At 47.4% G+C, this 67,035-nt stretch overlaps 7 protein-coding genes across 10 annotated transcripts; 5 read left to right on the plus strand and 2 right to left on the minus strand.

Annotated features, from left to right (window-relative positions):
• The first annotated feature begins 250 nt into the window (after window positions 1-250).
• GPR162 (G protein-coupled receptor 162) lies at window positions 251-6,552 on the plus strand. The gene is made up of 5 exons (XM_036761193.1): window positions 251-508; window positions 2,111-3,423; window positions 3,851-4,040; window positions 4,795-4,952; window positions 5,787-6,552. The coding sequence occupies exons 2-5, from the start codon at window positions 2,557-2,559 to the stop codon at window positions 6,303-6,305; spliced, it is 1,734 nt and encodes a 577-aa protein (XP_036617088.1). The 5' UTR covers window positions 251-508; window positions 2,111-2,556; the 3' UTR covers window positions 6,306-6,552.
• Window positions 6,553-7,787: 1,235 nt separating this feature from the next.
• P3H3 (prolyl 3-hydroxylase 3) lies at window positions 7,788-19,686 on the plus strand. Its single transcript, XM_036761192.1, has 15 exons — window positions 7,788-8,287; window positions 10,047-10,199; window positions 11,091-11,304; window positions 11,422-11,553; window positions 12,101-12,237; window positions 13,800-13,889; window positions 14,085-14,137; window positions 14,297-14,364; window positions 14,525-14,649; window positions 14,846-14,941; window positions 15,468-15,618; window positions 15,912-16,029; window positions 16,202-16,277; window positions 17,605-17,745; window positions 18,959-19,686. Exons 1-15 carry the CDS (start codon window positions 7,811-7,813, stop codon window positions 19,121-19,123), a joined length of 2,196 nt encoding a protein of 731 aa, XP_036617087.1. The 5' UTR covers window positions 7,788-7,810; the 3' UTR covers window positions 19,124-19,686.
• A 322-nt stretch (window positions 19,687-20,008) lies between these two features.
• GNB3 (G protein subunit beta 3) lies at window positions 20,009-25,689 on the plus strand. Its single transcript, XM_036760288.1, has 11 exons — window positions 20,009-20,093; window positions 20,736-20,838; window positions 21,389-21,477; window positions 21,688-21,726; window positions 21,918-22,024; window positions 22,103-22,166; window positions 22,350-22,512; window positions 22,648-22,714; window positions 22,846-23,047; window positions 23,896-24,112; window positions 25,583-25,689. Exons 3-11 carry the CDS (start codon window positions 21,421-21,423, stop codon window positions 25,687-25,689), a joined length of 1,023 nt encoding a protein of 340 aa, XP_036616183.1. The 5' UTR covers window positions 20,009-20,093; window positions 20,736-20,838; window positions 21,389-21,420.
• An 11,913-nt stretch (window positions 25,690-37,602) lies between these two features.
• On the minus strand, window positions 37,603-40,592 carry CDCA3 (cell division cycle associated 3). 2 transcript variants are annotated; one of them, XM_036760289.1, is made up of 6 exons: window positions 40,535-40,592; window positions 40,157-40,327; window positions 39,187-39,331; window positions 38,353-38,652; window positions 38,097-38,200; window positions 37,603-37,986 (listed from the first exon to the last, which is right to left on the minus strand). In XM_036760289.1, the coding sequence occupies exons 2-6, from the start codon at window positions 40,274-40,276 to the stop codon at window positions 37,837-37,839; spliced, it is 819 nt and encodes a 272-aa protein (XP_036616184.1). In that variant the 5' UTR covers window positions 40,277-40,327; window positions 40,535-40,592; the 3' UTR covers window positions 37,603-37,836. The 2 variants fall into 2 exon arrangements, with proteins under 2 accessions (XP_036616184.1, XP_036616185.1); XM_036760290.1 differs by having other exon boundaries at window positions 40,409-40,542.
• Window positions 40,593-41,456: 864 nt separating this feature from the next.
• USP5 (ubiquitin specific peptidase 5) lies at window positions 41,457-57,214 on the plus strand. Of its 2 annotated transcripts, none has more exons than XM_036759524.1 (20): window positions 41,457-41,673; window positions 45,986-46,111; window positions 46,396-46,462; window positions 46,835-46,965; window positions 47,103-47,248; window positions 47,555-47,739; window positions 48,334-48,428; window positions 48,900-49,093; window positions 49,906-49,977; window positions 50,499-50,586; window positions 50,711-50,836; window positions 51,287-51,440; window positions 51,804-51,978; window positions 52,523-52,611; window positions 53,855-54,046; window positions 54,598-54,741; window positions 54,832-54,977; window positions 55,177-55,330; window positions 55,693-55,777; window positions 56,401-57,214. In XM_036759524.1, exons 1-20 carry the CDS (start codon window positions 41,563-41,565, stop codon window positions 56,492-56,494), a joined length of 2,574 nt encoding a protein of 857 aa, XP_036615419.1. In that variant the 5' UTR covers window positions 41,457-41,562; the 3' UTR covers window positions 56,495-57,214. The 2 variants fall into 2 exon arrangements, with proteins under 2 accessions (XP_036615419.1, XP_036615420.1); XM_036759525.1 differs by having other exon boundaries at window positions 41,482-41,673; window positions 53,855-53,977.
• Window positions 57,215-58,104: 890 nt separating this feature from the next.
• Window positions 58,105-61,260, plus strand: TPI1 (triosephosphate isomerase 1). Its single transcript, XM_036759526.1, has 7 exons — window positions 58,105-58,340; window positions 59,373-59,496; window positions 59,645-59,729; window positions 59,835-59,967; window positions 60,272-60,357; window positions 60,697-60,784; window positions 60,897-61,260. Exons 1-7 carry the CDS (start codon window positions 58,229-58,231, stop codon window positions 61,013-61,015), a joined length of 747 nt encoding a protein of 248 aa, XP_036615421.1. The 5' UTR covers window positions 58,105-58,228; the 3' UTR covers window positions 61,016-61,260.
• A 329-nt stretch (window positions 61,261-61,589) lies between these two features.
• SPSB2 (splA/ryanodine receptor domain and SOCS box containing 2) lies at window positions 61,590-63,830 on the minus strand. Of its 2 annotated transcripts, none has more exons than XM_036761299.1 (3): window positions 63,692-63,830; window positions 62,552-63,333; window positions 61,590-61,799 (listed from the first exon to the last, which is right to left on the minus strand). In XM_036761299.1, the coding sequence occupies exons 2-3, from the start codon at window positions 63,219-63,221 to the stop codon at window positions 61,675-61,677; spliced, it is 795 nt and encodes a 264-aa protein (XP_036617194.1). In that variant the 5' UTR covers window positions 63,222-63,333; window positions 63,692-63,830; the 3' UTR covers window positions 61,590-61,674. The 2 variants fall into 2 exon arrangements, with proteins under 2 accessions (XP_036617194.1, XP_036617192.1); XM_036761297.1 differs by having other exon boundaries at window positions 61,590-61,802.
• Window positions 63,831-67,035: the final 3,205 nt, after the last annotated feature.

Here is a 67,035-nt window from a genome sequence, read left to right on the forward strand (position 1 = left end):
AATACCAGCTGCATGCTGCCACAGTATGTATGTCCGGAGGGAGTGGGAGTGGGGTGGGGGGGGAGACATACACATCACATCATCAATGAAGCTGACTCCCTCCCCCCAATTCATCAGTGCCCTCCCCTTCCCTTCTCTCTGGCTTCTCCCTTTGCCTTCCTCTCTTTAAGTCAGAGCCTTCAGGTCTCTATTCTTCCCTCCAAGAGCCCTCCCTTCCTTCCCCTCCTCCCCCCATATTAAAAATTCCCTCAGTCACCCTTACTGAGACTGACAGGCAACAGCCAAAGTAAGGGAGGGGGACCCAGAGAGACGGGGATAGAAAGAGAAGGAAATAGACTTGGAGAGAGAGAGAGGAGAGGAGGGAGGGAGAAGCAGAGAGTGAGCAAGAGAGAGAGAGAGAGAGAGAGAGAGAGAGAGAGAGAGAGAGAGGAGAATAGGCGGGCAAGGAGAAGGAGCTGCACCCGGGGAGATGCTCTAGTCTCCATGGCAGTGCTTGGAGCAGGCAGAGGTAAGAAGCCGACCCCTCTTCCCTAGGCTCCCCACTCCCATTGCTTTCTCATCCCACTGCTTCCTTTCCCCTTTCCCATCCCTGATTTCCCCTCCTCCCCGGCCACCTGCTGTTCCTGGCATGGGTGGGGGGGTGCGGACTCCTGACCTCTCTAAAGAACATAAGAACATAGGGGACTCCTTAGCGCCCATCCCCACTCTGACCTACCATCCGATCTTTTCCCCCTCCCCACTCTGTCCTTCACCTTCTCCTCTCTGTCCTTCATCCTCTCTTTCTCTTCCTTCCTTCAAGCTTTTCCTTCTCCAAGGATGCCCCCCCCCTCCCCGTGGAGCCAAGGGAGGGAAAATGAGAAAGGGTCTAAAGTGGGGAAAAAGGAAATGGAGGGGGTACTCCTGCCCAACTCTGGTTGCCCCACCCCCCTGGCTAGCCATCACCATAGCAACTCAGATTACTGGGCTCCATATGGAAAACAAAAAGGGGGGTGCTATGACCTCATGGAAGGGTGCAGAAAAGGGGCTCAAGGCTCCTTCATAAGGAATGTCCTCCACCTTTGGTTTTTCTGCTTTTGTAGCTTTCCCTTTCACCTTTCCCAACCTCTGTATGCCCCTTCTGACACCTCCCTTGGACCCTCTCCCCTTCTTACTGTGTTCCCCTGATTTGCTCCCTAAGACTCTACAGCCTCATTGCTTTTGCAGCCCCCACCCCCACCCCAAGAGGAGAGAGACAAGGTCACCTAGAGGGGCCCCAGATTTTATGTCTTAAGCTCCTTCCCATCACTCTCTTCCCTTAGCTAGAGGACCCTTTAGTTCTTCTCGGTCTCTGGATCTCCCATCTACTTTCCCCTTTCTTTCCTCCTCCCTTTCCCTAAACTCTCCCTTTTCTTCTTCTTCCACCTCCACCCATCCATTCTCTATTCTCTCCCTTTCTGGATCATTCTGTTCTAAGGTCAAACAGTTTCCTCTCCTTCGGGTCCTCTTGCCCTCTGCCTTCAACTCCATCTTCCTCTTTCTGGTACTCCCCTGGGTCAGAGAAAGGGAAAAGTTAAGTCTTAAGAAGACAGGAAAGAGGTGATAAGTCACTAACATTAGGAGAATAGAGGGTTTGGAAAGGGATGGAGGATACATACCCTACCTCACTGCCACTCCTTCCCCCCCTCATTGTCACCTGCTATGAACCTTCAGTAGAGCTGAGCTATTTACTGTTCCCCTATCAGTGAATCTGGGGGAAAATTAATGGAGATGGGGTTGGGGTGGGGGAGACTGGATAAGGAGACTGTTGCAAGGGATTTGGGAAAAGAAATAGGAAAGGAAATAGGAAAAACGGGTGAGCTGAGGTTCTTGGTAGGAGAACACTGCTGAAGTTAAAAGGATAGAGGGAAATTGAAAATGAAGGAGTGGGGCTGAATTAACATTTTCCCTAGCAGCTTACAGGAGCACCTCTGACCCCAGGGTTTCATTGTAGAACCAGGGAAATTGACTAAATGATATCTGCAGGTCACAATCTTTTGTGATTTCAAATGAAGGAAAGGAAGGAAGCTCAGGAAACCAACTGAACACAAAGGAAGCCCGACCCCTGGCCTATCTGCAGCTCTCTTTACCACAGCAGGTTCCGTCTGCTGAAGACCCTCACATCCATGGAGAGACCCAAAGGAGCCGCAGCCCACTGAGTCTGTTGGAAGATAAGACAATAGGAAGCCAGGTGGGGATGGAAATCAGAGGATCCCACCCAGCATCCTAGCAAGGCTGCTTTTTCTCCGCTCAAGGGAGAGAAAAGACAAGATACATAGAAGGAGAGGGCTGCCTCTGTTGACCCTTAGCCTTGGAATCCTTCTCCTTTCTACCACACCAAATGACATCTTAGGGGAGCCATGAAGGACAAGGCAGTGGGGTAGGCCACAGGCACTTTTTTGCCTCATTCTAGGAGGGGGGAATTGGGAAACGGGGATCTTAAGGGTCATGGGGGGCAGTCTCAGTGGGGCTCCTGGGTGAATCCATTCCCCCCACCCCCCAGAACTTAAGGGGGGTGGGGGGCAGAGGAAGAAGAGGAGGATGGCTCGGGGCGGGACAGGGGTGGAAGAGGCCTCCCTCCGCTCCAATGCCTTGTCATGGCTGGCCTGTGGAATGTTGGCCCTCCTGGCCAATGCATGGATAATTCTCAGCATCTCAGCCAAGCAGCAGAAACACAAACCCCTGGAACTATTGCTCTGCTTCCTGGCTGGCACCCACATCCTCATGGCAGCAGTGCCCCTCACCACCTTTGCTGTGGTGCAGCTCCGACGCCAGGCCTCTTCAGACTACGACTGGAATGAGAGCATCTGCAAAGTTTTTGTCTCTACTTACTACACGCTGGCCCTAGCCACCTGCTTCACCGTGGCCTCACTCTCCTATCACCGGATGTGGATGGTCCGCTGGCCTGTCAACTACCGGCTCAGCAATGCCAAGAAGCAGGCATTGCATGCCGTCATGGGCATCTGGATGGTCAGCTTCATCCTATCCACGCTACCTTCCATTGGCTGGCACAACAATGGCGAGCGTTATTATGCCCGGGGCTGCCAATTCATTGTCTCCAAGATCGGGCTGGGTTTTGGGGTCTGCTTTAGCCTCTTGTTGCTTGGTGGCATCGTCATGGGGCTGGTGTGCGTGGCCATCACCTTCTACCAGACACTGTGGGCCCGACCCCGTCGGGCAAGACGGGCCCGGAAATCAGGGGGTAGAGAGGGCTCAAGAGGGGGAGGTCCAGGGGGCCTAGGGACCCAGCCAGCATTTGAGGTTCCAGCCATTGTAGTGGAGGATGCCCGAGGGAAGCGTCGGTCTTCGCTGGATGGCTCTGAATCAGCCAAGACGTCCCTGCAGGTCACCAACCTGGTCAGCGCCATCGTCTTTCTCTACGACTCACTCACTGGGGTGCCCATCCTGGTGAGATCGGGATTCCACACTCCACTTCCCTCTCCCTACCATCTGGCCTCCAACTTCCTGGTCTAGTCTGTCATTCCCTCCATCTAGAATAGAACCTTCTCTGTCCTTGTTCTACTCTTAGATCCCCCTCCATAGAAATAACTTTCACCACCACCCCAATCCCTTCTGTCCCAGCCTCCAAGTCTCCATTGTACTTCTATATTATGGCTCTGCCTTCCCTCCTAGAGCCCCACCTCTCCATCCCAGTCTTGATCTTCCTCTAGCTAATTCTCTATGCTCCTTGTCCCTAGTTTCCTTTCTCCCTGAGGGAAGCCCATCTTCTAGCTGTCCCTTAAACCCACTGTCAGAGGCAGAAGCCTGGGCTGCAGAGATCGCGGCTCTGACCCTCTGCAGCTGTTCTGACGAGCCTCCTGCCCTCCTTCCCCAGGCAGTGAGCTTCTTCTCACTCAAGTCCGACTCTGCGCCCCCATGGATGGTGCTGGCTGTGCTATGGTGCTCCATGGTACAGACTCTGCTCCTGCCCTCCTTCATCTGGTCCTGTGAGCGTTACCGAGCCGATGTGCGCACCGTGTGGGAGCAGTGTGTGGCTATCATGTCCGAGGAGGATGGCGAGGATGGTCAGGGGATGTCTACCCTCTCCACCGTGTACACGGTCCCCTCCATGCACAAACATTCCTACCGACTCCTAAACCCTGATATCACTAAATATGTAGCTCCTTTACTGCCCAGTGTCTGCAAAGGGCACTGTAATGCCACCCCCGCTTTATCATCCCTCTCTGTGCCTCAGCTTCCTCATCTATAAAATGAGGGGGACGGCCCCTTTTTGGAGCTCTGACTTTCCTTGGGCACAAGGTTAGGGTCCATACACTGCACTGTAGCTCCCCCTGTTGGACACATCGCTATCACTTTACTTATGCTCCCTTCAACCTTCCCTGCCACCATTCACACTGGGCGCTCCTGTTTCACACTTAGTCTCTCAGTCTTGATTTCTCGGCCTTTCTTCTCCACTCTGTTGCTTCCCCCCCTTACATCCTCCCTACCCTTCCTGTACAAGATACCTCAATTCAAGACCTTCTTCTCTCCCTTTACCTTGCTATCGCTTCAAGCTCTTTTCTCCTCTGTGATCTATTCACAGCCTACCTTCTTTGTCAGAAGCTACACACACACACACACACACACACACACACACACACATCCCTCCTTTTTTCAACCAAAGGGTTGGGGTCAAGAGGGAGGGGGGTATCCAGGGTCAAATCATAAGAAGAGGTCTGGGGGAAGCAGGGTAATGGGCATCTTGGGGACAATGACAGTTGTATACATTGGGTGGTCTCAGGATGGAGCCACCTACTTTATTCCCTTTTTCTTTCCAAGATGGAGCCTGCAATGACTATACTGATGGCCGGGTCTGCAAAATTCGTTTTGATGCTAATGGGGCTGCTGGGCCAGGGGGCCAAGACCCCACCCAGGTGAAGATGCTGAGTGGGAGGCACATGCTATTTCCTCCTCTTGAAAGAGTCCACTATTTGCAGGTATGGAGCTGAGAAAGGATGGGGTGTTCTAGTCTCCTAACTCCCTAAGATCCTTTGCAGGTTTGGTTCCAAGTGTCTAACTCCAAGATATCTTAGCTTGGGCTGAAAAGATAGATCTTTCCCTGTCCTCTCTATCATCATAGCCCACCATGAAGGACAAGGAAGACCAATAACTGGGAAAGAGAGAGATACTTGGGCTCTGCCTGTCTCCATTCGCTGACCTTTTTCCCCTAGTGATCCAATAGCTTTCTCTATTCCCAGGTTGGGGGTAGGTGGTGAGGTGCTACTGGTAGTCCTCCTACCACCTGAAGAAGGCCTAAAAGGAACAAGGATAGATTGGAAGGGGTTCAGGTGCTTTTCCTGTGTAGGTTCTACCTTGGGCAAGTCACAGCTCTTTGGGTTTCAGCTTCCTTGTTTGTAAAAAAGAAGTGTTGGCCTGGATGTTCTCTAAGGTCCCTCAAATCCTTTTAAGTCCATGAAACCTAAGAAATCAATACAGAAAACACAAAACTGGGATGGCGAGAAAGGTCCTATTCTAGCTTAATGTGTGGTTTTGTGTGTGTGTGTGTGTGTGTGTGTGTGTGTGTGTGTGCATGTGCACACACACACATGCATACAATGTAACGAAGAACTAGAGGGGAAACCTATTGAAACTGGTTTTTGAGTTAGTTCTACTAAAAAAAAAATGCAGGCAGAGAAAGAGCTTTTGAGATGGAGAATTCATACCAACAAAAAGCCCTCCCCATCATTAGCGTATTTATCTCTCTATTCCAGAAGTTGTCTTATATATCACTCCATGAAGTTCCTCAAGATCTCACCTTTCCCCCATCCCAGGTCCCATTGTCCAGACGACTATCCCATGATGAGACCAACATCTTCTCTACTCCTCGTTCACCTGGCTCCTTCCTGCATAAGTGGTCATCTTCAGATGACATCCGGATGATTCCATCCTCAAACAGGGAACTAGGGGCACTCCGAGGCATGGAAGATGATGAAGAGGAGTCTGGAGCATTGACCAATCTGCATCAATTCCTGGAAAGCAGAATGCTAGGAGGAGGTGGAGGACCTCTAAAGGGCCCTGGCTTCTTCCGAGATGAGATCACTACCTTCATTGATGAAACACCCTTGCCTTCTCCAGCTGCCTCCCCAGGTCCTTCTCCCCGTCGGCCCCGGGCCCCAGGTCTCTTACCCCGTCGTCTTTCCCTAGGGTCTCCTGATACTGGGGTGACTGGAGTGTCTGCGGGGCTATATACAGGGAGACGGTGCTCCCTCACTGGAGTTGAGGGGGACTCTCAGGCTTGGGGGGGAACTTGGGGTCCAAACATACCTATATTCCCCCCATTGAGCCTGTGAGCTCATGATGAACCCAACAGACTTAAGAGGGAGCCTGGGGTAGATGTCTCCCTTAACTTAGTCCTGTCTACAACTAGCCGAAAACTTGAACCCAGGACAGTTGTCAGCAGCAGACTTAGAGGGGAATGGGGGAAATGGATTTGGGGCATCATAGCTCTGACTACTACGACTATAAGACTGGACCCTGCTCCTTACTTCCCATCACCCCCAGCCTAATGTATTAAAATCTGAAGTGTTACTGTGGAAACAGCTGTAGCCACTGTGTCCTGGTGGGTAGGGGTGCTGGTGGTGGTGGTAGTCAAAAGGTCAAAGGCATAGTTCACATTTGTATAGTGTTCTAAGGTTTTTAAAACCTTTTCCTCATAACTCCCTGGGATAGGAAGAAAGGACTATGGAGAGACAGACAGATCCATAAAAGCATCAGAGATCCAGATAGAGGGACAAAGAGACACACACAAAGTCATATACATAATATCACACACACATATATTCCTAGTCCCACCTATCAATCACTCAACTGTGCATATAGGTGCTTTGCAGTTCACAGAGTTGTTTGTTCATAACAGCCCTGGGAGGTAGGTGGTAAAAGTGTTTTCCATGTTTTATAGATGAGGAACCTTAGAAAGGATAAGTGTCTGGTTCAAGGTCACACAGCTATTAAGTGCCAGTAGCTGCTGACACCTAAATCCAGCAGTTCTGACTCCAAGTCCTCAGATGAGTCAGAACCATGAATGAAAGAGAATGAATATATGTAGGCTTGGTTTGTTAAAAAGTGGTTTGGGAATTCATTTATATGTACAGGAAAAAATAAAAAGGTGATGCCTTTTCTGCTTCCATCCCAATCCTATTCTGGGAATCACTTTTCTAGCGAAAGGTCCTCTCATTTGATTTAACAGACTCTGGGACCTGGGCACCATCCTCTGCCCCATTCCGCCGATTACCACTTCACATCAGTGCCAGGACTCGATTTCTTTGTCCTAAAAGGGCTGCATTCCAGATGTCCTAGAACCAAGTGGCCACCTCCAGAACATCCCACTGCCTTCTTGGATGGCGACAGTCTCCATTCCTTCCACTATCCAATTCCTACTCTCACTCCACTGTCCATCTCCCTTAGCCAGAACCCCCCCGGACTTGGTGGTTACTCCTCCCTCCCCACCCCAATCCTCCAAAAGGATGAATCTCCCTCATTCTTTCACTTAAGTTCCCTACTTTTTGTCTTACATATTTTTTATGTTCTCTTCTTCCCCTCTATCCAGCTCTCTTCTCTCTCCCTCCCTTTGTTCTATATCCCTCCGGTTCTCTCATTCTCTCTTGATCATCCCAGTGGGAAGAGATGCTCTGTCCCACTCTACCTCTCCTTCCTTTTCTCTATCCTCTCGCTTTCTCCTTCTTTCTTTCTCCTTCCCCATCCCCCCGCTTCCTCTCTAGCTCTCTCTCCTTCCTCTCCCCTCCCTCTCACATTCCTTCCTTTCCTCTCTCTCCCTCTCCTGCCAGACCTCCACATCATGCTCTCGCTCCTCCTTCTCCTCCTGCTCCTGCCGCCCCGGGGCTGCGCGGAGCCCCCAGGCCTGGCCCAGCTGCCCCGGCTAGCGCCTCTCCAGTCCCCAGACCTGCTGTACGCGGACGGGCTGCGCGCCTATGCCGCAGGGGCCTGGGAGCGGGCGGTCGCGCTCCTTCGGGAGGCGCTGAGAAGCAGGGCCGAAGTGGGCCGCGCGAGGCGTGACTGCGGGGCCCGGTGCGCGGCCGAGCCGGGGACCGAGCTGCCCCCGGTGCCCTCGAACGACCCTGGCTCCGACTTCAGCCCGGGGCCCTGGGAAAGGCTGCTACTCCGCGCCGCGCTCCGGCGAGCCGAATGCTTGAGCCAGTGCGCTGCCCGGAGGCTGGGACCCAGGGGTGCCGCCGGGCACCGAGCGGTGCGTGCGCTGCGGGATGCCTTCCGCCGCCGGGAGCCCTACAACTACTTGCAGAGGGCCTACTACAAGGTGCGGGCAAGGGCTGCGGTGGGGATTCTCGCATTCTGTGGAGTGCAGGTTCTCCTGGAGCTAACTGGGGTGGAGGTTCCATCGAGCTTGCTCGTCTTCCTGCCTTACCTGTGTGGCCTGAAGCAAATCACTGCACCTCTCTGGGCCCCACTTTCCTCAGACGTAAAGTGAGCAGTTTGGGCTAGATTTTAAGGTTTCTTCCTGCACGAAATCCAGTGATCCTTTGAAAACAAAAGCCAGAGGGCGTAATATTAGAACCACTATGTAGGGGGAGGTGAGAGCCATTTGAGGATTCTCTAATCCATTCCCCCTGCTCCTCGTATTATAGCACAGAGAGGTTATGAGGCTAATTTGCCCAAAGTCACACCAGTAGTGAGGGGTAGAACTGGATTTCGAGCACGAGTCTTCCGAATCTGAGCGCCCTTTCCACGGAACCACATTAAAAGCAACGTAGGAGTGATCATTGACATTTGTAAAACTGGATGGAGACCAGTAGCGTGGGGGGATTTTTAGGGGAGAAGGGAAGGGAATGAGGAGCTAGGACCTGAGCTGAGGAAGCCTCTAGAGGAGGACGGAGGGGGAGGGGTGAGTGTTGGGGGAGCTAGGATATTAGAGCAAGAGAAGATGAGGGGAGGAGCGCTGGTTGAACGTGTTCCTGAGGGTGTAGAAACTGATGGAAGGAGGAGGGAGAGGGGTGGAGATGAAAAATAGTTTCCTGCTTTTTCTGCTTATGTGGCCTGGACTCCTACCCTGCCTAGCGCCGCAGGCCCTCTGGTCCTCCTTTCGTACAACGCTTCGGGTCCTAAAAGCCTACATATTCATCCCGGTCGTGTTCCCAATCCCCTCCCCCAGTTTATCCCTTTCACTGACCCAGGATGGTGAGGGGGGGTGGGGGGAGGGTGTCTTCTCACCTTCCCCTACTTTGCCTATCCCACTCAACCTGATACCCAATGGTAATCCTACAACACCTCATCCCGCCCAGATGCCTACATTTCACTAATATTTCTTTGCCTCAAAGACCCCAAACGTAGCCCTGAATTAGGAGTTAGGAAACCTAGGCTTGAGTCTGCAATGCTTTTGTGACCCTGGCTAAGTCACCTCTTTGGTCATCTCTCAGTCATAGCTGATAACATATATGTATATTAATTTAGCTCTTACAAGTCACAAGGTATTCTTGTCCTCATTTTATAGTTGAAACTGAAGTCCATTGAGGTGAAATGACTTAAGCAATGGTTCCAGCTAGTAAAAGTTGGTGGTAGAATCTGAACCCAGGTTTCTCCTGACTCTGAGTCAGGGCTTAAAATGAAAGGGTTGGACTAGAAAAGGATGGTGTCTAAGGTCTTTTTCAGATCTAGAGCTTGTCAACAGCTAGTTACACAAGACTACCCCCATAGATGTGGAATGACAGTGTTTGCCATAGAAAGACTTATTCAAAATGGGGGGGGGGGGGCAGTGGTCCTCAGCCAAGGGGAAAAAGACTGACTGCTGGGGCAGGGTTTTGAGTAGGTCCTAGGAGAATAAACACCATATGATTTGGGAACCTGTCCCAGAGTTGGGATGTGCGGAGTGTGGAGAGTAGGCAGTATGATATGTCAAACTAAAAACTGTCTTGATTATGGGAGGATGTCCAGCAGGGAGGGACCCAGGAAACTGTTCCAGGGTGGAATGTAGGTTTAGAGAGAGCAGGTACAGCATATGGAGGGATCCCTTGGGGTTCTCTCTCACAATGCCCCTTCCATTCCCCCAATGACTGACAAAGCTGAAGAAATTGGACCTGGCCGTGGCAGCAGCCCACACCTACTATGTGGCAAACCCAAAGCATCTCCAGATCCGAGAGGACATGGTGAAGTATCACCGAATGTCTGGAGTGCGGCGTCAGAGCTTCCGGGACCTTGAGAACCCCCTTCACTGGGTGAGCTACCTTCTCCAAACAAGTCCACTCTCTGCTTCTGTCACCTCCCTCTCATCTTGCTCACGTCCTTGACACACCAGAGTTGTAATAGAAAAACCACTTGGATGTCTTGTGGAGACAGTGGATCTGATTTCTAGCCTCATTTCTACCATTAATCACCTAAGTAACCTTGGGTGAATCATTTCCGCCCTCTGAAGAGTTTGGACCAGGATCCCTTTGAATTTTAATATTTTATGATTCTAAGATTCCAGTCTCCATCTCCCACCTCCTTTCCCAAGTCAGTTATAAAGTGGCATTTGGGAGGGGAGACCATGCCTCCAAAGGAAACTTATTTCAGCCTGCTAAGACACTCTTTCCACTGTTTCTAGCTCTTATATCCATTCTATCCTATGCATTTGTGTAAGATCTACATACATAACAATAGGTCTGTATTTGCATAGTGCTCATAGCAGCCCTGTGAGATAGATGTCACTAGTATTGTCATCACCATTTTGCAAATGAGCAAAATAAGGCTCTGGAAAGTTAACTTTCTCATGATTACACATCGAAACAAAATGGCTCTTGTGGTTAATAGCAGTAATAGCTAACATTTAAATAGCAATTACTACATGCTAGTCACTGCACTTACAAATATTGTCTCATTGGATCTTCACAACCCTGGGAGGGAGGTGCTATCGTTATCCCCAATTTACAATTGAAGAAACTGAAGCAAACAGGTTAAATGACTTGCCCAGGATCACACAGGTAGTGTTTGAGGTTGGATTTGAACTTAGGCTTCCTGACTTCAAACCCAGCACTCTATTCACTGCACCACCCAATTGTCATTAGGTGGGCCCCCAATAGATGGTATAACTAACGGACTACAGTTTGAATCCCTGCTCTCTCCATTAGGCGGCCTATGATGAGGGCCTGGAGCTGCTGAAGAGACAGGAGGTAGCAGCTGCGCTGCCTCTCCTGGAAGAGGCCCTTAGGGAGAGCCTGGCCCAGATGGAGAACTGCCGAGCTGAGTGTGAGGGGCCAGAGGAGCAGCTCGCAGAGGAGGAGAAGGAGGAGGAAGGGGAGGCTCAGCCTGAGAGCCAGAGCGGCCTCTATGAGGCCATTGCAGGTTTGAGTCAGGTCTACGGGAAAGGGATATTGAAATTAAGGCAAAGAACTGACTGGACTGCTGAGGCTGGGGAGAGGCTGGATCTACCCAAGCCTACTTGCCCTCTTTCTCCCTCAGGACACTGGATCAGAGTTCTGCAGTGCCGGCAGCGCTGTCCTGGGGCCGTAGCCACACGACCTGGCCAGGACTCCCCCATCTCTGACTTTCTGCCCAGCCAGCTGTGGCAGCTGCAGGAAGCCCATGCTCAAGGTGAGTAGAGTTGGGAATGGGGTGATCTTTTCTTGACTTTCAGCAAGGGGTAGCAAAACTTGCCTAAATGTGAGCTCCTTAAATCACATCTTTCCATTTCTTTAGCTGTGTGTCTGGGTCTCTGTTTTTATTTCCTTCAGGGTTGCCTCCAGTCTTCTTTGAAGCAGATGAGAAAGCCCTGGCAATGTCCTCTAAAGTTCACTCTAGCCTCGATTCCTATACCTTGCCTTTTTTCTTTCTCTCTCTGTTCTCTTCTTTGCTCTTTTCCTGAGCTAGGTAAGTTGTGAGTCAGATTTTAAAGGTATTGGACACAGAAAAACCTCCCTCAAGTGGGACTGATAGTGTCAGCAGAAGGTGGGGGAGAAGGGGGAAACCATTACAATCCCTCCACAGCCCCAACAGAGATGGCATGCTCTCCATCACTCTCTATCCCTCTCTTCTCTTTCTGTATTTCCATCTTTACATCTCCATCCCTCCTGTTACATGTCTTCCCATTGAACCTACCCTGTATGTTTTTCTGTCCCTGCCCCCATCTCTCCATCTCCAGTGGGGAATCTATCCCAGGCTGTAGAAAATGCCTTGAGTATCCTGCTCTTCTATCCTGAGGATGAGGCTGTGAATGGAGCCCTGAAAAAATACCAGAAGCTGCTGGGAGAACAGAGTCCTGACCTTAGCGCCAGAGAGGTAAGCTGTAACACTTGGTTCCAACATCTCAGTCCCCAAACTAAGCACCTAACTTCTGCCTCCAAAACTTGGGTTTCTACTCTGGACTCCATTCTCCTCCTGGCATAATCAAATCCCTGCCAAATGCCCTTACTCTGTTACAATCACTCCTGACTCCCCCAATTCCACATTTAAGGTTCCTTCCATGACTACATCCTGTAACCATTGATCCATGCACATGAACACCGATACACACAAACACACACACACACACACACACACTGACTCTAATATGAGTGTACCCTTGGAGTTTCTCATATAGGGGAGTTGACCCTGGGAATTAAGAGTATTTCTGAGTACTAGGAAAGAACAGTGAATGGAAAAAAATAATCGTATGAGAGCAAAATTCTTAGAGGCAAAGGATGAGCTGCTGTGCCTGAGTTTTGACTTCTTTATCTGCCCCACCTCCTCCCATTCTTGTAGGGAACCAAAGCATACCCTGCCATCACCAGGCTGGTTTCTCTAGGTTTGCTCTGATCTCCAAAGTTATCTTGGGCTAAATGTGGATAAATCTCTTTTCTCTTTAGATAACAACAAAAACAAGGTTAGAATTTTTTCAAAGGAGTTTTTTTAGGAAATTAAGGTGAGGAGTAAACCCAAAGCAAAAAAAATGCAGAACATAAGAGTTCAGACAGATTCAGAGAGTAGAGAATACTGTCCTGAGTTAGCAAAGTCCAGCCACAGGTTGCCTTGGCTGGTACAGCTTACAGAGTCCCAGGATTCATATTCTTTATCTCCATTCTGTCTGGATTGAATGCTAGACCAAATGAAGAAGACACTAACTTGAAGCAGGTTTTGGACGGCACCACTGCTAGGTTTTGGGATATTCTTGATCCCCTCCAGAATCCATTTCTTAGTCTTCTCTCTGGGTATGAGTATCCTAGTATCCTTTCTGACTTGGAGCTGCACTTCACTTTTACTCTGTAACCTTCTTGGCCAGTGGTGGTCCTCTTGTTGTCTGTATCCCCAGATGAAACGGCATCTTCTTAATCTTTCTAAGCCTTTGAAGGTTCCCTCCCTAAGGCGTCAGGCCATTTTTTCAATGACTTTGTAGTTACCTCTTACTATGGCCTCTGATTCAAGGCACCTCCAGCCCCTTGGGAATGGTTATTCCAGAATACTATGTTATAAGTTTATACTATCAAAATCACTTGTATATTCATCTGGTCAACAATAGAAGTGGGTGATGGGGTAGAGTCAGAGGATATAGGTTAATTTTCTACTTACCATCTGTGTGATTTTGGGCAAGTCATGCCATACCTCTGGGCCTCAATTTTTTCATCTGTAAAATGACTGGGGATGAGATTACATAATCTCTAAATTCTCTTCCAGCTCTAAACCCCATGTTATGTAAATAGTAATCCCTTCACAGAGGAAGTTCCACAAAGACTTCACAAAGTTCACTCCCAGATTCTGCAAAAGTGGCTCCAAGCTTGTTCTAGGAATATAATTGGGGTAGGGGATCTCATCACATCTCTGTTTTTTAAGTTTCTTCCCTGTGCATTGGTCCCCAACACCCCTAGGACATCCGGCATTTTGTTCTTCAGTCCCTGGGGGAGAAGAAGCTGCTGTACTATGCCATGGTACACCTGGGGACCAGTTTCAAAGATCCTGTGAGTGATATCCCCCCAAATGTCTCCTGTGGAGGATGCCTACCATATTCCCCACCCCAAGAATGTCCACCATTGTGAAAATCCTGAAAGAACATTTGGGTGGGAAGTACAAAGCAAAGTTGTCCCAAGGGGGAAAGGATTTTGGGGGGAGGGAGGGTGAATTGGAGTTAAGGGAGTTGTTCCTAACTGTTATAGGATCCCTGGACTCCAGAGAATCTTATCCCTGAGGGACTGAGAAAGAAACTTAGGTAAGATATGCTTTATGGTGGAGGGGGTGGGGAGGAGAGCAAAAGGGTGAGGGAAAGATTAGGATCAGGGCTCCTGGCAGAAGGGAAGGAGGGATAAATCTTTCAAAGTGGTCTTTGGAATCTCCTCTTCCCCAACTGAGCATGTGTCTTACCCCGGAGAGAGGATCAGGAGAAGAGGCCTTGGGACTCCAAACCTCCGGAGCCAGAGTCCCTGGCAAAGTGGAGGGGTGAGTTCCTGGGAGGTCTGAAAGGGAGGGGGACAGATGGGATGGGGAAGCTTAAATTCACCAGCTGACACTGTCCTGGGTGTGCCCAAGGGCTCCTAGAACCCTCTTCTTGGGGGTTCTGGTTCTCCACCCTCTCAGCTTACTGCTGTTCCTGTACCAGATATCCATTTTTTGGAGGGTGTGACCCTAACCCAGGATGCAGGGCAGCTGAATGGTTCTGAGAGGGCGGTGCTGGATGGACTGCTCACGCCTACTGAGTGTAAAATCCTGCTGCAGTTGGCCAAGGTGAGGGGAGAAAAGAAAGCGTGAGGTGGGGGGAGGGTACACAGGAGCTTGGTGACCTCTAACCTTCCCTGAAGGACCTAGGGAAGTAGGTCTCTGGGGTTCCAATGGCAGAGAGCGCAGAGTGAAATTAGCAGCAGTTTGTGCACTGGTGAGGAGTTGGTACCATGGCCATCCTGTGGCCTCTCTGTCTGTTTAGGATGCGGCTAGGACAGGAGATGGTTACCGGAGCCGGCGCTCTCCCCACACTCCTCATGAGTTCTTTGAGGGGCTCACAGTACTCAGGGCTGCACAGGTGAGAAGAGGCCCATGTTCCTAAATCCTTTCCCCAGATTTGGGAGAGAAAATGTTCTGGGGACTTTGGAGATTTGCTCAGAGTTGGGGGCTGTTAGCTCAGATGCCTGAGGCTTATATTCCAAATTTGGTAGAGGTAAGCAGAATTTAAGGATATTAGGGAGACTGGTGGGGGCAGCTAAGTGGTACAGTGGATAGAGGACTGGGTCTGGAGTCAGGAAGATCTGAGTTCAAATCTGGCCTCAGATACTTACCAGCTGTGTGACCTTGGGCAAGTCTCTTAACCCCTGTTTGCCTCAGTTCCTCATCTGTAAGGTGGGGACACACTGGAGAAGGAAATGGCAAACCACCCCGATATCATTGCCAAGAATGGGGTCACATAGAGTTGGACACGATTAAAAGACTTAAACAACAAAAAGGAAGCTGGCAAGAAACTTTGGAGTTATTAGACCCAAGAGATTGTTGGGAGAGGCTGCCTCCCTCTCTGTTACTTTTCTTCACTCTTTGAATTGGTATCCTCTTTGTAGCTGGCCCAGGCTGGAGCTGTGGGCAGACAGGGAGCTAAACTGTTGCTGGAGGCCAGTGAGCGGGCTCGGAACTTGACCGAGGCCTACTTCTCTCCCGGATGGCCCCTGCACCTCTCCTTCACTCACCTAGTGTGCCGAACTGCCATCGATGGTATTTATGAAGGCTTCCTTTCACCTGCTGCCCTCACCCCACCTCAAGGCCTCCTCTCTGGGATCTAACGCCCTTAAGATCCCCCACATGCTTGAGTGTGTGCCCCTTTTCCTTCTCAGGCCAGGGAGATCTCTTCCAGGGTTTGTTTTCCCTTGTGGCTCTTCCTGGGTAATATCCATGGCTCCAGGGGGAAACATCCACCCCCAATGGACTATCGGGATATAACTATGTGCAATAGGAAGAGATGGAAAGAAGTGGCATGTGTGTTCCTACCTAATGGCTCTGCCTTCCAGGGGAGCAAGAACAGCGGATGGACCTGAGCCACCCAGTCCATGCTGACAACTGTCTCCTGGACCCTTACAGTGGGGAGTGCTGGAAGGAGCCTCCAGCATACACCTACCGGGACTACAGGTGGGGATGAGGGTAGGGTTTTCATAAGGCAGAGCATTTAGGGATGGGGGTGTCTCCCTAACTTAACATCTGTAAAATACAGACATTGGACTAGATGGGGTCCCTTCAGGCTCTGAATTCTGTGATCTGGGCATAGAGGAGAGGCTCACTATCTCTCCTTTTCCCTCCCCAGTGGTCTCCTCTATCTCAATGATGACTTCCAGGGTGGGGACCTGTTCTTTACTGAGCCAGATGCACTCACTGTGACGGTGAGCCAGGAAAGGGGGAACCCAGATGGGGCTGGGAGGGGTGGGGAGTGGGGATGGGTTAGTCAGGATTCAAATCAGAAGCTGCCCAGAGGCAAATGCAGGAAAAAAATGGGCTCTTTAACTCTTTCCTGACTATATTCTCTCTCTCTCCTTCCTTCCTTATCACTTAGTCAGTAAATCAGGATTTATTCATAGATCTCTGCCATGTTTCCCTCCCTGGGATGTACCCATTGGGGAGGGTAGTGCAGCCTGCATGGTATCCCATCTCCTGCTTCATTCAGGGACTTTACTGTCAATACTGTCGCTGCTACTAACTCATCTACCCCCATGACCCAGTGGTCTCAAGTCCCTAGGAAAAGGATCTCCATTTCTGCCTCCCCAAAAAATCTCAGTTCTAAAATAACACTGAATTCCTGGGAAGAAAACAAGAAGTTGGAGCTGAGAGGAGGGGGCAGCTATTTAGCTATCTGTCTCCTTCTGTCTTATCTGCTTACACCAATTCCTAGATAGATATATCTATGACTGGTTAAATCTACTTATTTTCTATTTGTTTCCTTGGGGAGTGGGGGGAGAGGGATGGGAAGGGGAAGAAGGTAAGCTTTTTCTAAGGTTCTTTTCCCCTTTTTAGCTTAATTTTATCCCCAGCTCTACCCTACATCCCTTTTTAAGAGGGTTCATTTAGGTAGGAAATAAAGGTTCCAGGAATTAACAGAAAACAGGCAGATCTGTACCCCAGAACAAAGCCTTAGGAATAGGGGATGAACCATCTGGGGCTCCCTTCCCCTCCCCGCCCCAGGTCCCAATATCTCTGCCTCTCTCCCTGGTGCTCAGGATGCCTATGCTCTGGCTGACTAGGGCTGAAACTTGCTGGTATTTTTCCCTTTGCCCTACATTTGAGGATGAGGGAGATTGTAACCATTGTTCTTTGGGATGTGACAGGGGAGGGAGGGAGGGAGCCAGTGAATATATTTCCAACACACTGAGTTCTGTAGAGAGTGAGATCTACCACATTCTTATAACTAAGTTCTGCTTCATCGCTTCTCCGTTTTTTAATAGTTCCCCTGGTTCATGCCTCACTGGGGTGGGGGTGAGGGGAAGCTAGATGTTCTAGGAGACTCACTCTACATGTCTCCATACCTCATGCCTGGTCTGAGATCACAGAAACCATCTCTATCCCCTTTGTTAGCCTGTGTTTTGAACCTAGGCTGTGTAGGAGGTGACTACTGTTTATAGATCTATCTCTGGAGGAGGCCATGGTTATGTGGGACGTAGGGGAAGGTCATGACAGTCATTCTTTTTCCCCTCCCATCCCTCCATTGACTCCCAGGCCCAAGTTCGCCCTCAGTGTGGACGCCTTGTGGCCTTCAGCTCTGGAAGAGAGAATCCCCATGGAGTGTGGGCTGTGACAAAGGGACGCCGATGCACCTTAGCTCTATGGCACACTCGGGCCCCGGAGCACATGGAACAGGTGAGAGGAGACAGGGGAACAAGGGAATGGGAAGGGAGAGGAAATACAGTGGTTCTGGTGGGAGCGCTGGGTTAAAAAATCATGTGTATAATCTGGAATTATGCTAAGAAAGTGACTAAAAGTCCTATATATCCTTTCACTTAGACGTTACACTGCATATACCTTGAAGAGGTCAAAGACAAAAAGAAAGGTGCCACATATGCCAAAATGTTTATAGCTGAACTTTTTATGATAAGAAAGAATTGCAACAGTGTATATGCTTATCAAGTGGGGAATATGCCTGAATGAACAAATATAATGGAATATTGTTGTGCCGTAAGAAATGATGAATACAAAGAATTCAGAGAAGCATGGGAAGATTTCAATTGATGAAGATTAGAGTAAGCCAAATCAGGAAAACAATATGCTACAAGAACGTAAATGGAAAAAATTAAAAATCATTTTAGTAAATACAGAATAGGAAAAAACTGGATAGAGCAGGTTATGTGAAAAAGACAATGGTTTTAGTTAATAATTTAGTTTACAGTAGTTCACTCTGGCTCAGTATGAATCAGTAATGAAATATAGTAGCCAAATAAATTGATTTGATCTGAAACTACATTAATAGAAATAAAGAATTAGGAATAAGAGTGGGAGGGAGGTAATGATTCCACTGTATTCTACACTGGTCAGCCCATATCTCAAGTATTTATGTTGAATTATTCTGAATATCACATTTTGAGAAGAACATTAATAAACTAGAGATGAAGGCAATCAGAACAGCAGGAGGTTTTGAAAATATGAGGTAATGCATAAAAATATGAAGTAATATAAAATATGGCTGAGTGAACAGGAAATGTTTAACTTGAAGAAGAGTCTTGAGATGTGAGAACTGTCTTCATCTATTTAGAGGGTTGTCACTTGGAAGAGGGATTAGATTTATTTCATGTAGTTCCAGAGGGCAGAACTAGGATCAATATGTAAAAGTTATAGGGAAGTAGATTTCTGTTTAATATAAGAAAAAAAATTGACTGATGACATCAAAGTTGTCTAACAGTGAGGTATGCTCCCTGCTTCTGGAAGTGTTCAATTAAGCCAAGAATGGATGATGGTATAACAAGGATTTTACAGAGAAAATTCCTGCACTGGATGGTAGCTGGGATCTAACAGCTTCTGCTGGGTGGTCTCTTCCAACTAAGATTCATTGACTTTTCCTCTACATCCCCACAACCAGGACCGGGCAGAGGCTGAGATGCTGCTACGAGAACAGGAAGAACTTGAGGAGGGAGAAATACCCAGTGGGGGCTCCTCCCCAGAGCCTCCCAGTGCTTTGGGAAGGAGGCCACAGCAAACCCGATTGGAGGTGGAAAGGCAACGTCCTGCTCGGGAAGAGCTTTGAAGGGGTGAAGGAGAGGAGATTACTTAGAGACATCCCAATCAAAGGGGCAGGGGGAGGAGTGGTGGTGCCTCGTTCATTCTATGTACCACACAGCCACCCACTGACATCATGAGTCAACACAGAGTGCCTTCTAAGTCATAATCAACCGAACAGAGGGTCAAGGGTCGGAGGGGGGAGAACTTCTATTACGAAGGTGGGATTGCAAGTAGGAGGAGGGGGAGAAGGAGAGCTAATATCATGGGTGGGATACCTCAGAGCCTGGAAGAGTGTGGCTTCCTGAGCGTGCTGACCTCCCCAACCCCATCCCAAGCCCCTCTGGAGGACAGGAGGAACAATGGATCATTTCACCTCTACCAAGAGATGGGAGGGAGATGGGGGCTGAACCTGTTACCTCACTTGTAGAGGGAGATCTGAAGGAGCAAACTCCCTCTCCTAAGTGATGGTAGAGCAGAAAGTGCTGGAGTGCTTTTTGGGGCAGGGAGGGAAGGGGGGAAAGGTGGGAGGTCATCCCCCTCTCACAGTTAGCCTGTCACACAAAGCAATAAATGACATTCAGATCCGAAGTTTTGTGCTACTTGTGGATGTAAATGTGAATGTAAAAGATGGTTCTGTGTGCTGCCAGAAGGTTGAGTTAAGGCCTCCAGATTTGTTAATGAAATCTCTGTCACCTGTTCTGCTATGCAAATGGTCCAAGCCCCAAATCATCCTTCCTTCTGTGCCTCAATCTTCAGCCCCACTCTTCTCTACCAAAGCTTTAATGGGTTCCAGGGCATTTTGACTAGCCACTCTGCTCTCCTAGGACAGGACCTTCTGGGATGCTGGGGAATAGGGAGGTAGTTGTGGATGCCTGACACTGAGGAGAGGGAAAAATTGAGGTGGCCTATTCCTGACTTTGGCTCTCTAGTCTTGATCTAGAGAGGCCTCCCCACTCCACATTCTGCTTCTTTCACATTCATCCCTTCCCCTAAAGGTAAGACCTATGGACAGCTGGTAGGGGGTTTGGGGAGGGGGATTATCCAGATCAGTCTCCTCTAATCTCATCTCTGTTTTCTGTGTGACGTGCCCCCCTTCTTATAAGCCCTACTGGCTGTTGGTGATTCCATCAGTCCTAGGGAGCCACTCACTCTGGGCTGGTGGAGAAGGGTGTTTGTCAAACTCATCATCCCTAACCCTCGCCCTACTCCCTGTCCTGGAATCTGGGTTGGGTCTTCCCTTTCCTAGGATAATCTCAATTAGGAGTTATTGTTGCTGTCATTTTTGTCCCCCTCCCCCCAAAAACAACAACAAAAGTCTGACCCCCTAATCCTCAACAGCTTTAGTCTAATCCCAGCTGTGGCTTGATGCTCTTATCTTTGCCATCAGAGAGGTGGCCTGGTCAGCACATGCTCCTCCTCCCCCACCCCTAAGAATACAGGGGAACATTGCAAGGGAACCTGGCCCTCTCTGACAGTCTCCACCGAGACTCAGCCCTACACTGCCCTCTCCCCATCTAGTTCCAGCCTTTCCCCCTTAGGTCCCTGACAGTATCCTAACTATCCTGACCTTAACCTTCTGCTCTAGTCCTTCCCCTTCCCCACCTGATTTTACCCAACCCCTACCTCATTGGGACCAGGCCAGTCTCCAGCAGTAGAACTGGGGCAGCTGACCCAAGGGCATTGGACCAGAGGCAAGGAAGGAAGAGCCAAGATCCAGAGCAAGCTTAAATCCAATTCCAAGTAAGAAGGACTGGTCCTGCCACTGTAGCAGGGTGGGAAGGCCTGGAGGGATTGCTCTGGTGAATGAACCTGACATAAGTGAACTTAGAGGGAATGGGGATTTATTTGTGGGACAAGGGGGCAACCTCATCATTTGTCCATTTGAAGGCACCTTAGGAAGGGTTTTCTTTCTTGGGGAAGGATCCCACACCGCTCCAGGGTCTAATTATTTACATAGTATGGTGGAAAGTATGTTGAACCCTAACTTTAACACTTACGGGTGACTTATTTTACTCTCTTAGCCTCTTCTATCATCTATAAAATGGGGTAATGGTGTTTGTACCACTTACCTCCCAAGGTGGTTGTGAGAAAAGTGCTTTGTCAGCCTTTAGTTTGTGTATAAACAAGAGCTATTAGTAGGAATATTACTCCCTTATGGAGCTGTCTAGATGGAATATGAAGGGATACAGCCTAAGTGACTTGGTAAGGTTAGAAGGGAGTCTTTGGGGGTGAAGGGAGGTGCAGTGGGCACAAAGGTTGAGTTTCCTAATTATCTACATGCCCTTGCCAGGGCAGAAACAGGAGCAGTTTCATCTATTAGCCATGGGGGAGATGGAGCAATTGCGTCAGGAAGCTGAACAGCTCAAGAAACAGATTGCGGTAATCTCCCACGCTAGAGATCCCCATACTTGTGGATTCTTCTTAATCCCATGAACCCTCTAAGTTGGCACTCTAGATCCTAGAGTCCCTTACATGGGATCCGCCTCAAACTTGGGGATTCCTCCATCCCCCCCCTCAAATCAGGACCCTTAGCTCTCTCCTTGTCCCCCTATTACCCTTCCCCTACCTTGATGATTACTCTCCTCTCAGGATGCCCGGAAAGCCTGTGCTGACACCACCCTGGCAGAGGTAAGAGCTTTTCCACCAAAGGAAATGGGAATTGGGGTCAGGGGTTTGAAAGTGGAGAAAAAGATTGGAAGAATTCGGGATTTCAAGCTCAGAGTTACATCATAGGAGAGGAAAGTTCAGGGATAGAGTGGGATCAGCATGCAGGAATCTAGGTAGCCTCTAAAACTCCAATTAACGTCTATCCTTTATAGCTTACTTCTGGTCTCGAGGTTGTTGGGCGGATTCAGATGCGGACACGTCGGACTCTCCGTGGACACTTGGCCAAGATCTACGCCATGCATTGGTCTACTGATTCTAAGTAAGTTGAAGAAGGACCTAGGCCGGGAAGAAAAGGGAGAAATCCTTGAGTAACCTGGATGCCTTACTCTCTCTTTAGGCTGCTCGTGAGTGCTTCACAGGATGGGAAGCTGATTGTGTGGGATACCTACACGACCAACAAGGTGTCTCTCTCATCTGTCCCCATCCACCCTGAAGTACTTTCGCCATTATCCAGGCAAAGCCCCTTTCCTACTGCCATGTTTCCTGGACCTACCCCTGTTTCCTTCTCTAACTTACCCTCCTCCCTCTTTTGTTCTAAGCCTGCTACTACCTGTCCTTACGCCATTCTGCTCTACCCCTACCAGGTCCATGCCATCCCACTTCGTTCGTCTTGGGTCATGACCTGTGCCTATGCTCCATCGGGAAACTTCGTGGCCTGTGGGGGGCTGGACAACATGTGCTCCATCTACAGCCTTAAATCCCGAGAGGGCAATGTCAAAGTCAGCCGGGAGCTCTCTGCCCACACAGGTGAGGTCCCCGGCAGAGGAGAACCTCTCAAACTGAGACTTTGGCCCTAAGTTCCACCTCCACATGAAGAGGAAGGCCTGGCCTTCCTGAAGGCTCAGCCACTACCCCTGGTGACAGCCCTTCTATCCCGACCAGGTTACCTCTCCTGCTGCCGGTTCTTAGATGACAACAACATTGTGACCAGCTCTGGAGATACCACATGGTAACAAAGAAAGGATTGTAGGAGCTAACGCTTTTGGGGGGCTGGAAGATGTAGGCATCAAAACAATGTACTTTTGGGGGAGATGCTGCCGCTGTTTTCTCTTACTTGTGTTTCTCCCGTACTGCCTACAGCGCTCTGTGGGACATTGAGACTGGCCAGCAGAAGATGGTATTTTTGGGCCACACAGGAGATTGCATGAGCCTGGCTGTTTCTCCCGATTTCAAACTCTTTATCTCTGGGGCCTGTGATGCCAGCGCCAAGCTGTGGGATGTACGAGAGGGGACTTGCCGCCAAACTTTCACCGGTCACGAGTCTGACATCAATGCTATCTGCGTATGTGCCTCTTACTTTCTACGCAGACTCCATTACTTCACTAACGGTCCTGCACGCTATTTTTTAAGATACATTTTATTGAGGACTTTGGACTTTATATCACCATCATTCCCTCCCCATCCTCTCAAAACCAAACTCTCCCCTTGTGAACAAATTAAAAAGCATTTAAGCAAAAGCATCCGATACAAGGCTGCCTAATCGTGTAGAACATACTCAGTCCCAGTGATTCTCCACCTCTCTGCTCTGAGGGAGAAATTACGCTTGATTATTTTTCCTCTTAGACAGACCTCCGTTGGTTTTACCATTACTCTGAATTGAATGTCCTTTCAGTGATTGTTTTATTGATACCCCACACCTACGATTTGTTTCCCCTTCTCTTACTCTAGCTAATCAACCTTACTACATACAGCCCTTCTACCTCTAACTTCTGGAGCTGCCTTCTTACAGCTCCCAAACCATAAGAGTCACAGGGTTTAAAACCAAAGCATGGTGTGTGTCGGGGGAGGGGGACAGTTAGATGGCATAGTAGATAGAACACCAGCCCTGGAGTCAAGAGGACCCGAGCTCATATCTGGCCTCAGACATTTCCTAGCTGTGTGACCCTGGGCAAGTCACTTAACCCCAATTGCTTGCCCTCCCCCAAACAGGAAGGGATGAGAAAGGGTGGGTCCTAATGGTATCAGGAGGCTGAAAACAGGGAAAGGTCAAGCTGTGGGATCACAGAGGGCCAGTGTTGAAGTAGAAGGGAAATTGCCTATGGGTAGTTAAGGAGAAGGCAAAAGAAAAAAGGTGGGTTGGGTTCCCTAACAGGGCCCCTGAAGTGATGTGTGTCTTGCTTGTCCCCTTAGTTCTTTCCCAATGGTGAAGCAATTTGTACTGGCTCCGACGATGCCACCTGTCGTCTCTTCGACCTGCGGGCTGACCAGGAGCTGATCACGTACTCACACGAAAGCATCATCTGCGGGATCACATCGGTGGCCTTCTCCCGAAGTGGCCGGCTGCTGCTGGCTGGCTATGATGACTTTAACTGCAACATCTGGGACTCCATGAAGGGGGAGCGTGTGGGTAAGATGGCCCTTTCCTTCAGACTAAGTCTCTGATTCCTTCCAACATCCTCTCTCTCCCTATTTAGAACCTTCGTACCTGTCCTCTGTGATCTGAAACTTTCCTACCGGCCTCAACTTGGGAGGCTCTCCTCATACTTCAGCCATTTTCAGTCGTGTCTGACCTGTCATGACCCCATTTGGGGTTTTGTTGGCAAGGATATTGGAGCGCCGTTGCCTTCTCCAGTTCATTTTACAGATGAGGAAACTGAGGCAAACAGAGTGAAGTGACTTGCCCAGGGTCACACAGCTCGTAAGTGTCTGAGGCCACATTTGAACTCAGGTCTTCTTGATTCCGGGTCCAGGTCTCTATCCATTGGGCCACCTAGCTGTCCTAAAGTATCCCCTTAAAAGGATCTTTAAAAAAAGATCAGAGGAAAGATGATTAGACTTGGAACCAGGACATTAAGCCTCAGACGCTTACTGTGTGGCCCTGGGCAAGTCACTTCACCCTGTTTGCCTCAGTTTCCTCATCTATAAAATATGCTGGAGAAGGAAATTGGAGAAAACCCCAAACGAGATCCTGACTGAACAGCAACAACATAGGACCCTATTCTTTCTCATCTCTCCACAACTACTGCCCCTGCTTCTCCACAGCAGCCGTGTCTAGCAATGAGAGGGAGGATTCCCAGAAATCCCTATTGGCCATGGAGTCAGAGGATCTGAGTTCAAAGCCATTTAACCTCTTGGGGTCTCAGTTTTCTCATCTTTAAAATGGGGGGAGATTGGACTAGGTGACTGAAAATCCTTTCCATCTCTAAATGTATGATACTATGGTCTTCTCCATTCCTAGTTCCCCCTCTGCCCCAATTATCTAATGATCTAGGACCATCCCATTTCCTTCATCAAGGGACAGGGAAAGATGTGGATGTAAATGTCTGGATGTGGGCCCTTCTGTACTACAAAACCACAGACTAGTCAGTTCTGGGCCCAGGCCAAATCAACAGTAACAGAAATGAGCCCCTCAGGGCTTCCTAGAACTGATTCTCTCACCCAGGGTCTTTGGTATTAAGTAGCTTGGGAAACATCCAAGTGCATCAGGGTGCTCAGAGGAGTTTCCCCCAGGATTTACTGGCCTGTTCTTGACCCAAATGCAAAGGGATAAGCTAGGCCTGGCCTGGCCTCTGAGAATAGCCTTGCTTGCTCTCATCCTTGCCTCATCCAGCTTTCACCAGAGAGCAGAGAGAACTCCCTCCTCCTCCTTCATTATCACCACAAGGACCTGGGTTTCCATTATCCCTTAGCAGAGAGGAATGCCTTTCCTAATGGGTTCTTTGACACATAGGAAATCCCATTGGCTTCTGAGGGTGAGAGAGAGCCCTTGCTTTCAGGGAATAGTTCTTTTCCCTGTGGATGCAGACTGACAATGATCAGAATACTCACCTTTCTGCTCAAACCCAGACGTCTAGAGGCCCATCTCTCTTTTCCTTAGGGACCCTCTCAGGCCATGACAACAGGGTCAGTTGCCTGGGGATTACAGCTGATGGGATGGCAGTGGCCACAGGCTCCTGGGACAGCTTCCTCAAGATCTGGAATTGAAGAAGGTGGAAAAAGATGAGAGAGAAGGGACGGCTTGGATCTCTGGTATCCTGCATCCTATTGAAGATTCGAACTCACCTGCTACCTATCTCAGTACTTCCCCCTTAGAGGGCAGGTAGGATTTAGGAAATATAGAGAAGAGCATGCAAGTAGCAAAGCCTGGGTCAGGATGGCCATATGGGTCCCCTTCGCTCCTACTGCCATCAGCCCTACACATAAGTGCAGCCTTTTCCCCCACCTTCCTCAATGACTATTCTGACCCCTGTCTAGCCTCTTCCCCTTCCTTTCTAAATACTTGTCACAGTCTCCAAAGCGAGATGTCTAGCTCTGACAGGAAGCAAGGACTTAGAAGGCCCTAGATTCCTCACCCGTAGTTTCAGCAACCATCGTAGAAGCCCAGACCTAGAAGGTATAACTAGGCATTACTGGAGTAAACCAGAACCTCATCCTCCACTTGTTCCTTTTCTCTGTGTCTCTTCTTTTCTAGCTCAGATTTAATAAAGGGCAGCCCTACAGTATAGCCATCTTTGTGAACCGCTCACATTCATTCCTCTTGTTCAAGGGGCCCAAAACTCACCCCTCCAAAAATCTTCACACACTGCATTGTGATCCAAGAGGAATCTAGGCTTCTCTTTCCCATCAATGTGGAGGGTTAAAAACTCTAGGGCCTAAAGCTCCCTGAACTTTCCATAGGCCCAGGAAGTGGAAAAGGAATGAGACTAGGCAGAACTACAAACTAGTAGTGATAATTCCTAGGCTTTATCTGATCTAAAGCAAAAAGTGGAATAAGAGAGAAAAAAGTATGGTTCTATTTTAAGCTTCCCAGGCCAAATTTAGAATCTTCTGCTTGAGGGCTCAGTAGAGAGAGGGAGCTGAGAGGCAAATAGTGGTACCAATGGCTGCTTGGTAAAGTCTGAGCTAGAATCGGTGGAATTGGAGGCCTAGAGTACAATCATTAGGCTACTTTAGAAAACAAAGTAGAAGAAAGCAAGATTTGTCTCAGAGACTAGCCCCAGGGTCAGGGGATAGGGATATTATTGGGAATTCTTTGATGAATCCATAGTTATCTATGTGGCTACTCCCTCCCATGGTGCATATTATAACCCATCTACAACTTCTTCTGTAGAACTCTTGTCTATGTCCTCTCATAAGTCTTTCAAAGAGGATCCTACTAACACAGTGGAATTTTTCCTCTCATTCTTTTTACATCCCATCAGCATTTAACTAGGTGGTCTATCAGTTCTTCTTCCAAACACTCACCAACCTTCTTTTTTTCACACATTTCAGTATGTAACCCATGACCCAGGGCCCTTCAAACTTTGTACTCACCCAGACCAAGTCAGATCTTGTAGGTAGGTTCAAAAATGGGCATTATCTCTTTGACTCATATGCCCTTCTTCAGAGTTTGCTCAGATAAGTCCCCAAATATATGTGTGTGTGTGTGTGTGTGTGTAGGTTTCCACAAATGTGAGGAATGGGATCCCCCACTCCTGAACAAACATTCAAGGTAATAAATATATATTGGATAGAGGACAGTCTTCATTTCACCTCACAGAAAAATAGAGAAGACATAAAAGATTCAGAAGAGCCTATAAACAAATACAGAAAATGCATAAGCCACTCATTATATCCCTTAAGCTCAGTGGAGGCCATATTCTGACGTTATAGTGAAATAAATTTCTCCCACATGGTTCGGTTTTCTCCTTAACTAACAATGTCACTCTATGACTATACAGTGGAAGACCATGTAGTACTATACCTGGAAAGCAAACATACTTTGGAACTGCTAGATAGGTAACTCCTTTCCCAATGGACCTTGTCCAAGAAATTCACATTAATAATAGGAAGCAAAGTACAGGTCTTCTGCTCCCTCATCTTGTAGCTTTAGTCCTTTACTGAGTGCCACATGAGTAAACCTTTTCCTCCTCCAAGAGACATGCTGCTCAGAATCTTCTATGTAAAAGATCAAGTCTCTGAACTCTCAATCTTGGAGCTATTCTTGAGATGATCCCCCAAAGTTGATGCTACCCAAGAAATCTCCCCTTATTGCTAGAAAGTAAGATTCTAGGATCATGTAACCTAGAGATTTTTCTCCTCTTACTGGGATGCAGAGTTCCAGGAACAATACTGTCCCTAGACTTCAACTTTACGCCATGTGGGCAACCATATGTTTGCCCCTGTCATGGGTTTCAGCATGAACTCGACAATCCACTATTACCTTGCCTACTGTCATCTCATGGATTAGAAAGTCCTCCTCTATCTTCTTGAATCAGGGGAGGGAGAAGCAATGGCACATTGTTCTTGCCAACTAGTTACCAGTAAATGCTTTTTAAACAGGTGCAACCTACCCGCAACATTTACCTATCTGAAGCATTCAAATAAGCAGGAACCTGGATGCTCTGGGGAAGAAAATATTCCTCAGAATATTTTAGCCTATGACAGGTCCACTCTACTGTACTCTGGTCTGCCCTTTGAACAGGGAAAAGTTAAAACAGAGATGAGAGCAGTCTCTTGGCTCTCATTTATAGGCCAGCAGAGAGGAGTAGTTTAAATCCTCATCGTGCCCAGACAATGGCGATACCCTCCTAATTGATCTTCCTGACTCAAGCTTCTCTTCCATTCCTAGCTGCTAAAGTGATTTCTTTTCCTTTTCTTTGGAGGTGGGGGTGGCCTATGTTTGAATTTCAGCTTTTTTTATTGTAAGCTTAAGAAATACACACAAAAACGACCATTTCTACAAAGTGGAACATGGAGGATTGTAAACACTCAGAAAAGATGAAATTGTGAATTGCATATCACTTGCTTTGTAGAAAATATATGGGTATATATAGTAAAGTTAACATAATACTTTCAAAACTGCCCTGCTTATCTTTACTGCCTTCTGAACTTCCTTCTGTTGTCTATGCTCTTATAAAAGTTTCAGTGTTCCTTTTTTTTTTTTTACTTTTTAAAAAATCATCATCATTGATAATCTCTTCATGCCTTTCCCTCCTATAATAAATAACCCCTATAATAAATAACTATAGACAAGCAAAACAAATCCACATTATGACCATTTCCAAAAACGTACATCTCTTTCTACATCTTGAACTGATCAACCCTCTGTCACAAGGTGGAATATAATGCTTCGTTAGTCCTCCAGAGTGGTACTTAATTATTGCATTGATCGGAGTTTTTAAGTCTTTAAAAGGTGTTTTTCTTTAAAATGTTATTTGTATCATATAAATCCTCCTCTTGGTGGTGCTCACTTTACCCTGCATCAATTCTCTCTTTCCAGGATCCCTTGAAATTATTCTTTTTTTCATTTCCATTTGAAAATGTTTAGCAACTGGCTCTAGGCATTTGGGGTTAAGTGACTTGACCAAGGTCACACAGCTAGTAAGTGTCAAGTGTCTGAGGCCGGATTTAAATTTAGGGCTTTCTGACTCCAGGGTCAGTGCTCTATTCATTGCACCACCTAGCTGCCCACCTCCCCCACGACACCCTTTTAAGTTTAATTGGTATTAATAACATTTTCTCCATCACTTTCCTAAGTCTAGGTAATCAACAAGAAATATCGGGCTCTGATTTGTAGCATTTGCTATTTCTGAAGTGTAAATGCTCACAATGGAGACTGAACAACTGCCCCTATGGGCTGGATCTAGCACAATCGCTACAGTCACAGCTCGATAATATATGAGATTACATATGTAAGTGGATTGTTCTAAATACCTAAATACCTTTGCCCTCTGGCTAATAAATCATTTGTGATTTCTTGAAATGAGGTTGTTGGGGTTTTTTTTACTCATGTTTTTCTGGTAGTCCAAATGATGCTTAAATTATTACTCCTTAACCTGTTTTCTAGTTGTTTTATATATCAGATATCTTATATCTTCTCTTACTTTTTCAATCTTGATCTGACCTAATATTTATTTCTTTCTCTTGGAGTCACTGATTTTTGTTTGGTCCATCCTAATTTTCATGGAGTTACATGGGTAAGATTTGCCACTTTTTGATCTAAGTTATCTCTTCTTCTTCCAGTACGTTCCAGGGCTTTTAATTTTTAATGTTTTGCTTTGTGTTCGTGGAGTCTTTGTAGCAAATCTATTTTTTTTCCCTTGAGTCTCTGACTGTAGTTGTTATAGAGTATTTCTCTTCTTAGTTGGATTTTTTAAAAATATTTTTAGAATTGTAATAATTTTTTATAATGGCAGTCTTATTCAGTTTACTCATCTCTCCAGCTATCATTTCTAAATTGGGGCTTTGTGCCAGGGCCAGGCCTTGTCTCCTGCTCTGCTTTTGGGTGGCCCTACTTGTTCTCTACCTGGGTCACTTGAATTCCTGTACCCTTGGAAGAGGACCAGATATCTCTGTCTCCTAGGGCTAGGTCCCTCTGAATCTTTGAAGTTCAGATGCTGTCTCTTGAGGGCCCTCTATAGCATCTCAGAACAAAGGGCGAGGGACCCTGGAGCCCAGGGGCCTGTGCTGTCTTGGTCTAAGCACTAACATGAGCATAGGCACGCCATATGAGACTGACTTGGTGAGAACTGTGTTTTAGAAAAATCACTTAATACTTCTGGCCAAGATGGCTGCTTATAATGTCCATACTGTGAGAAGCATCCAGCTAGTGTACCCTGGCAGGCTACACCTGTCTCTAGCTGGTCTCCTACATGTTGGGAGACTACTGTATGTGCTGACTTTCTGGAAGTTCCCTCTTCCTGAAGCCTGCAGGCTTCTGGCTGATGTTTTGTGGAGTTCAAGGAGTCATCAAGCTAGGTGACCAAGTGGGTAGAGTTCTGGACCTGGAGTCAGGAAGACCTGAGTTCAAATCTAGCCTCAGCCACTTACTGTGTGACTCAGAGGAGGTCGTTAAACTTCTGTCTGCCTCAGTTTCCTCCACTGTGAATTGGGAATAATAACAGTATTTACCTCCCAGGGTTGTTGTGAAGTGCTTAGCGCTATGCATAGCACACAGTAGGCACTTAGTAAATGCTTTTTCCCCCTCCCCTCATTGACTTTGGGATCAAATATAAGCTCTTTTGCTTGCCTTTTAAACTTTTCGCAACCTGACCCCACCTAACTTTGCTTCACTCTGTAGTCCAGCCAGAACGGCCTTGCTGTTCTTCACACATAGAGTTCCATCTATATCTAGGAGAAAAAAGAAAAAAAATATATATGTATATATATGTATGTATATCCCTCTTCAATTCCTCCTTTTAGAATTCCTGGTTTCCTTCAAAACACAGTTTAAATTCTACCTTCTATGTGAGGCCTTTCCTAATTCCCTCTAGCTGTTTGAGCCCTCCATTCTAAAAAAATTACCGTGTATTTATTTTGGACATACTTGAAACATGTACACGTTGTCTTCTCTGATAGAACAAAGCTCCTTGAGAACAAGGAATGTTTCATTTTTGTCTTTATGCCCTTGGTGCCTAGCGCAGTAGGAGCTTAATAAATGCTCATTGATTAAATGCTGGATGAATCCATTCTGACAAGACTCTTAGCCAAATAAATCATCTGAGGGTCAGCTCCAGTCACTGAAACCTGTTCCACAGAAGACACCAAGAGGTAGCTTGGAACCAGCCAATACATCTCTAATTCTAATCAGTAATTGTTTTTGTCCTCTTCATAAAGAGCCAGTGAGCACATCCATACTCTGAAGCAACAGAAAGAGGCTTTTTCAAAAGTCCTAAATATAGGCTGACTGCTGAGTAAGCTCATCAAGATGATTGGAAAACTGCACTGATCAATTCTGCTTACATCTTTTATACCTCTCCCTGCGTACAAATCATCCCTGGTAATATGCCACTGCCTGTTCGTGCCCAGCATATTCCTTTGCATTCTCCTGTGGGTCACCCACAAATTTGATTTTTCCAAGACTGTGATAGTCCTCATTTCACAGCTGTATAGAATCATTGAAAGAATGCAGGTGTTAGGGTAGAAGTTTTGTTGTAGGAAGTTGCTAGGTATTGTTGAAAGCATGGCAGTTTTTCAAATGTCATCTTCAATTCTGGATCTCCAAATCACTGTCATCTGTAGTATTTTCCCATGAGCCTAATATTTGGAGAAGATGTGCAGATCTCCCCCTCCCTTCTCCCTTTGCAACATTTCCTCCTCCTCACTCCAACACAGGTAGATCTGGCTGGAGGCTGGAAGACCTTGCTTCAAGGAAGTATTGGGGGATTTTTGCTGTGTCCTGAAAAGTGTGCTGTGTTTGTATTTCTGCTAGCACCATTGTCGTAACACATCTAACACCTAAGTATGTCAAAATTTTGTCATAGAGAGGAAAGCAAAAGGTCCAGGGTACAACCATCAAACATGGCTGCCCTCCCCCACTCCATCCCACCCTCATGGCCCAGGGCATGCAGCCCACATCATTCCCAAGTAAAGCTTGAACCCGATTAAAATGTCATTGGGAAATATTTTGCAAAATAAGTAGTTGGAGGCTGGAAGAACTTTCTGCTTTAGAGTAGCAAGAAAGAGAGGAGACAACACCCAAGGAGAGGGTTAAAAATACTCATTCTATAGTGCTTTGAGTTTTGCAAAAGGCTGTGTATGAATGAATCCTCCTGAGCTACATCTCGTGTGAACACCCTGACAAGCCTGTGGGATAAGAACTCCAAGTATCATCGCATGAGGAAGCTGAGGGTGCTGGAGGTTAAGTGATTTGAACAAGCCACATGGGTACTAAGTGGCAGAGGATGGGATGTGAATCCAGGTCCAGCAACCTTTCCACTCTAGCACACAGTGCTTTCCTTTTCATTCTTGGTAGGCACCAAAGGAATGGACTGGTAACGGTCATGAGTAAGGATGTGATATGAGGCGGGATGGACTACCTTTTGATGCAGCCTTTTGCACTTTTGGACAACTCTGTTTTAGGAAGTTTTTCCTGGTGTCAAGTCTAAATGTACTTCTTTTCCTCTTCCATCTATGGTTTCTAGTTCTGAATTCTAGGACCAAATGAACCCAATACCTCCTCCACATGATGGCCCTTCAGACACTTAAAGGGAGCTATAGTGTCTGTTCCTCCCCACCAAAACCTTCAATATTTTCAGTTGGATCAACTGGTAATTATAATAATAGTAACAACTAACATTTATGTAGGACTTTAAAGTTATATGTTATTTTATTTGATCCTTACAACAGCCTTGTGACAGAGGTACCATAATTATCCTCATTTTATAGATGAGAAAGAGGCTTGCCCAGAGGCACATAGCTACTAAGTGCCTAAGGTCAGATTCAGACTAAAGTCTTTGTGACTTGAGTTTAGAACTCTGTCACTCCATCCACTACACCACCCAGCCGCTTCAAGATCCTTCACCATCTTTGTTGATTTTTTCTGGACGCTCTTTTGTTTATCAACGTTTTTCTTTTAGATAATGAAATTCTTGAGGATGGGGGGACTGTCTTTTGCCTCTTTTTGTATCCCCAGAGCTTAACATAGGGCCTGGCATATAGTAGATGCTTAAAAAATGTTTGTTTGTTTAATTGATTCTTAAACTATGGCTTCCAGAATTGAGCCAATATTCTAAATGTCTGACCAGGGAGGACAGAGAATGGAGGGATTACCATCAAAATTATGATTGAAAAGGGTGGGGAAAACTGATCAAGTATTTTTGCTTTAAAACCTGTAGTACTCAGAAATGACCCTCAAGTTGTCGTGATGAGTGACCCTAATTTAAAAAGACATGGAGGGGGCATCTAGGTGGTGCAGTGAGCAGAGCACTGCCCTGGAGTCAGGAGGACCTGAGTTCAAATCTGACCTCAGACACTTGGCAGGTATCCTAGCTGTGTGACCTTGGGCAAGTCATTTAACCCCAATTGCCCTGCCAAAACCCCCCCAAAAAAACCAAAACATGGAGCTGAAAAATGTCCAGAGGAGGGCAACCAGGGTGGCGATAACCCTTGAGGAATGGGGATGGAGAAAACTTAGGACATGATAGTGGTCTTCAAGTATCTGAAGGGTGGTCATAAGGAATAATAGACTTATTTCGCTTGGCCTTCAAGCACAGAGGTAAGAACAACTGGTGGAAACAGCACAGCAGTAAGTTTAGGTTGGAAGCAAGGAAAATACTTAATATTTAGAAGCATCCCAAAATGGAATTGGCTGCCTCAAGAAATAGTGGGCTTCCTCTCACTGGTAGTCAAAGCTGAATGATTATTTGTTGATCGATGGGAATCTTGTAAAGATTGATTCTTGACTGTATGGCCTTTGTGGTCCTTTCCAGTTCTGAGATTCTGCAAATTTTTGAAACTTAGCGACTCATTTTTCCATTTGGGAATGGGCTAGAAGGGGGTTGGCCTAAAAAGTGTAGGCATGGGGGTCAGGTGACTCCCCTCTGCTTAGGCCAGGAAGAGTCAAAGAGAATTCACACTGCTCTTACTTAGCATGATACCAAAAGAGAGTGGGGACTTTGATCAGGGTCTAGGGTAGGAACAGAATGGGGTCCTTGGGGTCCTGGTTGGTAGCTGGAAGTAATGGAACTGGTGACTCCATTTTGCTTCTTTTGAGGGGTGGGAATAGTGGGAACAGTAGGAAGAAAGCTTAACTCTTTCAGCAGAGTTGCTGGGGGAACATCTGGGACTTTGAATGTAGGATTGGAAGATGGCAGGACTTCCTGTACTCAGGCCTGCTTGTGTAAGGGGGGAAGTGGGGAGTCAAAGAGTTGCCTCACTGTTCTGACAAGTTGGGGCATTAACCAGGGCTTTGATTGTGTTTGAGGTGAGGAATTTCAGAGACATATTTGGACACAGAAGCTGGAGAAACAGAGACTCCCCTCAGCTGGGGCAAAGGTGATAAAGGTGCTCCCAGAGCTCTGGTGGAAAGGGAAGACCGGGTGGGCAGCTAATAGATAGGTCTCAGCATTTCTTGGCTTCTAAATTCAAAAAGGTGGGAGAATGGGAGGTATTGGATGGCTCTTCTTGGGCTAAAGGGAGTTACATAAGGATTGGAGGTAGCTGTGGGGGAATAGGGAGGCCGGTCTGGCATTCCAGGGAAGTAGGACAGCATGGCTTCTTGGCAGTCACTACATTATCTCTTGGGACACCTAGGTGGCACAAGGAATAGAGTATTGGGCCTGGAGTCAGAAAGGCTCATGTTTGTGAGTTCAAATCTGGCCTCAGACACTTACTGTGTGACCCTGGGCAAGTCACTTAACCCTGTTTGCCTCAGTTTCCTCATCTGTAAAATGAATTGGAGAAGGAAATGGCAAACCACTCCAGTATCTTTGCCAAGAAAACTCAAAAAGGGGGTCATGGAGAGTTGGACATGACTGAAAAACAATTATTTTCTTCTTCACATGATTTTTCAAATATTTCTTACTTTTGAGGAAATAAAGGGGATACAGAAAGGTATATAGAGTGAGTAGCTTTTGTTTTGAGGGGATTTGGGGTTTTTTTAACCTAGATTTAATTTTATTTATACTTATTCATTTTTAGCTTTCAACATTCACTTCCATAAGATTTTGAGTTCTAAATTTTCTCCCACTCCCTCCCCTAACCCCCTCTCCAAGACAGCGTGCAATCTGATATAAGCTATACATATATATTCATATTAAACATATTTTCATATTAGTCATGTTGCAAAGAAGAATTAGAACCAATGGGAGAAACCACAAGAAAGAAGAAACAAAACAAAAAAGAAAGAAACAAATAGTATGCTTCAATCTGCATTCAGACTCCATAGTTCTTTTTCTGGATTGGACAGCATTTTCCATCATGAGTCTTTTGGAGTGGCCTTACATCCTTGCGTTGCTGAGAAGAGTTACGTCTATCAAAATTAGTCATCGCACAATGTTGCTGTTACTCTGTACAATGTTCTCCTGGGTCCTGGTTCTGCTCACTTCACTCAGCATCAGTTCATGTAAATCTTTCCAGGTTTTTCTGAAATCCACCCACTCATCGTTTCTTATGAAACAATAGTATTCCATTACATTCATATACCACAGCTTGTCCAGCCATTCCCAACTGATGGGCATCCCCTGTTTTGAGGGGATTTGAACAGAATTGGCTCTCTTATTTTTTTCCTGTTCCATCATCTTGCAGGAAGACCTTGTCAGATTTAGAGCTGGCAGGGACCTTTGAGGTTATTGAGTCCAACCTCTTCATTTTACAAAGGAGGAAGCCAACATGTACAGGTTATGTGACTTGCCTGAAGTCATAGAAATAGTTAATTAAACATTTACTAATGTTTGTACAGTGCTAAACACTGGGGATACAAAGAAATACAAAAACAGTTCTTGCCCCCAAGGGGCTTACATTCCAACGAGGGAGACATGTAAATAACTAGGTATATTATAAGAAGCCAGGGAGACTGAGAAAGGCCTCTTGCAGAAAGTGGGATTTGAACTATGTCTTAAAGGAAGTAAGGGTTAATTAGGAATGTATATGTAGAGCCTATGTAGGATGGCATGGGGAGGAGGAGGGGAGGTGGAGAAAATTTAAAACTTATGGAAGTGAATGTTGAAAACTAAAAATAAATTAACTTATTTTAAAAAAAAAAAGAGAGGAAAGAGCATTCCAGACATAGGGGAGAGCCAATGCGAAGGCTCAAAGGTGGAAGATGGTGTATATGTACACATGTGAAGGTATAAAATAGCTGGATCATGGAGAACAGAGGGAAATAATATGAAAGAAAACTGGAAATGTAGAAACATGTGAAAAGACTTAAATGTTGAGGATTTTCTGTTTTATCTTGGAGGCAATAGGGAATCATTGGAGTTTATTGGTTAATGGGTCAAGGTGTGAGACCTATGCTTTAGGAAAAAATCACTTTAGTAGCTGAGTGGAGGAGAGATTGAGGAGAGATTTGAGACACAGAGAAAAATTAGAAGGCTATTGCAATAATCCGGGTAAGCGGCAACAAGGACCTAACTTACTGTGGTAGTTATTTGAATGGAGAGAAGAGGGACTAGATGAGAGATGTTGAGAGAGTCAAGGATGACACCAAAGTGTTCAAATCACTCAGGGGAATGGGAAGATGATAGGGCCCTCAACAGTAATAATTCAGAAGAGGGCAGGGTTTTAGTGGAAACATAACATAAAAAAAGGGAAAAAAAGAAATATAATGTGCTTTGTTTTGGACATGTTGAATTTGAGATGACTATAGGGTATCCAGTTCAAGATGTTCGTTAGGCAGGTAGCATGATGACTGGCATTCAGGAGAAAGTAGGGCTGGATGTATAGATCCAGGATTCGGAGGTAACAATTTAACTCATGCAAGCTTATATAGAGGGAGAAGAAAAAAGGGCCTAAGAGCATTGGGGGGCACTTGTGGATGGATGAAGATCCAGCAAAGGTGACTGAAGAGGTCACATACGTAAGAGAAAAAACAGAAGAGACCAGTGTCACAAAATCTAGAGAGAAGTATCCTGGAAGAGGTAATCAATCCACAGTGTTACATGCTGCAGAGGTCAAGAAGGATGAGGACTGAAGAGATTTTTAACCCAGTTCCTGACTCCCCTGTATTGCATGGGGGACTTCAGAATGCTGCTTGCATTTTATTCTGAGACAAATTTTTAAAAAAATAAATCAACACTCACAATAGATTCAATTATCTTTATATCTTTGAATCAACAATGACTGCAAAGACATGGTCTTGCTGTAGGAAAGTTGTGAAAGCTTGTCTGTTCCTCATTCCAATATTCTGGAGAATATCCTTGATAAATGTATGGTTTCTCAAAAATATTTTACCCTATGAATTTTCTCATTTTACAATGAGAAAGTAAACATGCAAAATGGTAGTTATAGATGATTTCATGATCTTGATTGGGGTGGGGATAATAATACTATCCATGATTTTTCCTAATCATTTAATAGCTTAGCATCACTATATTAATTGGGTGGCTCTGACTTTTCTCCAATTTCTTAGGTCAATGTCCCTACGCCCAGAGACTTAGTCTTTTGATAACCACTTTTAACTTTTTAAACATTTTCTTTAATATAAATCATACATACATCAAATACACACTGTACAAGTGGGGATGAGGGAATTATCTGGAACTCAGAGATAAGGGGAGCAGGGAGATGATGGTTGACAAGACACGCTTTCTTCTTCAGGGAGGATTACCTCAGTTTTGTGGGGAGGAAAGATAAATGAATGGGTCCATCTCTGGGCTATTGAGGGGAGAAAATGAAGCAGCCAAGTCTAAGAGTGGAGAGAATCAGGTTCTAGTTCTCAACCAAGGGACAATGCTGGTTCTCTTTGTTATGACCCTGATCCCAGGTCCGTCCCGTGATCTTCAGAGGGTGTCCAGTTCCCAGAATAGCTCCTTCTTTCCGTTCTCCCACATTCTCACTCAGCACTGTGGACCGTTTACTCTACAGGGGAAGGAGATAGGAGGCTCATGAGAAGCAATTCCAGAGAAAGAAGATGTTCTGCTAAGGAGCAGACAACTCAGTTAAATCCCCTTTCTCCCTGCAAACTTTACCTGCCGAGGCATCAGGGGACCAGGGGAATTATCATCCTGCAGGGTGGTGAGGGGTGATCTTCCTAGGACCTTGCCAACAGGTTTCCTTCTAGGGGGCCTAGAAGCTGAATGGTGGTAGGGTGAAGGGAGAGATCAGAATCAGAATTGTCCTAAATATACTCACCTCCAAGGTAGTTCACTTCCTTCGTTACATAAGGAGCCTCTTCCTCTGAAGGAAAACTTGTTTGCTACTTTTTCTCCCATTAGTATCTTGTACCTGAGGAACAAGGAGTCTCAGAACCTCTCAAGAACTTGTCAGGGTCCTGGCTCATCATTCGAAGTGCTGGAGGCTGTTCTGTTACTTCTGTAGTATTTGCCTGTTTTCGGGAAACTTCAGTTTGGCCCAGGGAGGCTGGTAGTTTCTGGCGTTCAAGAGATAGTGGAGTATCCAGAGACAAGTCCTGCTCAGGCTGTGATGAAAACTTCACAGGGAGGGTCAGTTCAGTGGAATGCTCTGGCCTAGAGGCTTCAGCCCCAAAGGCCTCACTAAGCTGCTTTACCAGATTGTTTGGAGGGTCTGGAAGAGACAAGGTTACGCTAAGAACTGTTTCCAGACTCTCTCAGTCATATAACAAGAGCATAGAAGGTAAGAGTCTTGTCATTTAGTCACTGAAGCAGGGGTTTTAAAGTTTTTTTGTGTGTCATTGGACCCCTTTGACAGTCTGGTAAAGCTTACGGACCCCCTTCCAGAATAATTTTTTAATGTATAAAATATTTATTAATACAAAGGAAACCAATTATATTGAAATACAGTCTTCAAAATATTTTTTTAATGTTCACAGATTCCCAGATTAAGAACTTCTGACTTAAAGTAGGGATGAAGATGAGCCCAAAGGTTACATGAAGACCAGAATCCAACTAGAAAGGAACAAAAATCCATGGGATAGAAAGGTATTAGGGGATGGGGAGAAAGGTGGAGATAGGGAAGAGAGAAATCTTGGTTTCTTTAGAAAGGAGTAGGAAATAGCTCTGAAAAAGGGCTTGTGGGGATAGTTTTACAGGAAACAGCTCTATCTAACAGGTCTGTCTCCATCCTGGGTACAATACCAACCTACTGTGACGATCTTCACAGGTGTCCGGATAATGCCAAACGTGGGAGACCGGGGATCTGAGTCTCGAGCTTGCTCCATATCCTTGGTCTCCACTTCCTGCTGCTTTTCCACAGCAGAGGGACTTAGTTGTGGCGAGCTCTCCACCTGCCAATATGACATAGAACCTAGGCCAGTTCTCAGGGACTGGGGTGGCCCCCACCTTCTCTACCTCCTCTCCTGTGATCTCCAATCATACCATCGCAACAATTGAAGATTCGGGTAATACATTCCTTTGCAGGCTCTGCCATCACCCTTAGCATATAGATAAATATAGAGAAAAACCAGGCTCAGAGAGAGATCAGGTAATTTGTTCTTGGTCATCAGAGGCAGCTGTTGGCACAGTGGATAGAATTCAAATCCAGCCCTCAGACACTTACTTGCTGTGTGACCCTGGGCGAGACATTTAACTGCTGTTTGCCACAGATTCCTCACCTGTAAAATAGGGGTGATAATAATGGCACCGGCCTCCCAAGGCTGTTGTGAGGATCCACTGAATATTTGGAAAACACTTAGCACAGTGCCTGGTACATGATAAGCACCATATAAACGTTAGTCATTGTGATGACGAAGGTGATGATGGTCACAAAGCAGGCAAATGTTGGAACTTTTGTGGTTGAGACCGGGGTCTCTTACCTCCAAATTCAACAGAGGGAGAGCTATGATAGAATGGAAAAGAACACTTGCTTTGAAGTCGGACAGACACAGGTTACCCGTGGGTCTGCTGTGATACTACCTTGGGCAATTCCTTTCGCCTCTCTGAGCCTCAGTTTCCTCGTCTGTAAAATAAGTAGGCTGGACTAGACAGTCCGTACTCAGGAGCAGGGCTCGGCAGGCAGGCACGAGGAGCCAGCACCGCCCCACCCCACATTGACTCCCCAGAGGGATTAAGGGCAGAGGGGGACCCCTCGAGCTCTCCCACCTCCCCAGTACCTGGATGGGGGTACGCAGAATGCCTGCGCTGGGAGAACGAGGGTCTGTGACGTGCGCCAGATGCTTGTTGCATGGCGCAGGACGGGCCGGGGTGGCAGGGACGCTCTTGGCCGAGCCCATCCTCACGGCTCGGCCTGCCAGCTGCCCACGAGGGCGGGTGGACGGGAAGACCTGCGAGGAGAAAGAGGCCGCTCACGTCTCTGACACCTTCCCCGCCGCTTCGCCCCCGCGCTAAGGGGACGGGGAGTTGACCTTTGACTTCTGACTGCCTTGGTTTCCCCGGAGTGGAGGCCCCAGCGCAGTCCAGAGAGAGGGGCCGGGCGGAGAAGGAGGGTGCGGAGTGGGGAGGTGCCTCCTAAGCCCCGAGAGCTCGCTCACTTTTCGGAGTCAGGCTTTTCCGGCGAATCTGTTAGCATTCGGTCCCAACTTCTCAAAGTTGCGTTTCAAACCTCCCGCCACGCCCCCTGGTCCCCTCTGATTGGCTGAACCTCGGGACACCCGCCTCTACGTGAGACGCCTCTTGCCAATAAGGGCGCTCATTGGGCTCGGGAAGTGTCCGTCACACGCATCACGGGGGCCAATGGGCATTTAAAACGGCACTCTGCTCCAGAAAGCCCTCCTACTCCAGTGAAAACCTTTAGCTCCATCTCCAGGGGGAACCTTTGATTAATTAGATGGATTTCCATCTAGTTCATGCCGGCTGTTATTCCTTAAATCCCTGAAAAAGTTTAATGCATTAAGTTTTGCATTGGCTATCCTTTAGACTGAATGAAGAACGGAATAATAAAAAAGTATAGGTAAAGTAAGAATGAGACACTACAAGCTTTGAAAGATTAATGGCTTCTTTCCTCTCTCCCCCCCACCCAAGAGAGTTTCTCCAATAGCAGCTATAGGTTAGGGCTACTATCAATCATGTATCTCCACACAAAGATTTCTTCCTCATTAGAAACTGCTTTTCAGATGCCATGAAAACTACTATCTTAGTCCTTCCATTTTTTTTTTTCGATTAGACCATTCCCAGTAAACGTTTCACGGGATGATTAGTTAAAACACCTGTCAATTACTTAAAAAGTGGACTTGGATTGGCCAGCCGAAGGCGCGTGAGCGGGCGAAGGAGGTGGCACAGTCAGGAGAGCAAAAACTTCGCTACCGGCCTCGCAATCCTATAAGCGTTCTTTCTCTGGGGGCCAAGGATTGGCTGATTCAGCTGTCAATTGCTGTAGAAGCGCTTTTCATTGGCTCACATAGAAAGGAGAAGAGAGCGAGTCTATCTAACCGCCAGGCGCGCGCGTCTCTTTTTAGTGCGCGTGCGCTCAGAGTGGTTTACGGATTGGTTGAGGTAGTAGGGGCGAGGAACCGTGGGAGTCGCGGGAGCCGTTCTGTGTGGAAGCGCTGCTGCCGGTGTCATGGCGGAGCTGAGTGAGGAGGCGCTGCTATCAGTATTGCCGACTATCCGGGTCCCCAAGGCCGGAGATCGGGTTCACAAAGACGAATGCGCCTTCTCCTTCGACACACCGGTAAGCCCACTCCCCATGCCTGCGGTGAGCATCGCCTTGGTCATTCTGCCGGGGCCTGCACGACCGGGCTATCGCAAAGCACCATGGGATTCGTAGTCCTCCGCGCCCTCTTCCGCCGTTAACACGCACGAGCATAGGGACTGTAGGCGACTACCACACCCAAGGGCACTTCACCCACCCCTTCTTTTCCCTGTCCTGTGGAGCACTCTGGGGGTTGTAGTCGCCCATGGCTTTCTCTGTTATCCGAAGCCTCAGGCGCACCCTAGCCAAAGAACTACATCTCCCGAGCGGTCTTGGCGACCGGCTGGAGAGTTCTCGCTGGGCGCGTGGGGCCTATTGGGAGTGGTAGTCTGATGGCAGGTTTGCTTTTTCTCCCGTCCCTACCTTCCCCCCTCTCCCCACACCCACCCAGGCTGCCATGGGGGTAGTTCCCCCGATGCACTGCGCCTCCCCTAAGTGCTGGCTCATTTTAGGGTCAGCAATGGGGAGAACTGAGCAGGAACCTGCCACCTCGTGGGGACGGGCTGGGATTGGATCATGAAATGCAAATATAACTCCGACTGTGTTTCCTATCCCCTGGCAAAAAAGTCATCTTTCCTCTCCTTCCCTCTTCCTCCCCCTGCCCGGCCCCCCACTGACCTGTGGCTCTATTATAGCTTCCCTAGAAGGAGCAGAGTAGGGTGCCGAAAGATGGCTCTTGTCTTGGAGAAATGCAAAAAAATCTTACTCATCCCCTGCCCTGACTTAGATACTTCATAAAGCCACCACCCACACGCCGTGCTCCGTATTGATCACCCAGTGCCTCATTTCTAGCTCTATTTCATTCTGAAGCAGAGATAATACAGGAACAGAAAGCTTGCAGTTCGGTGCCTGTCTAATGGTCAAAGCTTAGAATGAGAGGGCAGTAAACTGGGTGTGATCCCCCCTTTCCGTATAGCTGTTGGGCCTTGCCTTGGGGTATTCAGCCAGATGGGCTCATGCTTGGAATCAGTGAGTCAGGGTGGAGGGCCATGGTTAGGTGCATCCTCAGTGTTCAGGATAGCTGTTTTGGAGTTTTTATCTAATGCCTTAGTGCAGTGTCATCCATTGTAATTTTGTGGTCTGGGAGATCTTGGTAGTGTTTCTTCCTCTGGAGTTTGTTTTTGGGGGTGAGGGGAGAGGATTCCTCTGAATGGAGCAATGGAGACTCTTTTTGGTTTGTGAGAGCCAGAACTTCCATTTCTAGGCCAGAAATAAAATAATGCATCATATAGTGCTTGCTTAGTATAGTCGTTAGCTCTCTTCCTTTTCAAATGATAGGGTGTGTTTGTTTATCTGTTTACATGTCCTAAGTAGAAGGTAAACTCCTTGAAGGCAGGGACTGATTTTGTCTTGTCATTGTATCCCCAGTTCCTAGTATAAGTGGCTCCTTGCACATGGTAACACATATATTATTAATGCTTGTTGTATCGGACTGACTAGTGAGTTCATTGATTGGGTCAAGATCCCACTCTCAAAGGCTTTCAGCAGTTTGAAAGAGGCTGGTGCATTTCCCTTTATATTCTTGTTGACTTCTATGCAGTGGCTTAAAAAATCCAGAAGGACACTATCTGCCTTTTGATAGCTATCTTTTTATGGAACTAGCAGCTCCAGGTGAGGGAGCTAATAAAGCTTCCTTCACTCCCAGCAAATGTGGCCCACTTGACTGAGTACTGTGAGATCTTCATCGGATATGTTTGGTTGTCCCATTTGGGGTGGGGTTGGGGTTGTGTGTGTGAAAAGGGTTTAGATAGTTTCTCCCCTGGGAAATGCTTTTGTGAATATTGGGAACTACATAATATTAGGGGTGGTTCAGATCTCTGTGAAGGCCTAGGATTTTCCTTGGCGTCCTGTTCTTAATGTAAGGATTTTATAAGGTTATAGAAGTCATTATTCTGGAAAGGTGATACCTGTTGCCACAGGGTATAAGTATACTTTGTCATCACCCCCAATCTCCTCTTCCATTTTCTCCATCACAACCTCAAGGAAAATCTGTTTTTCTTTCTTAGGCGTGAACAGATTGAACTGGAGACTTGTCTTTCCCAGTAATTTTCTCCAGTGGATACATTGGTGATTTCTCAGTAAGGATAGTCTTTCTATGGGTGGGAGGCTCTGGTAGGTCCTTATGTTTTGACTACACTTTAGGAAGGGAGGATGATTTTGCTATAGGAATGCTCAAGCTTCAGATTTTGAACATCTGGGACTTCCTAGTGCTTTGTGAAGTCAAAATTAGTCCAGCTTCCACTATAGGATATCTCTATGATATAGTTCCCTTGGTGCTATTCCCCATAAGTATGAACCTCAAATTTCCTCCAAAGAACTGGTTCCCTAATCCATCCTGCCCTCTGTATCAACAATCCAGTTAGCAGCTTCTGTGGGGGTGTAAGATCCACCAACAACCAGCACCTAGAAAGCTGCCAACACAGGTCCTTTTGATATGCTTTACTTAAGAAAAGCAACGTTAAGGGGTTAACAATCTTACTTTAATCCAGCATACAAATAACATCCACCTAGTTCAGGGGGAAAAGCCAGCATCCTGAATTACAGACTAAATACAATTCATAGTTATCAACATCTGGGTGTACAGCCGGGGAGCTCATTATAAAGGCTGGCCCAGAGTCACACACTACTCCTGCTTTGGCTCAGAGCTCCCAGAGAGAAGCTAACCTCTGCACATATATATCCTGTTCCCCACCCCCAGTATCACATCAGATACAAATCAATGGCTCACAATTGTCTCAGTGCTGAGAAATACAAAAACATCCCATTTTATCTGCCCCATTCAAACAAAGGCCAGAATCATTAAAGGTCAACAGCAAAAAGTCCCACCTTAATTATTGTCACAGCCTCCCATCCATCCTTGGAGAAACCTTTTGGGTGAAACTCTAAGATTGGGTGTGAGAGGAGGGAGAAGGCTCTAGAGATTTAGACTTTTTGTGTTGATACTTAGTTCAACATTCTGGGAAGCATTTTGAGACACACTGGGAAGCATTTTGAGACACATTCCTATGAAGACTGGAAGCTTTGAAATGGAATGAACAGTCATAATTAAATCTACATCACAAGCTTTGTTTCTCTTAGAGAAGATTGATGTTGAAAATTTTTAAAATTAGGCTCTAATTCTTCCTTATGATTATAGCATAAAATGCAGGTTTCATTCTGTTTCTTTAGCATCCCTACTTCTGACTTCAAGTAGTATTGACTAATAAACAGGTTTTATTCATTTTGTTTCCCTTGGGGAATTCTGTAGCACTTGTTCTGGAGTGTAGCTCCTTCATGCTTTCAGATTTCTATACAATAATGTCTTTGCATTTCAAAAATAAAATAATATTTTAGGGCTTTAATGCTTATGAGGTTACGTGTGGAATTCTCCATTTGCCTTGTAACATGGCATTCTAATTATCTACAGATTTTAATCTAGCGTATTAAATTAGGGATGTATGATTAGTCTGGTTTGAATTTGTAGTAATTATTTTGCTCTTGATCCCTTAGAATCAAATTATGAACTATTTTTCCCTACACAAACTTTGAAATTAACCACTTAAGCTATGTGTGGATTGGTAAAGACGAATTATGTATAACTTCTCTAGTATTTTTGTTCTAAATGACAAATAGGAGTTAAAATGGATGTATATCATTTATGTTTCTATAGCCAGCCAAGTAAAGGAGAAACTTTTGTAGATGAATGTAATAATTATAATTGAATATCTAAGCACAGAAATAAAAGACTAAGCTCTAATTTTTTTCTTAATAAAAGAACATAATATTAGCATCATTTTTAAAAAAATGTGATAATCAGTTTCCACAGGAAACAGTATTTTGGTCCATATTGATTCCTATCCTTCTAAATATTCTTATTCAGTGTGTGTATGTATATATGTTTGTGTATTCACACATACTTTTGTTTCTATCCTTCTTTTTATAGTGTACTTTGATATCTTTTGATGCTTCCTTCTTTTCTTTCAAATGCAATGTTTTATCTCAGTCTACAATGTAATGTTAAAATGCATTGTATCATTTTGAAGTCAAAGGATGTATAAAACATTCAGAGATTAAGACTTGAAAAAGTATTAATCTTTTAGGTTTATTTAACTGAACAATTATGGTTTTTTTGGTATATGACTGCTTTGGATTACTATTCAAAAACCAACCCCTGCTCATGTCTGTCTGACATAGATCTAAAAATAGCATGGTTCAGTTAAATAATGTTAGAATCTTAATGTGGATCCCATCCCTTTGTTGAACCTGTCTGGCCAGCTTTTACCTGCCTCTTTTCCTATCTCCCATCTCTCAGGAGTCCGAGGGTGGTCTCTACATTTGCATGAATACCTTTCTGGGCTTTGGGAAGCAGTACGTTGAGAGGCACTACAACAGGACTGGCCAGCGGGTCTACCTTCACCTCCAAAGGACCAGGCGTCCGGTAAGGTGGATGGGGAGGAGCTGGAGGGCACATTCCAAATGGAACCTGGAGAACTTGGAGCTTAGCATTTTGAATTGTTTTCAGTCATCTGTTATCACTGCAATTTCTGCTAGCCTTATCTTGTTTCTCAAGGTTTTTTTAAATGCATTTTCATTCAGTACATGTTCCCGTGCAACATTCCATTGTTTTCTCCCATCTCAGTTCAGTTATTTCCTCAGATTTTTTCCAACACTATTTATTCCTATGGCCCTGGCATTGACCCTGTCCTCCCTGCCTCATTGTAGAAAGAAGATGATACCACTTCAGGTACTGGAGATCCCCCTAGGAAGAAGCCCACTCGCCTGGCTATTGGTGAGTGTTCTGCACAACACCATTCCCTTGTTCTTTTTCCTAGTATGACCCATTTCTCCTCATTGCCTCGAGGACTGCCCCCAAGGTCCACTCAGTTTTGGAGGAGGTAAAAACCCAGCAGGTGGGGAGGGCCAGGGGTCTAGGCACCTCTGGGTCACCAGGCCTCAGCTATTGCCCCATTTGCCTTCTCCTCTTTTTTTTTTTTGAGGGGGAAGGCCAGGTACTTGGGGTTAAGTGACTTACCCAAGGTCACACAGCTAGTACGTGTCAGGTGTCTGAGGCCAGATTTGAACTCTGGTCCTCCTGACTCCAGGGCTGGTGCTCTATCCACTGCGCCACCTAGCTATCTTTCTCTTCCTTCTTGCCTACCAGGTGTGGAAGGTGGGTTTGACATCACAGAGAAGTATGAATATGATGAGGATGTGAAGATTGTCATTTTACCCGATTACTTGGAGATTGCCCGAGATGGGCTGGGAGGGCTGCCTGAGATGGCCAGAGACCGGGTATGGACATCCCTTCCCACCTTGGCACCAGAAGAGGGACTGGGGAGGGCTGCAGGAGGAACAAAGGTAGAAGAGTGTCCAAAGCTAGTCATCCAGTTCTGCCTCTAATGTCACCGCCCTTCTGTCTGCTCTCTCAGATCACCAGTGCAGTGGAGGCCCTGCTGTCAGCAGACTCTGCCTCACGGAAACAGGAGGTGCAGGCTTGGGATGGGGAGGTGCGGCAAGTCTCCAAGCACGCCTTCAATCTCAAGCAGCTGGAGAATCCTGCCCGAATCCCTCCCTGGTGAGACCTAGCCCTGTGGCTTCCACAGACAGCATAGCTAGCGTCTCAGTGGGGAAAGAGAGGGCACTCCTCCGGGTTTGGAGTTGGTAGGGAGAAAGAGTTAGGGGAGAGGGGTTAGCTGTGGTAAAGAGGGGAGATCATGGGCAAATAAATGTCCTGCCTAAGCCCCTTGTCATCCTCGTTGTATGAATACACATTTGGGAACACAGAAAGGAATTATGTTGGTGGTAGGAAGATTTGGATGGCCACATCCCTATTATGGTTTCATAGGGAAGGCTTAGCCATTTCCCTATTTTGTTTTGGCAGTGGCTGGAAATGTTCCAAGTGTGATATGCGGGAAAACCTATGGCTCAACATGACAGATGGTTCCATACTCTGTGGACGTCGATACTTTGATGGCAGTGGGGGCAATAACCATGCAGTGGAACATTACAAGGAAACTGGGTATCCATTGGCAGTCAAGCTGGGTACCATCACACCTGATGGTGCAGGTATGGTGCCTCTGACGTCCTCTTATGTACGTCTTCAACTTCCTTTACCTGTAACAGAGCCTTCATTGTAATGACTCATTTATTTCTTCAGGAAATGGTATTGTGGGCTCAGGTGGGCCTCACTTTCAGACACTGGCTACCTTACATGCCTGGAACACTTTCCTTCCTCATCTCCACCTCCTGGCTTCCCTGGATTCCTTCAAGTCTCAGCTTTAATCCCAGCTTCTACAAGAAGCCTTTTCTAGTCCCCCTTAATGATAATACCTTCTCTCTTGAGATTATTTCCAAGTGATCTGCATACATCTTGTTTATAAATAGTTGTTTGCATGTTTTCTCTCCCATTAGATTGTGAACACCTTGAACTCAGGGACTGTTTTTGCTTTTTGCTTTTATTTTTAATCCCAGCTCTTAGCTCAGTGCATGGCATATTAAAAGCATTTAATAAACGTTTGTTTAGTTGACTTGAGGTTGTGGGACGGTGATCTGAATAAGTTTTGTCCTTCAATCCTACGAGGGCTTCCCCTTTGGAATTAGAGGGACTGGGATCAGACCTAATCTCCCCATAAGTAACGTTATTCCTTCCTCCGTGCCTAGATGTTTACTCATATGATGAAGATGATATGGTCCTGGATCCCAATCTGGCAGAACACCTATCCCATTTTGGTATTGATATGCTGAAGATGCAGAAGGTGAGCAAGCTGTTTCCCACAGCTTCCTTTCTTCGCGTCACCCTCATTTCTCTCAAGAGTTTGCAGCCCCAGGGACGCCTGGAAATTAGGTCCTGGGGCAGCCCTGGGCTTGAGCATTGACCCAAGCATCTGGTCTTCTTTGGCTGTCACTGAAAGAGAGTGCTTTGAGGATGACCACTTCCATTACCTGGGCAGGGTTTGTGATTTCCCATGAAGAACTTTTGTCTAGGATCAAAACTTTTTTTTTTCCATTCCTCAATTTACATAGAGGCTAGATGCCTGTTTGTCATGGATAAGAGTTGGATGAGATGCATTATCTCTAAGATTCTGTGATTTAACAAATGTTTGTGAGTTCATACTATATATGTAGTGCTGTGTTTTGTGCTGTTCTTGGCACAAAGAGGTATAACATACAGTTAAGCCAAACCTGAGGAGATCACAGGTCTCCTGACTTGCCTATTCCCACCCCAGACAGACAAAACAATGACAGAGCTGGAGATAGACATGAACCAGCGGATTGGTGAATGGGAGCTGATCCAGGAATCCAGCGTGCAGCTCAAGCCCCTTTACGGCCCCAGTTACACAGGCATCCGAAACTTAGGCAATAGCTGTTACCTCAACTCGGTGGTTCAAGTGCTCTTCAGCATCCCTGACTTCCAGAGGAAGTGAGTATTCTCCCCCAACTTCTTTGGCCCTTTTGCTTAAGGGCTCTGGACTTTAGTATCTCTCAATTTCCGTTTCATAGCCTGCTTGATTCTCTCCTTCTTCATTATCCTCAGCCCTCTGCCCTGCTTTGCATTGTATCCAAGTCTCAGAATGGTTCCTCAGAAGCTTACTGTGACTCTGCAGGCCCCAGACATTATAAAGGGATAGAATTGAATGAGTAACAGCCCCCAAACCCATATGACCCCTCCATATAATTCCTTTCTTAAGCTTTTGTGCTTAAGCAACAGAATCCAGTCCCATGTCTCTTATTTGCCCTATGTAGGACTTAATCTGAAATTGGATTATCTGACAGATAGCACCATTAGGCTAGCAAGGGGTGAGAGGGTTGGGTTGCTATAAGATGAAATGTGAAGACAAAATCCTTGGCCTTGAATTTATAGTCTAATTTGGAAGAGAAGACACACAAGAAAAACCGCTGGAAAACATTTATAATGCAGCATACCAACAAATACAGATTAATATGGTGTAAATGATATATATAGATTCCCAACTGAAACCTGCTTTTTCCCCCTTCTCTTTCAAAAAGGGTTCCAGAGAGTCACCTTGTATTGAGAGACTAGGAAGGCCTATCCTGTCCTGCTAGGCAGTTTTTCTGGGCTCCAAGGTCCATTCTCATTTGGGGTAGAGTTCCTTCCCAATATCTCTTTTCCTTGGACTCCTCTCATAGTTTTATGTAGCTCACTGGTAACCTCTGACCTTCGCCTTAGTTTGGTCTGGATTGGAGAGTTGTAAATGTTCTCTCGGCCCTTAGGTACGTGGATAAGTTGGAGAAGATCTTCCAGAATGCGCCATCGGACCCCACCCAGGACTTCAGCACCCAGGTGTATGTGACTAAGCCCCAAGGTGGAAGGGATGAGAGGAACCCTGGTTTAGATTTTTACCATGACTCCTGTGGACTGAGTGGAGTGGTGGGAGTCCTGGGGAAAGTGGAGGAAGTTTACCATTGTTTGTTTGCCTCTTGGCGGTATCCTGAGTTGACAGAGTTCTTACTTAGACTAATAGCAGGGAGCCAAGAAGAACGATAGCTTGGATTTACTGGGGACTTAATAGTTTCTAAAACACTCTCCTTATAACATTCCAGTGAATTAGGTAGGGCAAATATTATCATCTCCATTTTACAGCCTAGGGAGGTTGAGTGACTTGCCCTTGGTCAGACAGCCACTGAGAGTGAAGGAGGAGCTTATGCTGGTGTCTTCTGGCTCCTAGGACTTGTATTCTTTTCTCCATACTACCTTGCCTCTTGTTAGGTTTTCAGAGCCCTGGAGTAAGGTGCCCAAGGGGTGTGTAAAATAAAAGTAGTGGCACCTAAGCTGGGCTTGTGCTGACTCTTGAACATTATCTTAGAGCCAAGTTGGGCCATGGCCTTCTCTCAGGGGAGTATTCCAAGCCTGCGCCAGAATCTGGAGATGGGGAACAGGTGCCAGAGCAAAAGGTGAGTTTTGCTTTATCCTTTGGTTGGTCTGTTTCTAGAATTGATGGAGGGTCCATGGGAAATTCTTGATGTGGAGAATAGCAAACTTTGAACACCAGCTCAAGTATTTTTCTACTCCCTCCAGGGAATTCAGGATGGCATTGCCCCTCGAATGTTCAAGTCCCTCATTGGCAAAGGCCACCCAGAATTCTCCACCAACCGGCAGCAGGATGCCCAGGAGTTCTTCCTTCATTTTATAAATATGGTTGAGGTAAAAGGGGGACTCGACCTGGAGAAGGGAGGAAAATAAGCAGAGGGTGGGCAGGGCAGCCCTTCTCCAGGACTGTTTTACTCTTTTTTTTCTTATTTCTCCCTCTGTCAGTCATTCTAATCACCTTAACTTGGCAGTACTACTTGTGTCCAGAACACCTGAAGAATAGCGAAGGGAATACATGGTTCCCTGACATCAGGGACCTTATAGCCAAATTGGCAAGAGATACCATATACAAAAAAAGCCGAAAACCAAAAAAACCCAAAACCAACAACAACTACCAGATCTGCCTTCCACTCTTGGTTGGTGGGGTTTACTAGGGAAGATTCCCATTTCACCCTTGTGTCACTGAAGGCCTTGGTGGGCTTCCCTTTCCTCTCTAGGCCCTCATTCCCTATCTTGGATCCCTCAATCCTTCTTCCTCCTCCCTGCCTTCCCATTTCCCTTCAGAGGAATTGCCGAAGCTCAGAAAACCCAAATGAAGTGTTCCGATTCCTGGTGGAAGAAAAGATCAAGTGCCTGGCCACAGAGAAGGTCAAGTACACCCAGCGAGTGGACTATATCATGCAGCTACCTGTACCCATGGATGCAGCCCTTAACAAAGGTTGGGGTTGGCAGTAGCAATACAAATGAAGTAGGCCCACCCGGAGGCTTGAGCTTTCCATGTCCCTGGGATGAGAGGAGGAGGCAGAGCAATGTTGGTCTCAAGCTTTGGGGCAGCTGAGGTGTGCAGGTGGTGATCTAAGGGTGGGATCATTTAGGGTCAGGTATGATTAACCCCTTCCATAATATTCTGTCCAGGGTCTGTTAGAGGCAGGAAGAGTTCAGGTTTCTTCCATTTTTCTTTCCTGGCGGGTCATTAAGCTTTGGTGGAGTGGGGAGCCAGAATAGGCATTGAGTGGGACATGCCAGTGGAGGGGGAAGTAGAAATGAGCTGACCAGAATAACTTTGATTCTGTGCCCCCAGAGGAGCTTTTGGAGTATGAGGAGAAGAAACGCCAAGCAGAAGAAGAGAAGCAGCCTCTGCCAGAGCTGGTTCGGGCCCAGGTGCCTTTTAGTTCCTGTCTGGAGGCCTTTGGGGTCCCTGAGCAGGTGGATGACTTCTGGAGCACAGCCCTGCAAGCTAAATCTGTAGCTGTAAAGTGAGTCCCATTTGCATTGGGCCTATGGATATAGTGCTTAGAAGCCTGCTCCAGGAACCCATCTTTCATGACCGGGATTTCAGTTGAGAATCAGTCCGGATTGGTAGTTTCTTTTTAAACTCCAAGCATGAAGTGCCTGGGCACACATGTTTACACACCAAATCAGGCTTTCTCAGGACTGCCTTCTCACAGAAACAGAATTCGGGGATAAAGCCATCCTAATTCCTAGCAATTCCCCTTGGGCTCAGCCATGTGGATGAACACTGTTTGGGTTCATGAAAGGAATTGGGCTGCTGCAGGCCAGTACGAATTACAGAATGTTATTGTCCCCCATTTGTATTCACTACCCATGGCACCAGCGTGGCCCTACTTTAGGATTTTGCTGCTCTGTCTTCAGAAGCATTAGCAGCTTTCTTGAGGGAAGATATTTTGTAAGGCAGTGGCCTCTTGCCCAAGAAGAGCTGAACTTCAGAAAAGGAATGTCCTAGGAAAAGGAAAGGGAAAGCCTGGGATTCCTCACGTAAAAGGCCCTTCTCTTCCTCAGGACAACACGATTTGCCTCGTTCCCTGACTACCTGGTCATCCAGATCAAGAAGTTTACCTTTGGCTTGGACTGGGTGCCCAAAAAGCTAGGTATGCAGCCTTGTCCAACCTAGCCAGTGTGTCACTTGGTTTTGCTTAGCTCTGCTCTGTTGTGAGGAAGGGCCTCCATTGGTGGTGGGAAGTGATAGCAATGTTTGTTTGTTTTTTTTTTTAAAAAGAACATCAATAAGACATTTTTAAGTGCAGGTAAAACAACTAAAAATAATTTTTTTTTAAAAACCCTAGGTGTGGAGTCTAGGGTGGGATGGTGAGGGTTAAGAGAAAACCATGGCGTGATTCAGTTTCAAAGTTGGAAAAGTCCTTCAAGATAAAGAATGTGTGTGGAGGAAGGCCACCAGAATGAAGGGCAGAGCCAGGATAAGGAGATAAGAGAGATAAGCAGCTGTTTTAGGGCACGGCAAGTGTGGGAGAGGGAGCTAAGGAGTACACTATAGGAAGACTGATTTAGGACTGGAAGGGACATGAAGAGATCATCAAATCCAACCCCATCATTTTGCAGATGAGGAAACTTGATCAGAGATAGAAAGGGGCCTGCTCAAGGTCACAAATAGTAAGTAGCATTTGAAGATTTGAACCCAGATTTTCTGACACCCTGATGCCTGTCAAAAAAAAAATTACTGTGAAAAGTCAGCTGGGCTAAAGGAAAGGCTCAGATGCTGGACAAAGCAGAGGGAGGGTTCAGTTTCCACACTCTGTATGAGGAGCACCGAGCCCTGGTCATTGTGGTGGTGAAGCAGCCTGCTGTCATGTTTTATGAGGAATGGCTGAAGGGACTGGGAGGTATTGGATAGAGTCGTCATCTAGGAAGAGAAGGAAAGGCATCTATGTAGCTCTGGAAGGCTAGTAGGTGGAAATTCTAGGGAGGCAGGTAAGGAAAGATTCCCTGCCAGAGGGCTGTCAGTAACTTTGGAATCTAGGCACTCCTTGTCCCCGTAAGTGTTTCGGGAGTGTGGGATGGTCCGACCAGAGAACCTCAAAGGTCCTTTCTGATACTTTCTAGCTTAAAAATTCTAGTCCACATCTCTCATTTCACAAATAACCTTTCTCTGAGTGTCAGTCCCCTCAAGTAACTACCATTTAGTGAAAGAAGCAGGAGGAGAATGCAGGGCTGACTCCGGGGCTTTTTCCACAATACTGTGCTCTGGTTCACTTTGATGTGGTCCTTGTCTACAAATAGTTCCAGTGTCTGGGTAAACACTTGAGTTTCCCAGAGGACTTGTTGAGGCTAAGCTGATGGGAGCCTGGAAGTCACTCACCTCTTTCGTGGTTACAGATGTATCCATCGAGATGCCCGAGGAGCTGGATATCTCTCAGCTTCGGGGGGCAGGGCTACAGCCTGGAGAGGAGGAGCTACCTGACATTGCTCCACCCCTGGTCACCCCAGATGAACCCAAAGGTAGCCTTGGTTTCTATGGAAATGAAGATGAAGACTCCTTCTGCTCCCCTCACTTCTCCTCTCCGACATGTTAGTGATTCTTCTTCCTGCCTGTCTTTCTTTACCTTGCTGATGGGTGGGGGAGGGAGCTGTGCCTTGCCCCCTCCCTGGCCCTTTCTTCCTCTCTGTACTTTGCCTGTCAGTCCTCCCTTTTGCATTCCCTTTTCCCCACTTGTTAAAGAACCCCTTCCCTAGGTTCTTAATGGGGAGGTGGAGATAACCTAGATCTTCCATTTATACCCTTTGGACGAATGGAAGTCTGTCTTGTTATGTGTACCCAGTGCCCCTGTTTTGAAAAGAAGTAGGAGGAGGTAGTCTTGGTGGAGAAAGGGGTATCCCCTGTGTGTGGTTGGGCACAGAGGGTTGGAATGGGGTGTGAGTCACCTTGATTTCTGTTCCTATTGGATTTACTGAACCCACAATAAGTTGGTGAGATTTTTCAAGTTGAAGGGAGAGTAAAAGAAGGTGGGGTAGGATGGGGTGTGGAGGAGGAGGAGGATGAGGTAAGATCCTGGGAGGCTGGAGGGCAAGCAGTGTTCAGAGAGCTAGGTGATACCTTGTCTATCTACTACCCTCCACAGCACCCATGTTGGATGAATCTGTCATCATTCAGCTGGTGGAAATGGGCTTCCCCATGGATGCCTGCCGCAAAGCTGTCTACTACACTGGCAATAGTGGGGCTGAAGCTGCTATGAACTGGGTCATGTCTCACATGGATGATCCAGGTATGGAGGAGGGTATAAAAGACCACAGGTTGAGAGGCAGGGATTCTTGACCCATTCCACACCTCAATACTACACCCTGTATTCCCACAGACTTTGCAAACCCACTTGTCCTGCCTGGCTCCAGTGGTCCTGGCTCTACCAGCACAGTGGCTGACCCCCCATCAGAAGATTGTGTGGCTACTATTGTCTCCATGGGCTTCTCCCGGGACCAGGCCATGAAAGCGCTTCGGGCCACGGTACAGGCTGAGGAGTTCAGTGGTGGGAAGGTGGAAGTGGAGAAGGGGGAATGTGGGAAGGGTGGATATGCCATGGATGAAATGAAAGTTGTTTGTACCAAGAGAGCCAAGAGCTTTCTCTGCTCTTTCAGTATTCCTTCCTGAATTATAATCCTTGCCATGTAACTTTGGAAAAAACCTTACCTTTCCTCTCTTCCAGAACAACAGTCTCGAACGGGCTGTGGACTGGATCTTTAGCCACATTGATGACCTGGATGCAGAGGCCGCTATGGACATTTCAGAGGGTCGCTCAGCTGCAGATTCCATTTCTGAGTCTATACCTGTGGGGCCCAAAGTCCGAGATGGTCCTGGAAGTGAGTATCTCTGAGGGAAAAGCAAGGCTGTGTTGCTTGTCTAGGATTGGCATCTGGTGTCCACCCCAGAATTCAACACCAGAAACTCTTTTTGTTGGGCCTAAAAGTTCCTTCAGAAGTTAAGCCTGTCTTTAAGATTGGGAGTTGATGAGTTGGAAGCTAATCTAGTCCTAGTTCCTTCACATGATCTGTGACATATTTTCCTGTAAATCATGTATTGATTTTGAATCTTTTGGATGGGTCATGAGAAATAGAAAATTTGTCTATAAAGAGGAGTCCTGGGGAGTGTGTCTCAGGGATTCCTCCCTTATTCCTCCTTCTGATCCTTTCCTATTGTTTCTCCTCAAATTCTCCTTCCCTAGAGTATCAGCTCTTTGCCTTCATCAGTCACATGGGTACCTCTACCATGTGTGGTCACTATGTCTGCCATATCAAGAAGGAGGGCAGGTGAGATGCTGATTGGGGGTCAGGGCAGGGGTGGTTTGGAAAAATGATTGGAGGGGATCTTCTATTTAGATGGAAGGAGGGAAAGTTGTTAGTGCTAGGGATGGAAGAAAAGCTCCCAAATAAAAAAGCATCAATGAAACATTAAAAAAGACATAGCTGAAAGTTAGAAGGGACATTGAAGCAGGGCACTTCTGTTACTATGATGTTAAATATAAGTATGTGCACAGATTTCACATCCATTCCCCCTCTCTGAACAGAGATGTTCGTTTTTTTGTTGGCGTTGATCATAATAAAAGGGGGGAGGGGAAATAGGGTTGTGAGTCTGGCATTATCAGAAAATGTAGAGCTGGAAGATCATTTGTAAGGGAGAGCCAAGGGCAGAAGGTTACGTATAAAGCAGGAGTGCTTTGTAATGACATCTGTAGACCCTGGCTGTGGAGCTGTGGTTGTTGGAAATAGTCGTATTTCTAGTCTGGTCATAAGTAGGAAGAGAAAGTTGTGGATTGCTATACTAGTTACCTAGGCTCATTCCTACTAGTGATTCTCCTGTAATGGCTCAGAAACTGAGTTGATGTAGTGTTAGGACCCCAATTCACCCATCTTCTCTTCTTTCTTTTCCCCAGGTGGGTTATCTACAATGACCAGAAAGTATGTGCCTCAGAGAAGCCACCCAAGGACCTGGGCTATATTTACTTCTACCAGAGAATGGCCAGCTAAGAGCCTGCACTCTGCCTCACTTCTTCCTGAAAATGGAGGCCAGGCAGCAGTGGCATCACAGACCAACTGGCATGAGGAGGGGCTGGACAGACAAAGAACCCTGATTCTCCTCCTCGATCCCCTTTTCTTCCTATCCCTTATAGCACGATGGAGGCCTTGAGGGACTGACTGAGTTAAGGGGAAAGCTGGAATGCAGGGGCCATCCCCACAGACTTAGAGGGGAGGGGAGGAATGGATCTTTTGTCTGTAATGAGATCTCTTTAATTCCCCTTCAGTTCCCCTTCCCTCTTCCACATCCTTTACAACTCTGCTTTTGATTCTCAGTGTAACCTTGCTCAGGCCCATCAAGGAAGAGAGAGAATGTGTGTGTGTGTGTGTGTGTGTGTGTGTGAGAGAGAGAGAGAGAGAGAGAGAGAGAGTGTGTGAGAGAGAGAGAGAGAGAGAGAGAGTGTGTGTGTGTGTGGCTTTGTGCATCACGGTTCAGGGATGGGGCAATTCTTTGTCTCTCTCTTTACACTCCATTTCCTCCCCTCCCCCATTTCCCTGTATTCCATCTTTGTGTTCCTTCCCTCCTGGGTAGGGTAAGGAAAACTGGGAGTCTATTGGGGAATTCTCCCCATCCCTATGCTACCAGTCTTTTCCCCACACCCCTCTCCTCTAGAAAATGCCAAAACACCAGATGTGAATAAAAGTCTAAAGGGTGAATTGTGGTGACATCAATTTGGGAACTGGCTTCTTGCCATCTCTCTAGGACCTGAGAAAAAGGCCATCTTAGGAAGTGGGCCACCCCTTACCATCCATGTCGTGCTGGCTTCAGTCGTCCAAGGGGCCAGTGGGCTTTTGTATGAAGGTTCCCAGCCAGCAAGAGAACACACTTCATTATAATCCCTTCATGTCATGGTATCCAAGAGTGAAAAATTAGTGTCAGGCTGAAGCTAGGGGATGAATGAAGAGGGGCTATTGGACTGAGCTGCCTTGTCTGATCTACTGCTGAGCCTGGCCACCCCATTGCTAGGCACTAAGCTGAGGTCCAGCAGCATCCTTCCCTCAAGGCCTTTGTTGCATGGCACCCTTTATATGGTCTGGTGATGAGGGCAGAGCTGAGCTTGGCCATGTACTAGGTAGAGGAAGGAGTTATGGCAGACCTCTCAGCCATCCGGTCCCAGGAACTGACTGAGAAGAATCTGGCCCTGTAGGCACCGAGTCATCTTGGCCTCTTGAAAGTAAACGTCCAGTTTCTCCAAGCTTTTGCCAGCAAGGGTGTCACCAGCTAAGAAGGAGTGTAGTTCATTCTCTGCCCTCTGGCCCTCAGCTGTCTTTGCAAAAATGCAGGTAGAATGGAATGTGACAGTGGGTAAGTCACTTCACCTTTCTGGGCTTCAGTTTACTCTTCTGTAAAATGGGGTTGTACTAGGCAAGCGCTAAAAGCCCCTTCCCAGCTTTTGACCGATGCCACACTGGGGGTAAGAAGTAGCACAGGTACTCAGTACATTTTGGCTGGGATTCCATGAGGTGGCCTTTCCATGCTGAGCTCTCCGAAGGCGGGTCCCCGAGGGCAGCTTGGACCTCCCTGGAGGCGGGGCGTCGGGCCGTAGAACGCGGCAGGGGGCGGGGCGCCAGGTTGGGGCGGAGCTACTCGCCGGTCTACATAAGCGGCTCGGGGTTGGGGCGGTGGTTGTGCGCTACTGCTGACCTTCAATCTTCTCCGGAGTCACTGCCCGTTACCGACGAGCCATGGCGTCGCGGAAGTTCTTCGTCGGGGGCAATTGGAAGATGAATGGGGACAAGAAGTGTCTGGGGGAACTCATCACCTCGATCAACGGGGCTAAGGTGCCCGCCAACACCGGTGAGCGGGGGCGCGGGGCTGCGGCTCTGCCGGGCCCGAGGCACGCTCCCCACGTTCCCCGCGACCACCTCCCTGGCCCGGGAAGGGGACGGGACGGGATGGAACCGGCCTCGCAGGGGCCTCTCCATTCATCCCCCAGGAGGGTGGGAGGCTCGGCTCGATTAGGGCTGGGGACGTGGGCAGCGGCTCGTGGGGGCGGGGAGGGGAGGCGGGTCAGCGCTCTTGTCCCCCCGGGGGCACGGGAGATGACTGCGCGAAACAGGCCCGCGGAGCTCCGCTCCCCCTCCCATGCGCGCTGTGCGGGGCTGCACGTAGCGCGGGTGCGGGCTGGCCGGGCACGTGGCCGGCACCTGGTCCGGAGCCCGGAGATGGCTGGAGCTGCTCAATGCAGCTGGTGCCCCCGTGCCAGCCCGGGGTAAAGGGCAGCTGCGAATTTGGGGCTCCTTCAGCCCACAAGTGGGGGGAGCCGTCGTCTCCCCCGCTTCCCACATTCTATCCCCCCTCCCCGATCCTAAATAAGGTCAAGGAGAGTGACCGGACTGTGGTAAGGTCAGATTTTAGCAGCCCCTTCCCAAATTCTCTTAACTGCCTTATACACCTTCTCTGTTCCTTGACACCCCCCCCCCCCATTTCCTATTTCCTACTTGAATGCCCGTATGTGGCTTTCGGATTGGGGAACTATTTTGGGAAAAGGGTAGGGTTGCCTCTCAGGGAATGCTGAGAACCCATGCTTAGAATAGCCTTGGGGTAACCAGACCTACTCCTGCTTAAAGAGCACTAGGGGGCAGGGCTGATAACGGAGAGGTTGGGCCCTTGGTCTTTAACGGGGAACCAGAGTGGGGTTAGGGCAGCCTGGAAATAGATTTTGTTTGGAGGCAGGATAGCCTTCCTGTCCTGCCAGAAGAAAGCCAGTACTCTTTCTTTTGGCTCAAGGAGGAAAGTAAAGTTTTCAAGAGTGGGCTAAGTAGAGCTTTCCTATTGGGTTTGGTGTCTGGGGCATGACTGAATTTGTCCCTACTCTTCCCTCTCCAGAAGTGGTATGTGGAGCCCCTGCTATCTACCTTGACTTTGCTCGTCAGAAATTGGATGACAAAATTGGTGTAGCTGCTCAGAACTGCTACAAAGTGGCCAAGGGTGCATTTACTGGGGAGATCAGGTAAGGTACCAGACTGGGCCAAGCTGTGTGAAATGTCCCTTAGTCATTTTTCAAAAATACTAGCTTGATATTATGGGTTGTGGGGATAGAGAAAGAGGCTCAGATTGAGATCCCTCTGTGTTGAGCCTTAGCTTTTTTTTTCCCTCAGCCCTGCCATGATTAAGGACTGTGGGGCCAACTGGGTGATCTTGGGACATTCTGAAAGGAGACATATCTTTGGGGAGTCAGATGAGGTGAGTAGTAGAGGAGGAAATGAGAAGAGAAGGGATCTGCAAGGGGAGGCCCCAGGAAATGGGAGGAGGGGGCATGTCTTAATAATATATCAATTGTCCCTGCAGCTCATTGGGCAGAAGGTAGCCCATGCTCTGGCAGAAGGCCTCGGAGTGATTGCCTGTATTGGTGAGAAGTTGGATGAGAGGGAAGCTGGAATTACTGAGAAGGTTGTTTTCGACCAGACCAAGGCCATTGCAGGTAACTGCTGGTTTAGGGACGATTAGCCCCTGTGTCACAGATAAAGGATACTGAGAACCCTGATGGGGGGTGGCAGGCAAAAGGCCATGCCCATGCTCTCCTGACTCCCTAGGCATCTGCTGAGTCGGGAGAGTGGAAATCTTTACTGGGTCACGCCCTTGCCTAATAATGTAAAAGGTACTCCTTGCCCTCTTGTGCCACCTTCTGGTTTTAAAAGCAAAAGGCTGGGGCTGGAGGAAACACTGGGAATTAGCTAGATTGAAATTCCAAAGTCTCTGAGTCTGAATTTCCTCTATCCCCACAGATAACGTGAAAGACTGGTGCAAAGTCGTCCTAGCCTATGAACCAGTCTGGGCTATTGGTACCGGCAAGACAGCTACGCCCCAGCAGGTAATAAGACCCTTGGAAAAGACCCCAGCAGGAGGAGGGAACACTTGGTGAACTGCTGCCCTCCTGAATCACAAAACTTCAGAGATGGAAAAGAGATATTATCTAGTCCACTCTCGTTTAGGGATGAAGAAACAGGTCCAGAGTGGTGGTAATTTATCCCAGGTCACACAGGTAGTTTAGTGACAAAACTGGGATTAAAAGCCATACCAGTGACCTTTCATTATACCCTCATTTGTCCCTATAATATTACTCAGAAATTGCTATGATCACCCTGTCCTACTTTGCCTTTAAGACTTTCAGGAAGAGGAGATTTGAGAGCTGTCTTTGTCTCTGTTCTAGGCCCAGGAGGTACATGAGAAGCTTCGGTGCTGGCTTAAGACCCATGTCTCAGAATCTGTATCACAATCTACCAGGATCATTTATGGAGGTCAGTAGATGTGATCCTTGGTGTGGAGAGAGGAAGGAGGGAAGAGGGGAGAGGATGGGGAAGCAGAGACTCTCTAACCTGTCTGATTCAATTTTTTCTCATTTCTTACCAGGTTCTGTGACGGGTGCCAACTGTAAGGATCTGGCATGCCAGCCTGATGTGGATGGCTTCCTGGTGGGTGGAGCTTCCCTTAAGCCTGAATTCCTGGACATCATCCAAGCCAAAAACTGAGCCCTTCTTGTGGCCCTCTGACTCCTTTACATATAGAGCTGGGACAAGGCTACACAAGTCTGGTTTACCCCTCCCCCTCCCATGTGATTGTGATGCTGATTCCCCTCCCCCCAAGGTCCCATTCAAGCTACACCTTCCTCCACCGTGTAGATTGTATAGATTGTGTGCACCAGTTCTCAGCTCCTCAGCTCTTCCTCCAATGGACCAGGCCTTTCTCCATTTACTGTAAATTTGAAGGAAGCACATCATGTTTCTGGTTTCTTATTGGTTGGGTTGAAAATGGAAAGGGGTGTGAGGGGGTAGGTGGCTGACAACCCTTTTCTTCTTCCCTCTACTTCCTGTTTCTTGGACTCAAGCAAGACTTACCCTCCAGTAAGCGAGGGGTGGGGGTGGGGCTGAGGGATGGGAAACAGGTGATGACAAGGGTGAATGCCAGCCTTGTGCCAGCGCCTTACTCTAAGCAGGCCCCAGAGATGGGGGTGGGGCAGAGAGGGCGGGACAGTACGGACCACACATCCAGTGATATCTCCCCATTGCCCGTTGGGCAAACGCTAGTTAGAAACTACAACGGAACTGTAACAATACTCTTATTATCATTTAAAGAAAAACAGGCCCTCCCCTTGGGCTGAGGGTTACTGTCAAGTTTGTAATAGGTGGGGTCACTGGTAGAGCAGGTAACGTTTCATGGCAGGGGGCAAGGGCAGGGCAGAAACTTCACCCAGCCGGCCTTCCCCCAAAATGTCACGAATGCACATTCGGCTCAGGTGGAGAAGGGAGTGAGGTTCTGCTGCAGGGAGAGAAGAGAAAGATGATTACTTGAGGGGGTAATGAATTGCAGGTCACTTCTGGCCTCCCCCCACCTTCTGTCCTTGGACCTCTCTCTGTTCCCTTCACCCAGCCTTGTTTTGGGTAATCTGGCCATAGGGTGAGAGGCTGCTATTTTGGGGGATGGGGGTATAGTGTTGTCTCGTCTGAACCATGCTAGAAAGGATTTTCAGAGCCTCCAAACAAATGCCACCATACAGGTCTGGGGAAAGTGGGGCAGAATCCTTGATGGGAGTTAAGAGTCTATTGCAACTAACTGCCACTACTGCTTTTCTTCAAAAAAGAGGAAATAAGTTCTTTTGTACCTGAAGCCTCTCTCTACCCCCCTTCCCCCCAAGCCAGAGCTCTGTTGGGAGGGTGGGCTAGTACAATCTTTAACCCTAACCTAGAGCTTTTGACTCCACCCCATCAGACCAAATTCCTCCTCTCCAGCCAGGTCCTAAAGCTTTTGTTTTTTCTTGGGGCCTATGTGTTGTGCCCACAGTCTTTATCAATGGAAGAAGACAGTTTTAGGGAATCCAAATGGAAAAAAGCCAGTCTTGAGTGTTTTTAGACCACTGACTCCCCAAGACCCCTAGCCTTGTGAAAGACTACCCCCAAACAGAACAAATGGGAGTTCCCTCTCTAGTTTGTCCTCTGAGCCTCCTGCCTTACCTCCCCATGTCCTGGAAATGCAAACCACCCCCAACAAATCCAGCACCCCAATCTCACCTCTTCTTTCACCCAGGTAGCGAATTCGAACCTGGCACTGCCCCCATACAGCACTGACAGCAGGGTAGAGGGTTCTTCCTTTAAGGCCCCGGAAGGCAGGCCCCAGGTAGGTGCCTCCGATGGCATAACCCAGAGTTCCTTCCTCCATATCCAAAACCACCAGCAATCTCTCAGGCACTTCCAGACGCTCATCCCCCAGCCCTGTGGGGTATCTAGGAGCCCCACTACTCTTGCTTTGGTGGTAGAGCTTCCCCCGCCCAATGTCCCAGCCCCACGACTCCCCATTACTGCCCAGCAATGCCGCATAACAGTCTGCTTGCAGTGGGGCCAAGGCTGTGGCCACCCCCACCACAGCATGGGTGCCCCTCTGCTCAGGGGGCCAGCCAATCTCCCAGGCATGCAGGCCCCTGGAATAGCCTGTCTTGCCCCGGGCTCCATCGGTACTCTGAGCCACAGGCTTTCGCTCAAAGCTCAGCCCCTCTTCCTTGACCTCAATGTTCTCTGAGCAGTCTTTGGGGTTCCAGCCATGACGCTGCTGCACGCTCAGGTCTACCGGGGGTGCTGACAGCAGCTCCTCCAGTCCCTCCGGGAAAGACAGATCTTGGTATGAGGTGGTTGGGGATGGGGTGCTGCTGGTCCCACTGGCCCCTGCCAGGGCAGTCTGGCCCATGGGAGGGGGACTTGGAGAATCCCCCCAATGCAGGCCTGGAGAGGGAACGGGCGGCTAGAAGGTAAGGAGAGCGGTTTTCCGCGCACTGCTGCTAGTGAAGGAGGCGCTTCACCTGGGGAGAGGAGAAAGGTGGAAGACAAAGTGAGAGTGACTTCTCCATCCGGCCCCTGGCTTCCCCCACGTTTTCACCGCACCGCTGCTCGCATCCTGAGGTTTCCTCCCTAACACTGTCCATCCTTCCCAGACCTGCGAGCTCCCCCGCCCCTTCCTGTCCTTCCAGGTCCCTTTCGCTGCTTCTGTCCAGGACCCTCAATTCTTGTATGCTTCACCCACACCTCGCGGAGGCAGGGCATCCCAAAGTGTCTCACTGTGGATCCCCACCCCTAGGCCGCCTCCATATGCAGACTCCTGCCACTTGATTACAAAGTTCCAAGATGTGACTTCCAATTCCCGACTCTGCCGCTTATTACCTGTAACCTTGGGGCCAGTCACTTCCCTTTGGGCCTCAGTTTCCTCATGTGTAAAATGAGAGGTCTCAGCTAGATAATCTCTAGGGTCCCGTCCAGCCCCAAAGCCAAGGATCCCACAGTCCCTTCCGGAGGAGTCCGATCCCCGACAGCACCAGTCCTTTCTCAGCTTCCGCCTCCTACGCCGGACCCCGCCTCCCCCCCCCCCCGTCTCCGCCCTGCTCCCCCTAACTCCGCCCCAGATCTCGGACTGGGGCTTGCAAAAAGGGGGTGCGAGTGGGAGAGAGAACGCTTTACTCCCTGAGCAGGAAGTTTCTCAGGATCAGGATTTAGAGTGGAGCGTGGAAAGGACCCTGCATTTTGCTGGGGGGGAAATCGAGGGTCCGAGAGGGGAATTTGCTAAAGGAGCAGAGGCAGAATTCGAACCTAGCTCTCCTGACGTGAAAGTCGGTGCTTTTTCTCCTGCTCTGCAGACCCTCGTCTTTGTGTGTCCGGACTCGGAGTTAACCAAGTCTCTGCCTTAGGCATCCCGGGGCGGGAAGGGAAGGGAAGGACTGCGCGTGCATGACCAGAGGGAAGCAGGAGCGAGGACCCTTAACTGTTTGTGCCTCTCCCGGGGCTGAGGCGTGCTTGCAGCCCCCCGCCGGGAGCTTGGGGCATGCACGTACCTCCCACCGGCCAGCTCTTGGGGATAATGCGCATAGACGCGCTTTGTGTGCGCGCGCATACCACATCGGGGCCCCTTCTGGCCTCTGAGGAATGAATGACTGTTCTGCCCAGCTGTATAATAACCAGGGCTCCGTCTCCGCGCCGCGTCACCTGCGGCGTGCGTGCCCAGCCTAGGCCGGGGAATGGTAGCGAGGGGCGGGGAGGGCGCGCCTCGGCACCCTCTGGTGGCCACCGCGCGATGCCACACCGTGCAGCTCCCGGCTAACCAAGCCCTTCCCTGCCCAGGGGATGTGCCCTGCCTGGCAGGCAGGCTCTCCTCCTCTCCCACAGTGGCTCTGGTAGGGAGGGGAATGAAGGCAGCATCCCCAAGTGACGGTCAGCTCTGTGTCCAGTTCTTCCCTCCTAAATCTAGAGAGGAGTAAGAAGGCAGCCTGCTTGCTGGGATCATAGATTTAGAACTGGAAAGGGAATTCAGAAGCCGTCTAGTGAGGGAGTATGTCAGAAAACAAGCATTTATTAAGCGCCTACTATGTACCAGGCACTGTGTTAAGTGCTGTTGAAACAAAGGCAAGGGAAAACGAAATCCGGCTCACAGTCTAATCAGGGGGACAACATGGAAACGATTATATACAAATAAGAGATATATAGTTTAAATAAATGATGGCCTCTGAGAGAAGGCACCAGGAGAACTGGGAAAGGCATTTTGCAGAAGATGGGACTTGAGCTGATCCAGGAGGCAGAGATGAGGACGGAGAGTATTCCAGGCCTGGGGGGTAACCAGAGGAAATTCAGTCGGGAGGTGGGATTGTGGTATGCCAGAATAGCAAGAAGGCAAGTCTCACCTGACGGCAGAGCAGGTGGAGAAGAGTAAGGTATGAGATGACTGGGAAGGTAGAAAGAGAGCAAGTTATGAAGGGTTTTAAAAGCCAAGCGGTGGTATATGAATGTGATGGAATACTATTGTGCAATAAGAAATGCTGAACAGGCTGATTTCAGAAAATCCTGGGAAGACTTGAAGGAACTGATACAAAATGAAACGAACAGAACCAGGAAACTGTACCAAAGTTTGAGCAACATTGTGTGATGATCAGCTATGAATGACTCAGTTCTCAGCAACACAATGATCAAACACAGGTACAAAGGACTTAGGAAGGAAAATGCTATCCACATCCAGAGAACTGATGCACTCAGAATGCAGATTGAAGCATATTTTTTCACTTGCTTTATTCTTTCTCGTGGTTTTATTTCCTTTTGTTCTGTTTCTTCTTCTGCAAATGTGATGAATATGGACATATGTTTTACTTGATGGCACATGTATAAACTGTATCCAACTGACCACCATTTTCAGAAGAGGGGAAGGGAGGGAAGGAGAAAATTTTTTGAACTCAAAATCTTGTAAAAATGAATGCTAAAAAATGTCTTGATGTGTAATTGGGGAAAAATACTATTTAAATTTAAAAAAATAAACGATTCCACAATATTGGACCAAGATTTTTAAAAAAGCCAAACAGGATTTTATATGTGATCCTGGAGGTGATAGAGAGCCAATGGAATTTTTTGGAGGCCCAACAAATAGTCTAGGCATGAAGTGATGAGGCCCTGTTCAGGGTAGTAGTGTCAGGGGAGAGAAGGGAGCATATACAGAGATGGGACAAAAACAGAAAAGACAGGCCTTGACAAAAGATTGTATAGAAGGCGTGAGTGTGAGTGAAGAGTGGAAGATGATACCTACGTTGGAAAAGGTTTTGGAGAGCCACCCTACTGCTTCATTTTACAAGATGATAAAATGGAGGCCTAGGAGGGCTGTGTGATTTGCCCAGTGAGTCATCTTCCTGAGTCCAAATCTGGCCTCAGACACTTACTAGCTGTGTAACCCACTTTGCCCCAGTTTCTCATCTGTGAAATGAGCTGGAGAAAGAAATGGTAAACAAGTCGAGTATCTTTGCCAAGAAAACCCCAAATGGGGTCAGGAAGAGTCGGACATGACTGAAATGACTGAACAACAACATCTTATTACAGAGCTAGAACTCCTTCTATTTTACCCCATTGTGAATAATAATAATAATTTTAGAAATAACATATAGCACTTACTATGTGACAGGCCTTGTACCAAGCTCTTTCCAGTTATCATCTCATTTGAGCCTGTAGTTTAACGGCTACCCAGAGTCTCCACACCAACACTCTTCCAGTGAGGGAGAGCCCCAAAAGTCAAAGGCCAACCTTGGATCTTATATACCCATCTCAGGGCCCTGGGGCACTTGATTACCTCAGTGCTGAGAAGCATTCAAAGAACAGTGAAAAATCCCATTTGCTGGCCAGTTTGCCAGTGCTGTGTTCCAGTGGAAAGGAGCAGAGGATTTGCCTGCCAAAATGTCAAGTAGTGGACAGAGTAACTTCTTGTGCCAGTGTTCTAGAGGAGACCAGTAACATAAAAAACCTGCAGTCCAGAACTGTGTGTTACCTTGGAGCACGTGAGTTTTTTTCCTCATATGCTGTCCTGTCAAGTTCTTATAAATGTGTGCCCACTCTTCATGATATATGCCTAAGGGGGAGGTGTGAGGGCCTTACATACTATGGGTTGTCCATACATTATAATCCCTTGTAGCCCATTATGTTGTGGGGACATCCTTTGTGATTTTTTTTCCTCCACAATCTACAGTAATTTGGGGTTTTACTCA

Source organism: Trichosurus vulpecula, chromosome 5 (genome assembly GCF_011100635.1).
Source record: "Trichosurus vulpecula isolate mTriVul1 chromosome 5, mTriVul1.pri, whole genome shotgun sequence".
NCBI classification, from domain to species: Eukaryota; Metazoa; Chordata; class Mammalia; order Diprotodontia; family Phalangeridae; genus Trichosurus; species Trichosurus vulpecula.

Coding starts and splice junctions, on each gene's coding strand:
- TPI1 (XM_036759526.1), top strand. CDS start 58,229: ATGGCGTCGCGGAAGTTCTTCGTCGGGGGCAATTGGAAGATGAATGGG. Junction 59,497..59,644: donor GCATTTACTGGGGAGATCAG/GTAAGGTACCAG, acceptor TTTTTCCCTCAG/CCCTGCCATGATTAAGGACT. Junction 60,358..60,696: donor AGACAGCTACGCCCCAGCAG/GTAATAAGACCC, acceptor TCTCTGTTCTAG/GCCCAGGAGGTACATGAGAA.
- GNB3 (XM_036760288.1), top strand. CDS start 21,421: ATGGGGGAGATGGAGCAATTGCGTCAGGAAGCTGAACAGCTCAAGAAA. Junction 21,478..21,687: donor AGCTCAAGAAACAGATTGCG/GTAATCTCCCAC, acceptor CTCTCCTCTCAG/GATGCCCGGAAAGCCTGTGC. Junction 22,715..22,845: donor AGCTCTGGAGATACCACATG/GTAACAAAGAAA, acceptor TACTGCCTACAG/CGCTCTGTGGGACATTGAGA.
- P3H3 (XM_036761192.1), top strand. CDS start 7,811: ATGCTCTCGCTCCTCCTTCTCCTCCTGCTCCTGCCGCCCCGGGGCTGC. Junction 14,650..14,845: donor TCCTGCTGCAGTTGGCCAAG/GTGAGGGGAGAA, acceptor CTGTCTGTTTAG/GATGCGGCTAGGACAGGAGA. Junction 16,278..17,604: donor CAGATGCACTCACTGTGACG/GTGAGCCAGGAA, acceptor ATTGACTCCCAG/GCCCAAGTTCGCCCTCAGTG.
- CDCA3 (XM_036760289.1), bottom strand. CDS start 40,276: ATGGGCTCGGCCAAGAGCGTCCCTGCCACCCCGGCCCGTCCTGCGCCA. Junction 38,653..39,186: donor TGTGAAGATCGTCACAGTAG/GTTGGTATTGTA, acceptor TGTCTCTTCCAG/ACCCTCCAAACAATCTGGTA. Junction 37,987..38,096: donor GTCCCCTGATGCCTCGGCAG/GTAAAGTTTGCA, acceptor CTTCCCCTGTAG/AGTAAACGGTCCACAGTGCT.
- SPSB2 (XM_036761297.1), bottom strand. CDS start 63,221: ATGGGCCAGACTGCCCTGGCAGGGGCCAGTGGGACCAGCAGCACCCCA. Junction 61,803..62,551: donor CTACCTGGGTGAAAGAAGAG/GTGAGATTGGGG, acceptor CTCTCCCTGCAG/CAGAACCTCACTCCCTTCTC.
- GPR162 (XM_036761193.1), top strand. CDS start 2,557: ATGGCTCGGGGCGGGACAGGGGTGGAAGAGGCCTCCCTCCGCTCCAAT. Junction 3,424..3,850: donor TCACTGGGGTGCCCATCCTG/GTGAGATCGGGA, acceptor CTCCTTCCCCAG/GCAGTGAGCTTCTTCTCACT. Junction 4,041..4,794: donor CGAGGAGGATGGCGAGGATG/GTCAGGGGATGT, acceptor TTTCTTTCCAAG/ATGGAGCCTGCAATGACTAT.
- USP5 (XM_036759524.1), top strand. CDS start 41,563: ATGGCGGAGCTGAGTGAGGAGGCGCTGCTATCAGTATTGCCGACTATC. Junction 46,463..46,834: donor GCCCACTCGCCTGGCTATTG/GTGAGTGTTCTG, acceptor CTTGCCTACCAG/GTGTGGAAGGTGGGTTTGAC. Junction 46,966..47,102: donor CTGAGATGGCCAGAGACCGG/GTATGGACATCC, acceptor CTGCTCTCTCAG/ATCACCAGTGCAGTGGAGGC.